General features: G+C 40.0%; 1 protein-coding gene across 3 annotated transcripts; it reads right to left on the bottom strand.

Moving 5' to 3' along the window:
• Positions 1-35,901: 35,901 nt before the first annotated feature.
• Positions 35,902-61,763, bottom strand: LOC132538611 (zinc finger protein 709-like). 3 transcript variants are annotated; one of them, XM_060191335.1, is made up of 5 exons: positions 61,620-61,757; positions 44,418-44,547; positions 39,755-39,881; positions 39,522-39,579; positions 35,902-38,091 (listed from the first exon to the last, which is right to left on the bottom strand). In XM_060191335.1, exons 2-5 carry the CDS (start codon positions 44,430-44,432, stop codon positions 37,026-37,028), a joined length of 1,266 nt encoding a protein of 421 aa, XP_060047318.1. In that variant the 5' UTR covers positions 44,433-44,547; positions 61,620-61,757; the 3' UTR covers positions 35,902-37,025. The 3 variants fall into 3 exon arrangements, with proteins under 3 accessions (XP_060047318.1, XP_060047317.1, XP_060047316.1); XM_060191334.1 differs by lacking the exon at positions 61,620-61,757 and adding an exon at positions 48,677-48,795; XM_060191333.1 differs by lacking the exon at positions 44,418-44,547 and having other exon boundaries at positions 61,620-61,763.
• Positions 61,764-72,089: the final 10,326 nt, after the last annotated feature.

Below are 72,089 nucleotides of genomic sequence, written 5' to 3'. Positions count from 1 at the left end.
AGGAGAGGCAGGCAGGTGGGGTCTGGGTGGGTGGCCTCCCTGTTGGGTCCCATCTCTAACACACAGAGACACAGAAACACAGACACACACCAGTGTAGAGACATCCTACTGGAATCCACAGGTCTTACACCACTTGGGGTCCAAGACATTTGAGGTTTCTTCTGGGGTGTGTCCTCCCCAATTACCCATCATGGAACAGGGTGACATGTCAGGGACCCCTGGGCAGAAAGGAGCAGAGGCTCAAGACCTAAGACTAGAGCCTCCAAAAGAAGTCATGCCTCCTTTGACAGCTCAGGGGTCCTGAAGGTCACTGTGGGCAGAGCTGCACCAACAGGCATGCAGGGGTCCTCAATCAAAGCTCCTAGGAGGAGAGCCCAGAAGAGAAGCCATTTCCCCTCTGTTGCTGCCCAGACTGCTGGTGATGCCAGCAGTGCCACCCACTCCACAGGGACAGGGGATACCACCCTGCCCAGTGGGGGGAGTGACTCAGACACCCTGAGCCATGCTCACTTCAAGCGGGGGACTGAGGCCCAGAGTCCTTCAGCCACTGCCTTGTCCTCCTCTGGGGCCCTTTGTGTGATGGACTCCAAAGTCCTCAGCTCTGAGACTGACCCAGCATGTACGGGACAGACCCCCACAGCCAGGAGTACTGTCCCTAGATTTGACATCTACATGGCAGAGGTCTACCCTGGCAGGCCCAGGGCCTCAGGAGGAACAGCTCCCACCACAGTGTCCAGGGCTGACCCCAGCAAAAGCAGCAGGGGTGATGGGGGTACAGTGAGCAAAGTGGGTACTATCACCATGCAGCAGGCTATGAGCCTGCATGTCTCTACCAAAGGGCAGACTGTGGCCCACGGTAACTCAGTCACTGCCATGTCCCCCTCTGGGGCCCTGGGTGGGAAGGACCACAGAGTCCGCAGGTCTGGCAGGAAAAGGAAATACACCACTGCACCATATGGAGTTACCATGTCTGGTGCTGGCAGCAAAGTCACCAGTGACTTGAATTCACCTAGAAGTAAGCTGTAGGCTCTGAGCCTCACCCATCTCAGCAATCCGGGGACTGTGGCCCAGGGTAACTCAGCCACTCTCCTGTCCCCATCTGGGGCCATGGGTGGGAAGGATGACAGAGTAAGCAGGTCTGACAGGAAAAGGAAATCCATCACTGCACCATCTGGAGTCCCCATGACTCCTGGTGCCCTGGGAGCAGGCCCTTCTAGTGCCATCCTGTCTGGAGGGGCAGCTCATTCAAGCTTTCCTGGTGCTGGCACCAGAGTCACCAGTGACTTGGGTACACTGATAAGTAAGCTGCAGGCTCTGAGCCTTACCCATCCCAGCATTCCAGGGACTGTGGCCCAAGGTCACTCTGCCACTGCCCTGTCAAACCCTGGGGTCTCTATGAGGAAGGATCTCAGAGCTTCAAGCTCTGACTGCAGACCCAGGCAGACCACCACAGCCCCAACTGGGGTCCCCGCCTTTCCTGGTGCTTCATCTACAGGTCTCCAGGGCACTGCTACAGCCTCTCAAAAAGCCACTCCCACTGTCAAGTCCAGAGCTTGGAGCCATGATGACTGTGAAATACACACCCTCATCACTGGCCTGGTGGCTCTGCACATTTAGCTTACATGTCTTTTTATTTCATTTTTTATTTTAATTTGATAGAATTAAAAGTAGAGAAGAGAGGGAGTTAGAGAAGTAGAAAGAGACACCTGCAGAACTTGTTTCACACCTTTTGAAGCTTCTCATGTGCAGGTGGGAAGCAGGAGATGGAACTCAGATCCACACACACTGTCATGAGGCAATGAGTGTGGTTAACCCGGGGACCTCTACCTTAGATGGTTTATTTTTGTTTTTTATCTTAATTTATTGTTTTAATGTAATTTTTTAGTTTTTATTTCTATAGTTTTATTTTTATTTTATTATTTTAGTTTATTAATTATTTTACTTCAGTTTACTATATTTTTACTTTATTATTTTAATTTTATTTTTATTGTATTTATTTTTATTTTATTTTGTCTATTTTTTATTATACGGACTTTTTATTTTAGTACATCAGGGTCACTGCTGGGGCTTGGTTCCTGCACAATGCTGCACATTGCTCCTGGAAGCAGTTTTTTATTTCTGCTTTCCATTTTTAATTACATGTATATAACAAAAGTACTGATATTAACGTAACGCAGGCGTGCAGGCTGTTGGCATCCTGTCCTATATCAAGCTTTTCTTTCTTTTTTTCTATAATATTTAATTTATTTATTCTCTTTTGTTGCCCTTGTGTTTTTTATTGTTGTAGTTATTGTGGTTGTTGTTATTGATGTCATTGTTGTTGGATAGGACATATAGAAATGGAGATAGGAGGGGAAGACAGAGTGGGGGAGAGAAAGACAGACACCTGCAGACCTGCTTCACCACCTGTGAAGGGATCCCCCTTCAGGTTTGGAGCCAGGGGCTTGAGCCAGGATCCTTACACAGGTCCTTGCTCTTGGCACCACAAACCCTTAACCCACTGTGCTACTGCCAGACTCCCAGTCAAGCTTTATTTCTTGCCACCAGGCTTGGTGCCTGCACAGTGACTCCACTACTCTGGTGGTCCTATTTATATATTTTTTTCTTCTGGATGGAAACTTTGATGCCAGGATGAGATAGGGAGAGAGACATCAGCAGCCTCCCCCTGGGTTGGGGACCAGGGTGCAACATCAGGTCTTGAACATAGTGAATAGTAGAGCAGGGGACGTGCAGGGCAGTGTGGCCAGAGGCTGGGATTCTGGAGGTACACAGGTGCAGGACTGATGCTAGATGTTCCCTGTGACCATGGCCAGTGTGCCCCCACCCCCCACCAGCAGGAGAGTCATCTGCAGCAGGGGACACACCAGAGGTGAAGAGACCTGGAGATGCTCAACACAGACCTGCACAGTAAGTGTCCAGGGGAGGCTCCTCTGATCCCTCTATTCTGAGTGGGAAGAGGTCCAGGTACAGTGTGAATCTCAAACCAAATAGAGGCTGCACTCAGGACAGCTCCCTGTTCCCCCTTAGAGACATATATTGTTTGTCAAATAGTCCACCATTCCATAGAGTCATTTTAACAATTACTGGTAGAGAGAACAGAGTAAGCCTGGCTTAGCAGTTTTGGGGAGTTAGCACTAATGAGCAAGTGTTAGAATCCCAGAAACACACATACACACACACACACACACACACACACACACACACACACACTGTTTTCGTGGAGACCCTGGGCGACTCCTACAGGGCACTTGGCTGGAGTTGGACAAAAAAATAAGTGCTCCCAAGTTCAATCCTTTACACCACATGTGCCAGAGGGATGGTCTGGATAGGTCTCTCTCCATCATGTTAGACAAATAATAAATCTTTGAAGATGTCTAGCAGCTATTAAAGAATGTAACTGTCATTCATGTTTTTCAAAGCTTTCTTTCCTAACATCACTAGAATCACCAACATTACTAACATCACTAACATCCTAACACACTTCTACTGCCCCCAACTAGAAGGGTTGATTCTGGCACCAAGAGTGAAATAATTCTGCGGGTTAAGTCTCCTGTGCACTGGGCCTGTGACCACACCAGCAGGCCAGGAGCTGGGGTAACGGGGTAACAGGGGCTGAAGGGCACCTTTCAGTGGGACCAGTGACCTCTGAAGGAGGGTCTCTGAGGACAGCACACAGTAGTGGGCAGGCCAGAGGAGCAGAAAGGAGCTGACACAGAGATGTGGAGAGAGAAGTGGACACCTAGCTCTGGTAGAGTGAGTTCTTCACACTGAAAAGGGACCAGTGGAGCTTCTCCCACAGAGAAAGCTGGCAGTGCAGGAAGGCCACATAGTCTGTGAGTATTCAGCCCCTGGACCCCTCTGAGTAGCTCAAGAGGTCCTGAGAAACCCACCCCCTAAAAAGCAGCTGTGAGGGAGGAGGACCAGGAGCACCTGAGGGTTGAGTGCAGTGAGGAGCCTCCAGGCCCCTTCTCTCTGCCTTCATCACCTTTGAGGAAGCCTTGAGCTACTCAGAATAAGAGCACCCAGAGGATAAGCTCTGGGCACACTGCTGAATGTGACTGTCACCCAGGGGTGAAGCCAATATGCTCACAAATTCACCCAATGGTACCTTTTTTTTGAAGGAAAGCATGGAGATTAGGAGGCCTGATCTGGTAAACATGCCCATCACCTTCCTCAATCCCAGGTGAGAAGGGGATGATGCAGTGAGACACCAGCAAGAGGGGAGAGGCCTTCCCACAGCTGCATGGTCACCGACATCCTGGTCCCCTTGAGCACGAGCAAATGTCAGCACAGGAGGAAAATGGACAATTCCAACAGGAAGGTAACTATGGAATTTCATGATCTTTCTGGTCTCTAAAGAGTTAAAGTCTACATATAAGCTTAATGCACTTGAAGTGAGCAACAACAGGGGTTCTGACTTCCACACAAGTTAAGTCCCAGTGCGAAACACGCACTGGGGCACCCTTAGTGGAAGCTCCTATAACATCCTGGACAGCCTGGGTGACTTCATAGAGAGCTTGGCCTGGGAGCATCCTGGGCAGAGACATTCCTCTGTAGAATATTCAGTTAGGGAAGCCTCTGTATTAATTTTAACATGAGAAACCCCTCTGGAATTTCACATTTATTCCCATATAGTAAATGTATGATTTTACGTCATTTCCTAGCTCTAATATCATTGTCATATGTAGGTTCCTCTACTTCTCTTACATAGGAAAGAATATGCCAAGGGCTGCCCAAGAGGTTAAGACTTGGCTGAAGTTGCAGAAAAAAGTAAATGCTCCCAAATTCAATCCCAGACATCACAGGTGCTAGAGTGATAATCTGTGTATGTCTTTTTCCTTCACATATTAGAGAAATATTTCTTTGAAGATGTATGACATTTATTAAAGAATTCAAAGCTCATTTATATTTTCTAATATTTCTTCCTAATATCACTAGTGACACACTTCTACTGTCCCAGTTAAATGTGTTGATTATGGTACAACACTGAAATAATCCTCCCTGTTGACGGGGTGAGCTTCCTGTCACCAGGAACCTGTGTCCACACAAGCAGGCCTGGGGCAAGGGTAACATGGGCTTTAGGACATGTGTTAACAGAACCAGTGAAATCTGCAGAAGAACAGCAGGCAGTGGAGCATAATCAATCAAGAGGAGCACAGACCAACTTCCCATAGAGACCTAGAGAGAGAAATGGACACCTGACTCTGATAGTGTGAACTCTTCACACTAAGGGGGGACCAGAAGAGCTTCCCACACAAAGAATTGTCACTGATTACATATTATGTTAGGGTTCAGCCTCTGCATCCCTCTGAGTAACTGAAGAGGGCCCAAACACACTGCCTTCTCCTGGAGGAGCTGTGAGGGAGGAGGGTCACCTGAGGACTGAGTGCAGTGAGGAACTTCCAGGCCTCTTCTCCCTGCCTTCATCATGTGGGAGGGAGCCTAGGGCTACACCCAATAAATCAAGTGTATATAGTAAACATAAGAAGAATATATATAGTTAAATACTATATTATAAAATAGTAACCCATCAATAAATTATTTTAAGTAAATAACTATAAGGGAATAAAAATCATGGATACTTTTTAAAATGAAACATTATAAGACCTATACTGAAAAATTATCCTTTAATCTTTTTCTCTTTGTTTTGTTTTAATATTATCATAGTCTTCAAGCTTTTCAGATTTTTGATATTTTGTGTTGTGATGTGATTTCCATAATTCTAATTTTCCATATTACATTCTACTGTAGTTTGAGCATAGCAGCCAAAAGCTCAGGGTTTTGTTTTTTTTTAATATTGATCCATTGCCAGTTTACAGGCAGAACAGTCTATTATAAGTCACTTGTAAGGCATAAATTTAGATTCACTCTATTCCTGTACTGTTGTATTACCTCATTTTACCACATTGGTAACTGTTAAAATACTACTATAGAGATGGATAATGCTACTACAGATATGTCCCAGTTACAAATAATTCTACATTCCTACACTTCTGTGAAGCAAACTAGCCAAAAATGCTACAGTACATGGGGCAGTATTTTTAGCCCATTTATGTTCTTCTGTTTCTAAAAGAGTAACAACATTCATGATAGCACTAATAAAGAACTTGTTACTCAATTTCTGTAATAGTTTATATCTGTCAGTTGCTAAAATTATTGTCACTCAGATAATTTGTCTAAACATCATAAAATTTTGTTGTAAACTGTATACTCTATGGAATTTTAAAAACATGTACTATAATTAGAGATCAGATAAAATATGGGGTATGGAATACACTTTAAAGAAATTCAGGTTAATGCTACTTAATGCCATAATATTAAATAGAATTAGAATGGGGACTTTAAAAAACATTTTGCATAGTGCAGACCTACAAAGGAACCCCTAAAATCATTTACTATGGATTTCAAACAGAATGAAACACCTTTCTAGTCTGTACTTGCTATCAATTTCCAGTCAGATCTAATTAAAAAATCTGATCCTGATCATTTACAACTTAAATGAGGCAGATAAGAAGTTATGCCCTTTACTGATTCTGCTTTTTTAAGAGTGGATTATTTAAACACATTCCTGTCTGTCTCCCCCCCTTCCTTCCTTCCTCCCTGCCTCTCTCTCCCTCTTTTCCTCCCTTTATGGCTGCTACCCCACTCCCTTCTTACAGAGTAGTTGGCTTTTAAAGTGATGACAATAGATGAATAATTAGCTATTACTAATTGGAGCACAGTTCTATGACTTTGCAGAGTTTGCACATATGATTTTCCATAATGACTAAAATGCATGCATGCGCACTACTTTGCCAGAAGTACTAGTACAAACCTTCACTTTTATGATAGTTTAGGAAGTGACCAAGTAGGATGCATAGCTGATTTGCAAACATGATTTTTTGGGTTCAATCCCTATCCATGTACCAGAGTAATGCCTAATACTCATTTCTTTAAGTTAAGCTAAAAACAAATGAACAAACAAACAAACAAAAAAACCTAACCAACAGATAAACAAAAAAACCTCAGTGGGACTCCTATGTGTGATTAAAAAATGCAAATTGCAAATTTATGAAGCTGGCCCTGAATATAAAGGGCCAGCCTTAATAAAAATGCTAATCTCAGATCAGCAATATACCTCATCTGGACAGTTCACTTGGTTTGCCATATATGCATGCCAGGTTCAAGCCCGGCACCCCTACATGGCAGATGCTTTGGTGCTGTGGTCTCACCACCTGAAAAATTCAGCCTGGAGCTGTGAAACCCCAGTGTGATTTCAGTTCAAATAGAGTTAGCTCCCAAACAAAAGCACCCAGAATAGATCTGATTATGTTGTTTTAGAAGCATTGTTCTAGAAGTAGCCCAAGGATCCATTCCATCTATCTCCCAAATCTTTCTGAGAAAAAAATGTCAACACAGATTAATTTAAGATCAGACTATTGAGCTACACACACAGGGCTTTGGGCTGAAGCTTACTATTTGAAGAACAAATTGCTATTATTTCTTACATCCTCTTATGGACTCTGGATTCTCTTTCATGGCATGATCTCTTTGGTTTCTTTCTCTGAATTCTTGTCACTCTGAAATTGACACCCTGAAATTGAAATCTATTATTTCTTTTGGATACACTGTCTTTTAGAGACTTACATGCTTCAAGATGTCACTAAAACTACCTGTGGTTTTGGAGACAATCTCATTCTCAGGTTAAGTATAACTAGACTGGGCTTTGGAGTAAAGGAGCTACATAGTTTACAACTGGGTCATAACTGTTCACAAGATCAGGCTTATAAGAGGAAATTAAGGGGAGCTGGGCGGTAAGACAGCAGGTTAAGCACACGTGGAGCAAAGTGCAAGGAATAGCTTAAGGAACCCGGTTTGAATCCCCGTCTCCACCTTACACAGGTGACGAAGCAGGTCTGCAGGTGTCTATCTTTCTCTCCCCCTCTGTCTTCCCCACCTCTCTCCATTTCTCTCTGTTCTATCCAATAACAATGACATCAATAACAACAACAAAAAGGGCAAAAAGGAAAATAAATATAAAAACTTTTTAAAGGGAAATTAAGACGTATACTAATATATAGCATTTGTCTGATCTTATTTGTATTAATGAGAGGTACCAACAAAATTGCTGTCTATCTACCTACTTATCAATTATCTATCATGATAATGAAATTCATCTTAAGGAATTGATTCATTTTACTGGATGCCTTGGTGAGACCAAAATCAGATGGTGTATGAAAATAAGCTCAAGATTCAGATATTTATGTAATAATACAAATATAGTCTGCTGACAGATTTTTTTTTTATTGCTCAGGAGAGGTATGTCTTTGTTATATTAAGGCCATCATCTGATTGCATGAGGACTGCCAACATAATGAAAAGTAGTCTGTTTCACTGGAGTTCAATGATTCAAATACTAATCTCATCCAAAAAACATTTTAGAAATCTGGAAGAATAATGTTTGACCAAACATATACCCACAAGGTCCAGACAATCTGGCATAATAAAATTAACAATCACAACATCTCTACATGCTTTCCAAAGATATAGACTCTGGGGGAAAAAAATTGAAGTTCTTCCTGGCTATGCCAGTTATACACAAATCATTCCTTAGACTAAAGAATTCTTCTGTTTCTCGCCATACAACTTCTTCAAAAGTATGACTTTTTCCTGCACCAGGAGTAGCTCTATCCTTGTTTCTTTTAGTTATGGTTTTTGCAAGCCTCGTACAGGTTAATATTCCCATCACATTTATTTATTTTCCTTGTTCCCAAAACAGTATCAGTGAAATGATTTTTGCCCTCTATCTAGATGTGCTATGAAACCACTTCTCAGTATTTAACATCCAAGACTAGTTGTACACTTAAATGATCAGGTTAGAGATCCAAGAAATTGTGCCGTGGGCCCAAAGGCCTTGACCTAACAAGATACAATTATTCCAGCATCAGTTCTTTGAGTGAAAGTGCTTCTGTGTGACAATATATATATATATATATATATATATATATATATATATATATATATATATATATATATATGTTTTGTTTTGTTTTTTAATTTAGTTTTCTGTTTTGCCTAGCCTCTTCAACAGAGGCAGATTTTCTTGTATAACAGAAGTGATGGTAACCTCAGGCATAAGTCTTATTGCCTTTTCTTCATTGAGTTTGATATGAATTTTTGTAACCTTATAGAAACCATTTCTGAATGCTGTTGTCTTTCATGGAAATGGAATCCCAGTAGAGATCCTACTTTTCTCCATGGCTGTCCGAATACTCATCACTTGCCTCACAAATTTAGGAAAAGTGACTGTCCTTTTTATCTTTAAAAATTCCTTCTATATTTCCCTACTAACCTATGAAATAATACATCTATTAAGAATGAAGGCACAATTTTGTTCGTTTACAAAATAATCTTATTTTTAGGCACTTGTTTCTGCACAGTATAACTTCCTTCCCCCCCCTTTCTTATTCTCCTAAGATTTATATCTAATTCTGATTGTGTTCCCTAAGCCCTCTGTGAAAACAGGAAGGCAATGAACTCATTTGATTTTTGCTTTAGCAATACCTGTCTTTTTCAGTCAGTAAATTGCTCTGAAAACTCTACTCTCTCTGCCACTGACCTTTTGTTCCTCCCATGCTTGAAAAATGTCTTAATGTTTGTCTTAACATCTTCTGCAATCTTCTTTTCATTTTTTCCATATTTCCTTTTCTTATTGTATTTTTCTTTTACATTTCAAGCTTCAAATTCACTTATATATTCATGGATTTTGTGTGAACTTTCCCCCGATACTCTTTTTGCATTTGGGGCTGGTTGTGTGAGAACTGCCTCAATATCTTCACATTCAAACACAGTGCAATAAGTGTAAAATGTTTAATTAATTTTAGCTCTTCTTTGTTTATATCTCAACTCCCAATGGGAAGTAGTAAAAAGTATATTCACTTAGTCATTAAAACAAATTATCCTTAATACCTACTGTGCTTTAATGCTTACAATTTATCATAATTAAATTCAACTAAGAAAAAATACATGCCTATCAACATTATGTTTGTCCAGCCCTCCCTTTCCTCCTCTCCATCCAACTCTTCCTTTTCCTTTCAGTATAATTTTTTTTTTAAACTGGGTGAATGTATATTCATATATATATTGGAAAATCTATTTGAAATATTTTTTTCTGCAGTAAGACAGGGCAAAATTCTATGTGGGATTTTTACTTCTTTTTCATATATACTGTTGTCAAAAATGATAAATGGCATAGTTTCACAGAACAACTGTGTATTTTTCAATGTTTTCTGCTTATGCAATGGATTTTTTTTTCCAATGAGAAAAACTATAAAGTAACCATCAATGGGACCCTGCCTGGGCAAACCTTTACAGTGCAAGAGAGCTGTCACATTGATACAGGGTCTTGGAAGTTCGGCTTCTCTGCTGTTGTGTGGCCATGTGCAGCAATTCCACTACCTTAAGGTACATGAACTCAGAAATTTACAGTACTTTAAAAAGGTTAAATTGTATTAAGATTTCTAGAAAACATATAACAAGTGGTCTAACTTTTGTTTGGGTTTAAAGCCAAATGTATGGATCATGCTGAGACTTGGAAAAAGAAAAAAAACAAAGACATTGCCATTTACTGAGTGCTTAGCAATTCTGAATAGTTTTAAGTAATTTAGGCGGATCAAGTGGTGTAATTGTGAAAGACAAAAAGTGTGGGGCAAGGCTAGATAGCATAATGGTTATGCAAAGAGACTGTCATGCCTGAGGCTTCAAATGCCCCACACCACTATATGCTAGAGCTGAGCTGTGCCATGGTTAAATAAATAAATTAAATGTGTGTTTTTAAAAAAATGTAAGGGAGGTAATATTGGTTCCATTTTATAGAAAAAGGAAAATCAGATAAAGAGTTACCACAACTAATTCAAATTCTTAAAGTGAAAAAATAGCAGTGATAAGTTTGAACTCAGACTGTCATACTCTGTAGTTCAATCTTTCACCTCACACACCCCAGCAAGATGCCCCTGCCTGTCCATCCATCTATCTATCTATCTATCATCTATATATCTGATTTATCATCTATCCAAGCTGAATTGTCATCTATTTGGAGTCCATCTTCAACATCATCATCTGTAAGTTGCTGTTCCCTATCTACAAATAAACAGAAACAGCTAGCATAATCTCAAAACTAGTGGGTATACCAATTCATGCTAACATGTATCTAAGCTATGCTGTAGCTTCCCCTTCACTTGCAAAGTAAATAATTAAATTGTTAAAAGTAGATGAATATTAGATTCCTTGTTCTTGAACTTTTTATTATCTCCTTTTTTAATATTAGACAATTTCTATGCATTTGTCTTCAACATCAATAAATCTATCTTCCATGAACTTTTATCTGTTCCTAGGCTTATCCACTTCATATTCCATTTCATATCATGTAGTCTTAAATTTCAAAATTTCTACCTTTTTCCTTTTTTTGTGACAATTTTTATTCCTCTTTGTATTGTAAGATGTTTATATATTACAGAATTAAGATTGAATTTTATTTGCAGTCACTAAATAGATATAAAATAATTATTATCTGCTGAGTACAATGCTAGAGGTGTCTCAATTGTTTTTTTATTTCTTTTGATAGAATGCTCTTAACAAAATTCTGTTTATTTTTTATTGCATGTTTTGTGTGATGAGTACTTCTTTTTCCTTTTTTTTTTTTCTTTAAAAAGCCTTAACATTGATCTGTAAGTATCACAATGCAAAACCTGAGTGGCACATAGGCCACAGTAGTGCACTATCCCGGTGAGCTACTTTGCCAACCCAATTCATATTTCTTTTATTCTGGAGTCTATATGAGGGATTTTGGTCTTGACATTTGCACTATCAATTTCAACATATAATTTTTAAAAATTAAATTCAGAATCTTGGACATTTTCTCCTCAGTCTCCTTATTTAAACTCTTCTCCTTGATAAAAAGTATGTGACCTAGGGCTGCCAATGACAGCCACAAGATACCTTAGGGATAATTAGATGAAGTCCAATTTTATAGCAGGTATTTACATCCATAATTATCTAAGTGAAAGACCCAACAAATCACATTTAGTGGCATTTAAAGTACAAATAATGACTTGTTCCCACTGATAGCACTACTTGAGAGGATGGGCCAAGATAGAGGAACACTGTCTTACAACACTGTTCTAAGGTACCCCACTGTTAATGAACACTACCAGTATTACAGCTGATTAAAAAGTGGCTCACAGTTACTACTCTTTTCTGTAATCAACCTGCCCAGTTGTACCTGTAAGTCTAAACTCACAAGGCAAATAGCCCTTGTCAGCCTGGCTCTAGATTGTTTTATTTATGCTTATTTATTTGTTTATTTATGGACTTCAGGGCTATTGTTGGGGCTCAGTGTCTGCACTACCAATCCACTGCTCCTGGATACTATTCTTTCCCTTGTTGTTTATCATCATTGTAATTGTTATTATTATTGTTGTTGTTATTGATGTCATTCTTAGATAGAACAGTGAGAAATCAAGAGATCAGGGGCAGACAGAGAGGGGTAAGAAAGATATACACCTGCAGACCTGCTTCACCGCATGTCAAGGACCACCCTGCAGGTTTGGACCCTGGGACTAGAACCAGAAACCTTATGCTGGTCCTTGCACATTGCACCAAGTGCTCTTAACCTGCTGCACTACCATTTAACACACTGCATTACAGCCCACCCCCCCCCAACTTGCCTTTTTTTTTAAACTTGAGAATATCACATTTAATACAAATCACAGTAGAATTGAAAATGGCTCTAGTGGGTAGGCCTCATTCAGTTTAGGTAAAAGGAGTAGGGTTTCCTAGTCCTCTCCCTGAAGCTAAGTATTCATCTGTGAAATGCAGGCTCTGAAATACAGAGGTATATTCTGAAAGACGAAAGAACTAAACTCCCAGCTGAGGTCAGAATAAAAAATTGCTGTGCTCAGGCACGAGCTACAAGGTCACTCCAACGTAAGGAAGTCTGGGATACTGTAGGCTTCAGGAAATCAGGTACCATCCCCTGGTCAAGTTTGCCCATAGCAACTAACACATAGGTCCTTGATTAGTATGTGGTGAATGAAAGTGAATGCTCAGGATTATTTCCTAATAATTGGGTTCAAGAAACTATCAGGGAAAACAAAACCAACAGCAACAACAAAACAACTTTAATGCTAGAATTTCCCATTAGAAAGTCTTAAAACTTAGAAGACAGATGTGGGAAGGTAGTCCAAAAAGTAGACGCAGGCTGGGGGGCAGTGGGCATGGGGCCCCCTTCTGGACGGCACTCAAAAGGAACCAGCTCCAAGCCAGGATCTAGTGTTGTGAGTCCATCCGGATCCTTGAGCATGCACAGGCCCATGAGGGTGCTGAATGTTATTTACATATAGCTGTATGTGACACCAACAGTTGCATCTCTTCTCCCTGGTCTAAACTTATAGATGATTTAACATTTCAAAGAACAAGTCATTATTAGAGATGTATTAACAATTTGAGCCCATTGTTAAAATTCAATCTGATTACCAACTTGAAGTCTTAAGTGCTTAGATTGAAGGCATATATACTCATATGGTCTATACATCAAAACTTGGAGAAATTCAACCCATTTTTACCCTCTTATATTAATTTAGTAGTGATTTGTGAGACTATGAATTATTAGGAATGTTTATTAACAGTATTCCCACCACCAAATGTCTGTGTCCCTCCCTCCTGCCCCCCACAGTGAAGCTGAACATCTCCCCTCACCCTCCCCCCAGATATAATTATTTTGGCGCCATACTTAGAACAGAAGTGTTACAGAGAAATTGTCAACAGCCATTATTTCATCTATTTTGTTCTCAACCCATCTTCTATTAAGAAACGGTGTTTAGACTAATACTTTCTTGACTACTAGTCAATAATTTGGCACAATTAAATAAGAAAACATCTTTACTGGGGGTTTCACAATATTTTTGCTTCTATTAATTCTCACACAAATCCAGATTTTGCATTAATAGAAATAATATCTGAATGTTCCACTACAAATATAAGTGCACATAGTGCAAAGCATAAAGATCCATTTAAGAATCCCAGTTAGAGCCTCCATCTCCCCACCTGCTAGGAGTAAGGATCGACCTGTCAATGCCCATGTTCAGAGGGGAAGCAAATACAGAAGCCAGACCGACCTTCCACCTTCTGTACCCTACAATGACCCTGGATACATTCTCCCAGAGGGATAAAGAACTGGAGAGCCAACACACTGGCCAACATGATACCAATTTTCCCAATATTGTTTGCTGCTTGTGAAGCAGCAGTAAGGCTATCACTGCTAGTTAGTTTTAAATACATATGTATTGGCTATGATCAATCTAAATTGATTCAAATACTAAACATTATTATTCCTACAGCTATACTAATTGTAATTAGACTAGAATGATTATCTGACACATTTCTGTGAATTAATATTACATCATATGGCCTATTAATTCACACATTAAGTTTGAGATATTTAAACCAAGCAGACTTTATAAGCTTAAACCTGTCAACTTTCTACTATGATAGACTTCTGCAACTAACAGTGACAGTCAACATCACTGGGCCAAGGACCTTTAATTAAAGTTTATATGCTAATTATAGAGTTCTATACTAATTATATTATAGCTGTTCCTAGTTATAACCACTGAACTTGTCTTATTTCATATACTACTGGAAGCTTCCCTAACTTGCTACAATTATCATCACCCAGTGAGGGTACCACACAGTGCACTTAAATGCAGGACTCTATTTCCTGCTTTATGCTTTGCCTGGATTTTGCCTCTCTTTGTTTCTCTCGTCTATATGCAAGGGACATTTGGTTCCTAAACTTTATTCTCCTTCGACCCCAAACACAAACATTATCATGCCAGTGTATGGCAGCAATCTTATGATCAGGGAGTTAAGGTATAATACAAATCATAACTTTAACTGACTTTTAACAGAATTATTGTGTTGCCCACTTAGCATCTGTCCCAAAGAGGGATAACTATAACTAGCTTTATGTGTCTTCATCAGATGGATTTAAAATCCTAAACTGCTTTCTCCTATGTAAGGTACGTGACCCTAGTAGTATTCCTTGTATTAACCCAGAGCCTCTGAGACATATAGGAGCCACCACCCTAATTGACCTGTCAATGCCCATGTTCAGCGGGGAAGCAATTACAGAAGCCAGACCTTCCACATTCTGCATCCCACATGACCTTGGGTCCATACACCCAGAGGGTTAAAGAACAGGAAAGCTATCAGGGGATGGGATGGGATATGGGTTTCTGGTGGTAGGAATTTTGTGGAGTTGTACCCCTCTTATCCTATGGTTTTGTTAATGTATCCTTTTTAAAATAAATAAATAAATGAAAGAACCCCCCATGGTCTAACTTCTGTATTATCTTCATTGGCAAATACAAACCACGGGTAAATTCACAGCTGTCCTAGAATTCCACTGCAGGCTTAAAAACTACATTCCCATTCATGTAAATAGGAGCACTACTGACAGATTTAGCGAATCCAGACCTTCCACCAACCATCCATCTTGCAGGTGAGTCAGTCCTGATAGTAACAGCATTCTCTGGATCCAGTCTCACTATTTTTCTCACAGGAGTAAATACAGTACTCACAGCAATCTCCTCGCTCTATATGCTCATTACTATACAGCGGGGTCAATCACCACGGCACATTAGTAACACATGTTCCTTCACATGAGGAAATGCACTTAAACACTTCATATTGCCCCTCTTCTTTTTTTAATATTTAGTTAGTTAGTTAGTTTTAGACAAGACAGAAATGGAGAGAGGTGGGGTAGTAAGAGAGGGGTAGAGGAAGATAGACACCTGCAGACCTGCTTCACCACTTGTAAAGCAACTCCTCTGCAGGTAGGGAGCCTGGGCTGGAACCGGGATCCTAATGCCTGCCTTTGTGCTTTGTGCCGTATGTGCTTAACCTGCTGCACTATGGCCCAACCCCCTATTGTCCCTATTCTAACAGTTACTCACACCTAAAAGTATTCTAGGATCTCCATTCTAATAACAGACATCAATAAACATTAGATTGTGAACCTAACATTAGAAGCTTATAGGTTCTCACATTGACAACATGAATTCCCCAATAAAGAATTTTTTTTTAATAAATGAAGGAAATTAAAAAAAAGAATGAAAGAGCAAGATTATATGAAGAAGAGAGTAATTTAGAGTTCATGAGCTATCTTTGAGATTCTGGGCTCTACCAGATTTGTAAAAAAAAAAAAAAGCAAGGCAAAATTTAAGGCAAGAGGCAAGAGTGACTTCTATGAAATGTAAGAGATGTTCAAGCAAATTATATTTCACTGAAGAGAATCATTGGAACCTCTGATATCAGCAACCTGTTAGTCAAAAGCACAGAGAGAAACTGCTTACCTCTTACAAACTCCTGAGATATCAGCTGGGACAGACTCCCTGCCAATGCCAATATTCAGCGTGGAAGCAATTACAGAAGCCAGACCTTCCATCTTCTGAATCCCACATGACCCTGGGTCATACTCCCAGAGCCATAAAGAATAACAAAGCTATCAGGGGAGGGGATAGGATACAGAGTTCTAGTGGTGGGAACTGTGTGGAGTTGTAACCCTACTATCCTATGGTTTTGTTAATATCTCCTTTTTAAATAAATAAATGAATTAATTAAAAAAAATTCATATGTCTCCCAGTTCTGTAACCTTTGGAACTTTGCTTATATTTCTGTACCTCTCTTACCCTATGGTTTTGTTAATGTTTAGATTTTATAATTAAAAATTTTTTTAAAAAGTGTACAGGTTCTTATTCACAGTGTGGACAGCTGCTCCTTCCTGCTGCCACCCCAGCTCACCTGCCCTGTTCCCCACGCTCCCCTGGGAGATCCCGAGCTTTCACTCTGCCCACACCTGTCCCGTGGCTCACCTGCCTCCCTTTCCCGCTCTCGCCCTTCAATGTCCTCCAGATCCCCTGCCCCATGTGCCCACCTCCACTTACTGGACCCAAGGACTCTTGTCTGCACTGCCCTCCCCTACTCCCCCACTCCCCCCTCCCCTGGCCCTGCCGAGCTGCCCAGATCCTGCTGCTCACCTGCTAAGGTGTCCCCACAGACCACATGCTGAGCTTCAGGCCAGGCAAGAAGCTGAAGCCCTGGCCACTCCTGGAAATGCTGGACACCCTCCATGCACAGCACGCACACTGGAGGCTGTGGAGAAGCCGCCTCTGGCTCCCATCTCAGGAGGGAGGATGGACACATCCATGCTTTCGATGTCTCTGTGGATAGCCATCTTCTCTGGGCCCAGGGCCATCAGAAAGTGTCTTCTCAGCAGCCCTTGAGGTAGCAGCCAATCAGGAGGGTGCAGGCAGTTCAGGAGAGAGCCAATCAGATTCCTTTCAGCTAGCCCAGCACATCCAGCCAGTCAGTGCAGAGGAGGAACGAGACCCCACCGCCAGCATGCCTGTGGCAGTATGGAAGTGAAACCGGAAGTGACCTTGGCACCTGGCAGGGTAAGGGTTCTGCACCCCAGCCCTGACGCAAGGCGAGCTGATCAGCCAGGGCACCACCCGGTATGTCTGTCCTGCGGGCAGCTTCCTGCGTTGCTGGAGCTGAGCTGCCACAGGTCACCACTGACTGTCCGAGCTGGACCCCGGCACAGGGGCCATGGGGACTGTCTTGGGGCACTCCCATCTCTAGAAGCTGGGGAGCCCTGGCCTACTCGCCACTTCATTATTTTTATTATTACATATTTCACTGAGTATCAACACTTCCACTCCCATGGATGTGACATGTAGTTGTCAATTTTTTTTTGTTTTTTTTTGGACTGTGATTTAGATGTGGGACTCCAGGGGCCGACATCCCAGGTTTCTTTCTTTCTCTCTTTCATTTTCATTTTTATTTATAAAAAGGAAACTGACGAAAAACATAGGATAAGAGGAGTACAACTCCACACAATTCCCACCACCAGAACCCCCTATCCCATCCCCTCCCCTGATAACTTTCCTATTCTTTATCCCACAGGGAGTATGGACCCAGGGTCATTGTAGGATGCAGAAGGTGGAAGGTCTGACTTATGTAATTGCTTCCCTCTGAACATGGACATTAACAGGTGGATCCATACTCCCAGCCTTCCTCTCTCTTTCCCTAGTGGGGCAGGGCTGTGGGGAGGCAAAGCTCCAGGACATATTGGTGGGGTTGTCTCTCCAGGGAAGTTAGCTTGGAATCAAAGTAGCACCTGCAACATGGTGCCTGAAAAAGCATTAGGATGTAAAGCAGAATAAATTTTTGAATAATCATGAACCTATAGGCAAGAATATAGCAGATGGGGAGTTGGTGGTAGCACAGTGGATTAAGCAAACTAGGAGCAAAGCTCAAGGACCAGCCTAAGGATGCTGCTTAGAGCCCCTGGGTCCCCACCTGAGGGGGGGTCGCTTCACAGGTTGTAAAGCAGGTCTGTAGGTGTCTTTCTCTCCCCCTGTCTTACCCCCCTTCATTTCTCAATGACAACATAAATAACAACAATAATAATAACTACAACAACAATAAGACAACAAGGGCAACAAAAGGGAAAATAAATTTTAAAAAAAGAATATAGCAGATGAAACTTGGTATCTCCATTTTGGAAAAAGCTAGTGGGTCTATTTTAAGTATATTCCAAGGAGCCCATAACTTTGACTAGGCCTGGCAGCTAACATGTAGATGGACCAAAGTAATTTTCTGGAGAGATGGTGTCAGAGTTGGAAAAAAGACTGGAAAGCCTGATCAGGCAAGAGAGTAGCTCCCAAATATGGGAAAGTATATAAATATTGTTATAATTGTAACCTCATCAATTTGATCTGGGGCCCATATTTGTCACAGGAGCCTTTATAACCTCTGTATCCCTGTAGTTCTGAGCTCACATTCTGTGGTCACGGCTCGGAACATTCTAGGCTGCATTAATTTCAAGGCCCATCCTTCTCCTGTGATAGAGAATGTATAAGAAATATTTTTGACTATAATTGAGGTCCTTTTTTGTCTCTCTCAAATCAAATTCAGTCTCTTTCTCCTCATTAACCTGAATGTAGGCACTAATCATATCCATGCATTTTTAGTAGTATAATCACAGCTCATCATTGAACATATAAACAGTAGATACTTAGTTTACTGCTGCTCTTGTCTTTGTCGTGTTCCCTCCTCTTTATTCCCTCTCTTTTAGACTGCAAAACTTTAGTCTTTTGTATGACTTTATAGATATTTACAATAGTATTCATCTCCTTATATATTTATACATCTTTTTGTTCCAAATGCTATTCTCTAAGAGTATAAAATTTGCTAGACTCAAAATTTTAACTGTAGGAGATGACCACTTAAATTAAATTAAATTCATTAATTCTTCTTGTTTTATGTGCCTCAGTATATAAATATACAACAGTAACATTCTTTCTTCCAGGGGCTAGGTAGTGGTGGCACACTGGTTGAACACACAGATTATAGTCACTATTCAAGGAAACAGAAAAACTTACAAAGTATTGGAACATTTTCCCATATTCATGGGTTTTTAGAATAAAACCATCAAAATGAATATTCTACCCAGAGCCACATACAAATTTAATGTAATCCCCACTAATGTCCCAGCAGTCTTTTTTTTTTTTTTTTTTTCCTCCTCCAGGGTTATTGCTGGGCTCGGTGCCTGCACCATGAATCCACCGCTCCTGGAGGCCATTTTTTTTCCCCTTTTGTTGCCCTTGTTGTAGCTTCGTTGTGGCTATTATTATTGCCCTTGTTGACGCAATTCGTTGTTGGATAGGACAGAGAGAAATGGAGAGAGGAGGGGAAGACAGAGAAGGGGAGAGAAAGATAGACACCTGCAGACCTGCTTCACCGCCTGTGAAGCCCCCTGCAGGTGGGGAGCCGGGGGCTTGAACCGGGATCCTTACGCCGGTCCCTGTGCTTTGCGCCACATGCGCTTAACCCACTGCGCCACCGCCCGACCCCCGTCCCAGCAGTCTTTTAAGAGAATAGAATCAAAGCTACAAATAGTTATATGGAATCAGAAAATACTTAGAATTGCAAAAAAAAGAAAGAAAGAAAAAAAGTCCTAAGATTATATATGAGGAAGTTGTGATCAAAACTGCTTTATACTGGAACAAAAGTAAATACTCTGAAAACTAGAATACAATTAAAATCATAGAAAAAAATTCCTATACCTAGGAGAGTATTGGATAAAGAGTTCTGGTGGTAGGAATTATGTGGAATTGTACCTCTCTTATCATAAGGTCTTGTCAATATATCCACTTTTTAATTTTTTAAAAAGTTCCTATACCTATGATCAAATAATTTTTATCTCTTTATTGTGGGGAATTAATGCACTATAGTTGATAGAAAATACAATAGTTTGTACAAAACTAAATTCTAAGTCAATAAAGGATATGTTGTTAGGCAAGAAACTTATCAAATACTTTGATGGATATGTTGGAAGAACTCTAGCCCTCTAACTTTCCAATTGCAAGGAAGACAAAAACAAAAATAAACCAATGGGTTTACATTAAATGAAAAAACTTCTTCAAGGAGGTTCCCGGAAGATGGTGGACTGAGAAGCTGCTAGTGGCTTGAGCTCTGATCACATCTTCTGCAAACGGTAGGATTTTCTGCCTTTAGTAGGCCAGTCAATAAGGGGTCCTAGCGGTAACACCAAGAAGGTGACTATAACTTAATTTGGGTTAAGAATTAGAGTAGGGAACAAAGGGGAAAAAAATTTTTTTTCTTCCTTTCAATTTTCAAGCATACCTCCTTCCCGTACCCCCCCCATAATGAGTCCTTGGGGACCAGCTCCTAAAAGGATCCCCTGCTAGGAGCTCCATTTCTTTACCAAATTCCTGTCCCACCAGGGAGTATCATTAATTCTAAGTTTATACCCTTCTGAAACCTCTGCCCTTTTTTCTTTCTAAGTAGCCAACCCCCTCCCGACTTCACCACGCATAGCTAATTAAGTAATTAAAAATAAATACATTAAAAAAACCTTTCCTTTCACTACCCTTTTATGACTGTTCTTTTTCTTATCTTTTTCTTTTTTCTCTCTCTCTTTTTTTTTCTTTTTCTCATTCTTGTCATCCCTTCTTCCTTAATCCTACAGCTTCCAAAGTCACAGCCCCCAGCCCCCACACCAACAAACAGTGTGCTTTTTTGAATTCACTGATACACATTTGGGAATTTGCTTTCACTGCTCTTTAATTACAGCTCTTTTTATTATTATTTTTATTTTTTTAATATTTATTTTATTTATTTATTCCCTTTTGTTGCCCTTGTTGTTTTTCTTATCTTTTACCTTTTCTCTCTCTTGTCTCTCTCTCTCTCTCTTTTTTTTTTAAATCTTGTCATACACTTCTTCCTTCTTCTTTGCCTTTCTGAATTTGTGAATTATTTTGGGGAAGAAATCTGACTCAGAGTGGACTCTATGTGTGTATCTCTGCTCTAGTTCCCTTTCCCCTCTTGTTACCCCTAGAATACACAGTGGATAGTAGATTTGCATAACTTTGTATTCTTGCTATCCTTTCTTTTCTCTTTCTTCACTGGGATTTGGTTACTATTTTTTTCACGGACTGGAGAAAGTGTTTGGCTAATTGGTAATGATTAAACTACTTCAATACTTGCTTCAGGTGCTACTATAATTCCTGAGGTTGGTGAGTGCAATTGTCATAAAGGTATTTAGTACAGTGTTACTTGTACTCAAGACACAACAACTGAGGAACAACAGAGCACACACAAAAAAAACCACATAAATCATAAAAATGGGTAGATCAAAAACAAATAAAACTGCTACTCCAATGAATGAAGACAAGAGCCCAGAAGAAACTACAAATCAGCCAGAAGTAACCATAGATAAGAAAAGTATGCAAACAATAATAAACTTATTAATCACAGAAATGAAAACAACATTGGAGGAAAGGAATGGCAGTATTAGGGAAACAACAGTTGAGACCCCCAAGGAAAATACTGATTATCTTGAGTCAATTACAGAACTGAAAGCTGAAATAGCTTTAATGAAGAAAGAAGCTAAGGGAAGGGAAAGCAGACTAACAGAAGCAGAAAACAGAATTAGTCAGACAGAGGATGAGCTAGAGAAAATGAAGAAAGAGGTGAAAGAGCTTAAAAAGAGATTGATAGACATTGAAAACAACAACAGAGACATATGGGATGATCTCAAAAGAAGTAATATTCATATAATTGGCCTGCCAGAGGAAGAAAGAGAGGAAGGGGAAGCAAACATTCTAGAGGAAATAATAGAAGAAAACTTCCCAGACCTGAATAACAGAAAGGACATCAAGATTCAAGAGGCCCAGAGAGTACCAAACAGAATCAACCCAGACCTGAAGACACCAAGACACATCATAGTCGCAATGAGAAGAAGTAAGGATAAAGAAAGGATCCTAAATGCTGCAAGAGAGAAACAAAAAGTCACATACAAGGAAAAACCCATAAGATTATCTGCAGACTTCTCCACTCAAACTCTAAAAGCCAGAAGGGAATGGCAAGATATCTATCGAGCCCTGAATGAAAAAGGGTTTCAACCAAGGAGAATATATCCCAGTAGACTGTCATTCAAACTAGATGGAGGGATCAAAACCTTCTTAGATAAACAACAGTTAAAGGAGGCAACCATCACCAAGCCGGCCCTGAAAGAGGTTCTAAAAGACCTCTTATAGGGAGTTGGGCTGTAGTGCAGCAGGCTAAGCGCAGGTGGTGCAAAGCACAAGGACCGGCATAATGATCCCGGTTCGAACCCTGACTCCCCACCTGCAGGGGAGTCACTTCACAGGCGGTGAAGCAGGTCTGCAGGTATCTTTCTCTCCTCCTCTCTGTCTTCCCCTCCCTCTCTCCATTTCTCTCTGTCCTATCCAACAACAACAACAACAATAATAATAACTACAACAATAAAATAAGGGCAACAAAAGGGAATAAATAAATAAAATAAATATTTAAAAAAGATTAAAAAAAGACCTCTTATAAACAAGAACATCACTATAATACTGGCAATATATCAGAGCAAACAAAATTTTTTTTTGAACAATGGCACTACAATACATTAAATTCATAATATCAATAAACATCAATGGCTTAAACTCACCCATCAAAAGGCACAGGGTGGGGGGATGGATCAGAAACCATAACCCAACCATATGCTGCTTGCAAGAATCCCATCTGTCACAACAAGATAAACACAGACTTAAAGTGAAAGGATGGAAAACTATCATACAGGCTAACGGACCACAAAAAAGGGCAGGAACAGCCATTCTCATCTCAGACATGATAGTTTTTAAATTAAATAAAGTAATAAAAGATAGGCAAGGACATTACAAAATGATTAGAGGATCAATCAGCCAAGAAGACTTAACAATTATTAACATCTATGCACTCAATGAGGGACCATCTAAATACATCAAGCACCTACTGAAAGAATTTCAAAAATACATCAATAGTAATACATAGTAATAGTAATCAATAGTAATAGTGGGAGACTTCAATACCCCACTCTCACACTTAGACAGATCAACAAAGCAGAGAACCAATAAAGATACAAGAGAATTGAATGAAGAGATTGACAGACTAGACCTCTTGGACAATTTCAGACTCCTCCACCCCAAAAAACTGGAATACACCTTCTTTTCAAATCCACATAACATATACTCAAGGATAGACCACATGTTAAGCCACAAAGACAGCATCAATAAATTCAAGAGCATTGAAATCATCCCAAGTATCTTCTCAGACCACAGTGGAGTAAAACTAACATTTAACAACAAACAGACAATTATTAAAAGTCACAAAATTTGGAAACTAAACAACATACTCCTTAAGAACCACTGGGTCAGAGACTCACTCAAGCAGGAAATTCAAATGTTCCTGGGAACAAATGAAAATGAAGACACAACCTCTCAAAATATTTGGGACACAGCTAAAGCAGTACTGAGAGGGAAACTTATAGCCATACAATCACATGTTAAACACCAAGAAGAAGCTCAAATGAACGACCTTACTGCACACCTCAAGGACTTAGAGGAAGAGGAACAAAGGAACCCTAAAGCAACCAGAAGGACAGAAATCACTAAAGTTAGAGCAGAAATAAACAACATCAAAAATAAAAGAACCATACAAAAGATCAATGAAGCCAAATGTTGGTTCTTTGAAAGATTAAATAATATTGACAAACCCCTAGCCAGACTCACCAAACAAAAAAGAGAGAAGACTCAAATTAATAGAATTGTAAACGATGCAGGAGATATCACAACTGACACCACAGAAATCCAGAGAATCCTGCGAAACTTCTATAAAGAACTATACGCCACCAAGCTAGAGAATCTGGAAGAAATGGAACAATTCCTAGAAGCATATGCCCTTCCAAAACTGAACCAAGAAGAACTACAAAATCTAAATGCACCAATCACAGACAAAGAAATTGAAACTGTTATTAAGAATCTCCCCAACAACAAAAGTCCTAGACCAGATGGCTTCACAAACGAATTCTACAAAACTTTCAGGAAACAGTTAATACCCATACTTCTTAAGCTATTCCATAAGATTGAAGAAACAGGAATACTCCCTTCCACCTTCTATGAAGCCAACATCACCCTGATACCAAAAGCTGATAGGGACAGAACAAAAAAGGAAAACTACAGACCAATATCTCTGATGAACATAGATGCCAAAATATTAAACAAGATCTTGGCCAACCGGATACAACAACATATCAAAAAGATTGTTCATCATGACCAAGTGGGATTCATCCCAGGAATGCAAGGCTGGTTCAACATCCGCAAGTCAATCAATGTCATTCACCACAACAATAAAAGCAAAGCCAAAAACCACATGATTATCTCAATAGATGCAGAGAAAGCCTTTGACAAGATCCAACACCCATTCATGCTCAAAACTACAAAAAATGGGAATAGATGGGAAATTCCTCAAGATAGTGGAGTCTATATATAGCAAACCTACATCCATCATCATACTCAATGGACAGAAGCTGAAAGCATTCCCCCTCAGATCGGGGACTAGACAGGGCTGTCCACTGTCACCGTTACTCTTCAACATAGTATTCAACATAGCAATCAGGCAAGAGAAAGAAATCAAAGGAATACAGATTGGAAGGGAAGAAGTCAAGCTCTCACTATCTGCAGATGATATGATAGTATACATAGAAAGACCTAAAGAATCCAGCAGAAAACTACTGGAAATTATTAGGCAATATAGCAAGGTATCAGGGTACAAAATCAATGTACAAAAATCAGTGGCATTTCTTTATGCAAACACTAAATCTGAAGAAGAAGACATCCAGAAATCACTCCCATCTACTGTTTCAGCAAAATCAATCAAATACCTAGGAATAAAGTTGACCAAAGAAGTGAAAGACTTGTATACTGAAAACTATGAGTCGCTACTCAAGGAAATAGAAACTGATACCAAGAAATGGAAAGATATCCCATGGATTGGAAGAATAAATATCATCAAAATGAATATTCTCCCCAGAGCCAAAGTCTTTTTAGTCCTGCCTTGTTGCAATCCTAGGTGGTCCCCTTTGATACTCCTAGTTGAGCACAGGAGAAGAGGGAAACACAGCTACTGCTGCTTCATAGCCCCACCTCCAGAAGTTCAAGCAGTGGCTTCTTAGTTCAGGCACTGAGCCCCCAGTGATAAATCTTGAGTCAAAAATAAATAAATAAATAAACCTTTGATTGTCTTAAACCCATGCCAAGCTTTGCCCCAAAATTCCTCTCCTACTGCCATGTATTAAATTTTATTTATGTTATTTTTAAATTATAACAACCACTATTGGGATTCCTGTGGTTTTTAGAACCTATATAGGATATTAATTTAAATATAATCTTCTTTATTTATTTAAGAAAGGAGACATTAAGGTAACCATAGGATAGGAGGGGTACAACTCCACACAATTCCCGCCACCTGGTCTCCATATCCCCTCCCCTGATAGCTTTCCCATTCTCTCCCTCTGGGAGTATGGACCCAGGATTGTTGTGGGTTGCAGAGTGTGGAAGGTCTGGCTTCTGTAATTGCTTCCCCACTGAACATGGACATTGACTGGTCGATCCATACTCCCAGTCTGCCTCTCTCTTTCTCTTTCTAGGGTGGGGCACTGGGGAAGCGCAGCTCCAGGACACATTGGTGGGGTCATCAGTACATGGAAATCTGGTCGGCATCACTATTGGGATTCCTGTGGTTTTCAGAACCTATATAGGATATTAATTTAATTATAATCTTAAAACCATGTTCACCAAGAACTGAGCATAGCTATTTTTTTATATTTTATTTATTTATTTTCTCTTTTGTTGTCCTTGTTGTTTTTCATTGTTGTAGTTATTATTGTTATTGATGTTGTTAGATAGGACAGAGAGAAATGGAGAGGAGAGGAAGACAGAGAGGGGCAGAGAAAGATAGACATCTGCAGACCTGCTTCACCGCTTGTGAAGCAACTCCCCTGCAGGTGGGGAGCTGGGGGCTCGAACCGGGATCCTTATGCCGACCTTGTGCTTTGCGCCACCTGCGCTTAACCCGCCGAGCTACAGCCCGACTCCCTGAGCATAGGTATTAAGAGGTGTGTGTGTGTGTGTGTGTGTGTGTGTGTGTGTGTGTGTGTGTGTAAAGACTGCCATGTATGCACTCAACTGGGTATGCCAACTCCAGGTCCACTTGAACATTATTTATAAGGTGTGGGGGCAGGTGAGGGCACACATGTGCTGCATTGGAGTACTTGATGACAGTATGGGCAGGTGTGGAGGACTGACCCTGTTTACAACACACATGGGGTGTAGAGTCAGTTGAGCATGTAAGGGGGTTATCTGTTTAATGTGGTAAACTACTGGACAGGTGATAGAGCAGACATTGGTGCAGATGGCCCATGATGAGCAGGTGAAGAGAATGAGTGTGATGACAGGGCATGTGAGGATGGGGAAACTCCTGGAGCTGGGAGGATTTGGGGAGAGCATCTGCAACCAGGCAACCAGCATGCCAGGTGGGAAGGGGTCAGGTAGAGAAGTTTGTGTAGCTACCTATTTTGTTACCCTCTTCAGATACTGGATTAGCTTGTTCAGCTATTTGTGCTGTTAGTTCAGCTATTTCAGCTTTCAGCTAATTACCTTGAGATAATAACTATTTTCTTTTAGAGTTTCATGTGTTGTTTCCTCATTTCTGATGCTAAAGGTTTCCTCAATTTTGTGACTAATGCCTCAATTACTGTTGTTTGTTGTCTCAGTCTTATGTGCTTCTACCTTTTGGGGGCTTTTATGTGAGCTTTTATCGTTCATTTCTCCAGTATTTCTTCTGGGTTAATCATTGTATTTGGTGTGTTAATGGCTGTTAAACCTTCTTATGTTACTTATCTTCGTGTAGGCTATGGGAGCCTGTGGGCTTTTTAACTACAGGGAGATGCTTAACCACTCACTCATATCCAAGAGATAAAACAGGGTGGGGGATAGATAGCGCATTGGTTTTGCAAAGAGACTCCCACATCCCGAGGATCCAATGTCCTGGGCCCAATCCTGGTTCCAACCCTCACTACAGCAGAGCCAAGCATCACTCCATGGCCCTATTTTTTGAGGGAATTATTCACCCTGTTTCCTAATTTAACACATGAATGACATGAAAAGGATACTACACTATAATCACACCTCTAGTCCACCAGGAGTGAAGATTTTCTCCTGAGTCACCCAGGCAGCTCTCAGCCACCCCCACCCATGTCTATAGAACTTCTCTGCTGCTGTTCCAGCCCCTGAGGGGGCAACAGCAGTGGATATCCACAATTCTCAGTTCTCAGTTGATCCTCTTTTCTATGCTTAGTTTATAGCAGGGAATGTGAGGAAATAATTTGAAAGAAATATCATCAGGAAATGGGAAATAGCAAATGAGACTCTGAAAGAAAACACTATCTTGAGGTAATTAGAGAGTTGAAAGATGAAATAGCTGAGCTAAGAGAACAACTAGCCAAATAAGCTAATACAGTTTTGCAACAGGGTAAGAAAATAGCTATGCTACAGAAAACAGAAAGGGAAGATAGAATAGAATAAGTTTTATAGACAATTAGTAGGCCCATTTTAGTTATATTCCAATGGGCCCATTACTATACTAGTTATTTTTTTCTTTTTTTTCCCCGAGCCTGACATCTGATATGTAGATGCATCCAAGTTATTGTCTGGGGAGATGATGTCATGGCTGGAAAAAAGGACCACAAAACTGGATCAGTGGCAAGTAGCTCCCAAATATGGGAAAGTTGTATAAATATTGTTGACTGTAAACCCCATGGATTTGATCTGATCTGGGACCCATATTCAGCTTTGGAGCCTATGTGACATCTCCATCCCTCTAGATCTGAGCTTACATTCTGTGGTCATGAGTTGAAATGTACCAAGCTGCCCCAATTTTAGAACCAATCTTCCTCAGGTGGAACAGATTATGTTGTCCAGCCAGCCTTCAGAGTATGGAACATTCTCTGCAATTGTTGATCCATATTGAGACCCCCAGATCTTCATCTGCAATATTTTAGCCTTTAGGTTCATGATTAGTCAACAATTTGTTTGGCTTTATATGTTAACTCTTTTTCAGCCACCAGGTTCTAGATGCTACCATGATGTCAACCAGACATCCCTGGGCAGACAACCCCACCAATGTGTCCCGGAGCCCCACTTCACCAGAGCCCTGCCTCACTAGGGAAGAGACAGCCTGAGACTATGGGTCAACCTGTCAATGCCCATGTTCAGTGGGGAAGCAATTACAGAAGCCAGACTTTCCACCTTCTGGACCCCATAATGTCCCTTGGTCCACAGAGTGTTTAAAAATATGAAAGCTATCAGAAGGGATGGGATACAGAGTTCTGATGATGGGAATTGTGTGGAGTTGTACCATTTTATCCTATGGTTTTTGTCAGTGTTTCATTTTTATAACTAAATTTTTTAAAATGCAAAAAAAAAGTGAGGCAGAAAACAGAGTTAGCAATATTGAGGATTAATTAGATAAAAAATAAGAAAGAAGAGATCTCAAAAGAGATTAAGAGATACTGGGAAAAAAACAGAGACATTTGGGATGACTTTAAAAGAAGAAATATATGCATTATTGGCTTACCATAGGAAGAAAGAGAGGGAGGGGAAGAAAGCATTCTACAGGACATAATAGGTGAGAACTTCTCTAGTCAAGATAACATGAAAGACACAGAGGTTCAAGATGCCCAGAGAGTCCCAAACAGAATTATCCCAGACTTAAAGAAACCAAGACACATTGTATTTAGAATGGAAAGGAATAAGGAAGTTATATAAATAAATAAAGTATCTTGAATGCTGCTAGAGATCAATAAATAGGAAATGCTATATATGTGACCTTGGGAGAACTAGTGGCTTGCAATGGAGGAAATGGGGACACAAATCTTGTGATTTTGTAAATCCATAATAAAATACTAAAAAAAGAAATAGTGAATATGGGATGATCTCACTCATGGAATTTGAAATCTAAGATGAGAAGAAAAAACTCAAAGCAAAACTTGAACTGGAGTGGGTGTATTGCACTAAAGTAAAGGACTCTGGTGTGGGGGAGAGTGTTCAGGTCCTGCAACAAGATAGCAGAGGACTGCCTAGTGGGGGTTAGAGTGTGATGTGAAAAACCAAGAAATGTCACACATAGATCAACAGTATTTTACTGTCAACTGTAAACCATTAATCCCACCAATAAAGAAATTTTTTTCCATGTTGGCTTAAACTGAATAAGGGGTTCTGGCAGTTTGGCTATGCATTCTCATGTGGTGGCTGGACACTTTGACTTGCTCTGCCCTGATCCTAATCCTGCATCTGAGTTTGTGATTCTTCTAAGAACTACTGTGAAACTCAGTATAAAAGCTCATGTTAAAGCAGTTACTTAAGGGGCCTGGTGATGACACATCTAGTTGAGTGCACATTACAATGTACAAGGACAGGATTTGAACCCCTGGTCACCACCTGCAGGGGGAGAGCTTTATAAGTGGTGAAGCCGTATATAGGTGTCTCTCTATCTCTATTGCTCTTGATAGCAAGCTGTCTCTATCCAATAAATAGATTTACTTTTTTTAAAAGCAGTGACTTAACCACAACCCAAATGGCAATAATGAATTCATCTTTTTGTCTTTCTGCTACTATTTATTTAGCCTTGGGAATAAAGTCCAGACTAAATATTTCTATAAATTATACATAAATAAAATTTAAAAATTCAACTCATAGCTATGACCTTGGGAGAACTCATGGAGTTTCAAATCAAGGAAATGGGGACAAAAATATTGTAATTTTGTAAATCAATACTAAATAACTAATAAAAAAAGAAATTGTGGGCCTAGGACTCCATATTTGAGACAAGGTCTCTAGAGATAAATGTCACACTGAGTGTGGAAACACCTGTGAGGGCAGTAGCAGGTGGAGCAGGATGAGGGGAGGACATTCTCTGACAGTTCCAGGAGGCCTGGAATGTGATGTTATTAGGGCTTCTCTTTCAACTGTCATTCTGAGCTGGACCTGGTAAGGGGTGAGACGTGGTACCTGGTCAGAGGATCCTGTTTCAAAATGGGGAACCTGTGTTGCTGTAGAGGTATGTTCAAGAAATTTTCTTAGTGTTCTTCCTACTAAGTGCCAGTTAGCTTTTCCTGAAGGCTTTCCAGACATTGTTCCTCAGCTGAGCACACAATTGTACACACGTGTATTATTTCCCAATATTTTGGCTCCATGTCTCAAGCTCATTTCCTTAATTTCCTCAGGTTTCTCCACTTGGGAAAATTTACCACAGGCTGCTCCACACAGCCTAGCCTGTCATGTCACATTATGACTGTTCACTAGGTAAAAGTGTGGCAACATCTATGTTCCTGCGTTTGTAGGCTGACCAATGCTCTCTTCAGTTATTAATGTCACAAACTGAGACTGAAGCAGGCATGGTTGAGGGGAGGAGGGAGGCCTTCCACAGAGGGGATTCCTAACACTGATGTCAACAGGCTCTTTTTATAAACGTTCTACTCAGTTGTGTGTTATGTTGACTATATTTGGGGTCATGTTACTGATAGTAGTATGGCAGTTTCCCAAAAAATATCACAATGAGTTTCTGAGTGTCAGATGACCCTACAGTTGGAGTCAGTTTGTAATAAAATGTGATACCCAAGGTCAATTGTTCTAAACTATAGCATAGATTTCAGTAGTTGTTTGTAGAAATAAATTTCATGGTGCTATTGGCTGGCTTTTCCACAATATGCTTATCAGCCCTTTCTCTCCTCTTCACATCCTTTCTTCCAGCCAAGTGAAGGAGTGTTTGAATGCTGCTTTGTTCAGATCAGGGAAAGTTCACTAAGACAGTCAATACCACTGGGTCATACAGATGACCATAAATCTCCTTATGAGGTGTATTTCATTAAGTCATAAGACAAGAATTATTATTAAAGTGTATTTAAAATAGGTCAAGTTGATGATTTCTACATTTAGTATTTGGGGACATAATTCAGTTTATAATATTAGTTTGTTTTTATAAATTTGGCACCCACTGATTTTAAATTATTGCTGAGCACTTTTTAAATTTTTGATACTGTATAAATGTCATTCAGTAGTATTTATCTCATTTAGTCTACTATGTATCTATAGATTATACCTTTGAATATGTGACTGAGGCCTTACTATTGCAACTGTGAGCTTTACACTTTGTTCTTTATTGTCTCTCCATTATTCATTCTCTATAAGAAAGATATTAGATTGAATGTGACATTTATCAGAGGTGAAGGTCAATAATTTTAATACTATTGAGTCAAAGATGAATAAGTTATGAGTGTAACCAGTTTCTTACTTAAAATGTAGGAGTGTCTCAAGGGATACTAAATGAGACTTTAAAGGACTGAAGAGAGTATAAAAGACCAGATGCAAAATGCATTTGATACTTATTTGTACAGAGATTGTAACATTCCCAATTTGAATAATTTTATTTGGAGAATGATGTAAATTATTAGTTTGTTCATATATATATGCAAAAGTGTATTTCCAAAATTAGAACAGTTTAAAATACTTGAATAAGTGGGTCCTAAGAGGTGGCCCCTGCACCTGATAGTTTAGTTCTACCAGCTCCCTGACAGCTTTTCTGTATCCAGCCAGGTGTATCCAGGGTCTGGGAGGTGGCACAATGGATAAAGCACTGAACTCTCAAGGATGAGGTGCCAAGTTCAACCCCCGGCAGCACATGTATCACTGTGATGTCTGGTTCTTTCTCTCCTATCATTCTCATTAATATATAAAAAAAAAGAAAAAAAAGTATTTTCTTGTAGTTCGTGTGTGAGGGTGTCTGTTAAGATGCTGATTCCCTTTGCTCTGTATAAGCTTTTCAGTTAGATATACTCATGTTACTTAATTTTTATTATTGTTCTTGCAATTAAATGTGAATTGGTGAGTATGTTCCAAAAACTCATATGGAGAAATGTTTCATGTTTTTCTCTAAATATCTGATGGTCTGTTAAGTCTCTCATTCATTTCTAGTTAGTTTTTTGAAACTTTATTTAAATGGATAAAGAAAATATCTGAGGAAAATAGTAAAAGAAGAGAGGTGTTTGCATCGCTGCTTTCCTTCTTGTGACTTGAGAATTAAAATTGAACAGAAATGTACTTTTACACAAGACATATAATTCATGAATATAAATGTTCACATATTATAGTACCTATTATTCTACTGATTTACCTTCAGTGGTTTTCTTTTTTAATTTTTATTTATAAAATGGAAATATTGACAACACCATAGGATAAGAGGGGTATAATTTCACATAATTCCCACCCCCAGAACTCTGTATCCAATCCCCTTCCTTGATAGCTTTCCTATCTTTATCCCTTTGGGAGTATGGACCCAGGATCATTTTGGGTGCAGAAGGTGGGAGGTCTGATTTACCTTCAATGGTTTTCTGTCATGTACAGGTTCTTTAATAGTAAAGTATTTCCACAAAAATCTACACAGATACAGCCTTCTTTGTTATTTATTAACTTTACTTTTATTTGATAGAGACAGCCAGAAATGGAGAGGAAGAGGGACGTAGAGAGGGAGAAAGACAGAGGGACACCGACAGCCCTACTTTACCACTCATGAAACTTTCCCATAGCAGGTGAGGATCAGGGGCTTGAACCTGGATCTTTGCACACTGTAACATATGTACTCAACCATATGCATGACCACCCAGCCCCAGGGTCTCCTTTTTTTCTTTCTTTCTTTTTAATTTTTTATTTAAAAAAATGAAACATTTACAAAACCATAGGATAAGAGGGCTATAACTTTGCACAGTTCCCACCACCAGACCTCCGTATACCAACCCCTTCCCTGATAGCTTTCCTACTATTTAACTTTTTGGGAATATGGACCCAGGATCATTGTGGGATGCAGAAGGTTGAAGGTCTGGCTTCTATAATTGCTTCCCCACTGAACATGGGTGAAATATATGCTCTATAGACTGTCGTATGCGGAATTTAGCAACAATAGACAAAGCAGGAGATTCCTGTTGTCTAGGGGTTTAAGAAGACAATAGATAGTTATTGCAATAATCACATTGTTTGGCAATTGGGTTAACTTTGAAGAATTCCCTTCGTTAGGATTTGCTGTATCATACACACCCTCAACATATTTCATGTCCTTTGACATTGTTTGCATATAACTGTGCCACCAGTTGCTTTTGTTCTCCCTGGACTAAGCTTTGAAGAGAGTCAACATATCAAAGACTCAGCCTATGCATGAAAAAGACTCAGTCTGTGTTTTAAGAAGTTTGAGATATTCAATCAATTTTTCCCCTCATATTAATTAGTGATTTATATGACTGAAAATTGATAGGAGTGTAAATAAACACGATTCCCACCACCAAAATACTGTGTCCCATCTCCTCACCCCTGACCCATGAAGCTGAACATTCACCCTCACCATCCACCCAGGGTTTTTTCTTTGGTGCCCTACTCCAAATTCAGCCAACTCCTGCTTTAAATTTCCCTTTCTGTTCTTATTTCTCAACTTTTGTTGAGTGGGATCATCCCATATTCATCTTTATCTTTGTGACTTAGCTCACTTAACATAATTTATTTTAGCTCCATCCACGATGGGTCAGAGAAGGTAGGTTCATTGTTCTTAACAGTTGCATAGTATTCCATTGTGTATATATACCACAGCTTTCTCAGCTAATCATTTGTTGTTGGGCACCTGGGTGCTTCCAGGTTTTAGCTATTATGAATTGTGCTGCTATGAACATAGGTGTGCACTTATCTTTTTGGTTGGGTGTTAGGGAGTCCTTGGGGCATATCCCCAGGAAAGGAATTACTGGGTCACATTGGAGGTCCATATCTAGCCTTTTGAGAGTTCTCCAGACTGCTCTCCACAGAGGCTGGACCTATTATATTCCCACCACCAGTGCAGAAGGGTTCCTCTGTCCCCATAGCCTCTCCAGTGTTTGTTGCTGCTGTCCTTTTTGATGTATGCTATTGTTAAAGGAGTGAGGTGGTATCTCAATGTTGTCTTAATTTGTATTTCTTTGACAATTAGCGACCTGGAGCAGTTTTTCATGTTTGTTAGCATTCTGGATCTCCTCTGAGGTGAATGTTTTGTTCATATCCGCTGTCCATTTTTGGATAGGGTCATTTGCTTTTTTGGTACTAAGTTTGCTGAGCTCTTTGTATATTTTGGTGATTAGTTTCTTGCCTGATGTATGGCATGTGAAGATCTTCTCCCATTCTGTGAGGGGTCTCTTTGTTTGTGTGATAGTTTCATTGGCTGTGCAGAAGCTTTTCAATTTGATGTAGTCCCATTGGTTTGTTTCTGCTTTAGTCTTCCTTGAATTTGGGTTTGTTTCATCAAAGATGTCCTTGAGATTTAGGTGGGAAATTGCTCCACCAATGTTTTCCTCTAAGTATTTGATAGTTTCTGGTCTGACATCTAGGACCCTGATCCATTTGGAGTTGATTTTTTGTTTCTGGTGAGATAAGGTGGTTAAATTTTATTCTTCTGCATGTTTTAACCCAGTTTTCCCAGCACCATTTATTGAAGAGAGCCTCCTTCCATTTAATAATTTGGGTCTCCTTACCAAATATTAGATATCCATAGGTGTGGGGTTTTAGTTCTGGGCTTTCAATTCTTGTTCCAGTGGTCTTTGTGCCTATTTTTGTTCTAGTATCAGGCTGTTTTGATGATGATGGCCTTATAAAATAGTTTGAGATCTGGGAGTGTGATGCCTCCATTTCTGTTTCTTTTCCTCAAGATGGTTTTGGCAATTCTAAGTGTTTTCTAGTTTCAGATAAAAAATTGTAGTTTTTATTCTATTCTCTTAAAGAATCTTGATGGGCCTTTGATGGGTATCACATTGAATTTGTATATGGTTCTGGGGATAATATTCATTGTGATGATATTTATTCTTCCAATCCATGAGCATGGGATTTCTTTCCATTTCTTAGTATCAGTTTCTATTTCCTTGAATAGTGACTCATAGTTTCAGTATACAATCTTTCCCTTCTTTGGTCAGCTTTACTCCTAGGTATTTTATTGTTTTTGCTGCAACAGTGAATGGGAGTGATTTCTGGATTTCTTCTTCTTCAGTTTTAGTGTTTGCATAGAGAAATGCCACTGATTTTTGTACATTGATTTTGTAGCCTGACACCTTGCTATATTGCCTAATAACTTCCAGTAGTTTTCTGCTGGATTCTTTAGGTTTTCCTATGTATACTATCATATCATCTGCAAATAGTGAGAGCTTGACTTCTTCCCTTCCAATCTGTATTCCTTTGATTTCTTTCTCTTTCCCAGGCAGGGGTGAAGCTCTGATTGGTCAGATATTTTGTTACTCAATTAGAGCTCCTTCCACTTAGAAAAAGAGAGAAGGAAATCAAATAGGAAAATAATTGGAATGACACCCGTTTGGCCAGGAATCTTGCTCAACAAAAAAGTTCAGCAGGGAGTCTGCTAGTAGCAGCTCTCCAGCCCCTGGGGTCTGGTTTTGGGGTGGGGGGAGGGGTGCGCTTCAGGAAAAATCATAAGATTTCCTTTCTTTTTCCTGTTTTCTAACCTAAGAGTGAGGTATACTCACCTCCTTGGTGTCACACTTAGGATCCCCTTTTCCCAGTCCTGCTGACTGTGTAATATCCTACCTATCCAGCCACTGTTGTCAGAGCTCATGCTAGCAGCTGCCTCCAAGTTGTCATCTTGGCTCTACCTCCCAAGGTCTTGTTTCTAATGCTAGTGCATTTATATGTGTGAAAAATGTCACTCTATTTAAATATTTAATCATTTTCATATTAATAGACTTTCAGTACCAAGTGGGCATTTCTATGTATTAGAATTGAAGATGAAGATAGTCAAGGAGGTGGTGCAGTAATACAGTTTTAGACTCTCAAGCAGGAGGTCCCAAGTTCAATCCCCAACAGCACAGACATGTACCAGAGGGAATTCTGATTCTCTCTGTATCTCTCCCTATCACTGTACATGAATAAATACTTATTTAGAAAGATTTAAAAAATCCATGCTCCCAGAGGGATAGAGAATGGGAAAGCTATCAGAGGAGGGGGTGGGATATGGAGATTGGGTGGTGGGAATTGTGTGGAGTTGTACCCCTCCTACCCTATGGATTTGTTAATTTATCCTTTCTTAAATAAAAAATAATTTAAAAAAATATTAAAGATGAAGAATTGAAATACTTACATTCCTTACAAGCATATAGGTATGGGTTCACTAGTTTAAGAAAATATCATCTCTATTTTTAAAATTTTACTTGTTTTCTCTGCACTGTGAGCACTTTCATATGACTGAAGAGTACCAAACTTACTGTTTAACACTGTGCCTATTTTCATATGCTCTATTAGTAATGGAATAACTAAAAGGTTTTCTTTATTGTCTATATTACTAGGGTTTTTCTCCTTTGTGCATTACTTCTTGTGATTAAAAGTGACTGAATTGACTGAATGTTCCACTGCACCATCTATATCCATAGGCTTTCTCTCCACTGTGAGTTATTTTAGTACCTGATGAGTAGAGGAATCACTAAAGGCTTTACTACATTGTTTCCATTCCTAGAACTTCTCTCCACTATGAGTTCTTTCATGTCTCTGAAGAGCACTGGAACAACTGAATGTTTTACTACATTGTTTACATACATAGGGTTTTTCTACACTATGAATTCTTTCATGTCTCCGAAGATGACTGGATTGACTGAATGTTTTCCTACATTGTTTACATCCATAGGGCTTCTCTCCACTGTGTGTACTTTCATGTGTCCGAAGATGACTGGAACAACTGAATGCTTTCCTACATTGTTTACATTCATAGGGCTTCTCTCCTCTGTGCATTCTTTCATGTGTCCGAAGAGAACTGGAACAACTGAATGTTTTCCTACATTGTTCACATTCATAGGGTTTCTCTCCACTATGCGTTCTTTCATGTATCCGAAGATGACTGGATCGACTGAATGTTTTCCTACATTGTTTACATTCATAGGGTTTCTCTCCACTATGCGTTCTTTCATGTATCCGAAGATGACTGGAACAACTGAATGTTTTCCTACATTGTTCACATTCATAGGGTTTCTCTCCACTATGCGTTCTTTCATGTATCCGAAGATGACTGGATCGACTGAATGTTTTCCTACACTGTTTACATTCATAGGGTTTCTCTCCACTATGTGTTCTTTCATGTATCCGAAGATGACTGGAACAAATGAATGTTTTCCTACATTGTTCACATTCATACGGTTTCTCTCCACTATGCGTTCTTTCATGTGTCTGAAGATGATTGGAACAACTGAATGTTTTCCTACACTGTTTACATTCATAGGGTTTCTCTCCACTGTGAGTTCTTTCATGTCTTTGAAGAGCACTGGTTTGACAGAATGTTTTACTACACTGTTTACATTCATAGGGTTTCTCTCCACTGTGAATTCTTTCATGTGTCTGAAGAGCACTGGATTCATGGAATGTTTTGCTACATTGTTTACATTCATAGTGTTTCTTCCCAATGAGAGTTCTTTTGTGTTTTTTATGTTGACTGGAATAAGTGAATACTTTGTTGTATACTTCAGATTCTTGAGGCTTCCCACCATTTTGACTTTGTTCTTTGGCCTCAGAGATTTTCACTCTATTACTGGAAGACAGTGAGAATTTATTTAATGATATTCTAATGAAAAAAATACTTTATTAAGAAAATGCAGGTCATTATTATACATAAACATCCAATATTCATAGACATTATCAGTACATTTGACTAAAAATGTTTATACTGACAATAATAATTAAAATTACATACTCTTATAGTTTAAAAGAAAAAAAGCTGCTTAATACTAAATAGTATAATACATAAGTGAGTTAAACCACAACCAATAATATACTTACAGCAATACTGTATTTATTAAATGAAGTACTTCTTGTCAATGGTAAGTTTTATCTTTATGTTGAAATTTTTAAAAATATTTATTCCCTTTTGTTGCCCTTATTTTTTTTTATTGTTGTAGTTATGGCTGTTGTTATTGATGTCATTGTTGTTGGATAGGACAGAAATAGAGAGAGGAGGGAAAGACAGTGAATGATACCTGCAGACATGCTTCACCGCTTGTGAAGCGACTCTCCACAGAGATTGCAAGTGGGATCTTTATGCCCGTTCTTGCACTTTGCGCCACGTGAGCTTAACCCGCTGCCTACCGCCTGACTCAGTGTTAAAATTTTTTGTAGAAATCACTAATTTTTCTATTAAAACTCTCTCTAAACATTATAAAAACATAGATATTCATACAAGGGAGATATGCTTAATGTTTCCAAGTGTCCTACTTTGTAAACACTGAGTTTCTTTGCTTTATTTATTTTTTGTTTGTTTTTTACGGTTATTTATTTTCCTTTTTGTTGACCTTAGTGTTTTTATTATTGTTGTAGTTATTGTTGTTGTTATTGATGTCATCATTGTTTGATAGGACAAAGAGAAATGGAGAGAGGAGGGAAAGATAGAGGGTGAGAGAAAGATAGCTGCAGACCTGCTTCACCACCTGTGAAGTGACTCCCCTGCAGGTGGGGAGCTGGGGGCTCAAACCAGGCAGGCCTTGCACTTTGTGCCACGTGAGATTAACCTGCTGTGCTACCACCTAACTCCCTTCTGCCCTAGTTCTAAAAGTTTCCATTTCTTTCTTATCTGTGAGATTTTTTTTTCATGAAGTGGAAAGAAATGATAATCCAGAACACCATTTTCTTACATGTGCTGCCAGTGATTTAAATGAGAACCTCAGGCATATACATCACATCTATCATTATTTGAGTCACTTGCAAACTATTCCATAAGCTATTCTTGGTATCATTTTTATGAAATAGTTTAAGAATTATCTATTTATATGTCATCATAAATTCTCTTTAAAAAGATTGTATTATTGCAGGAGCCAAGCAATAGATGAAATACTAGAAAGCACACACTTGGGAGGAACCCATAAGTGTCTGTTCATTTAGGGAAATCATGAAGGTAACAAATCACAGAGAAGTTCACAGTAGCTTTCTGGGTAGGACAGTATATTTTATTATGAATGAGATTCACACCTTTTACTTGCTTGGTGGTTATACTGCTCTTTGTTGGAATAGTCCTCTTGTAACTTTCCTAAAAATACAAAAAGTATTATAAAGGATACAGATATATTGAATTTTTGATCCCTCATGAGTCACAATCACAATCATGCCCCTTTCACTTAACATAATCTCTGCATACATTGGTGAACAATGGTGGAAAAAGTATGTCTTTTCATTGATAAATGAATTAATATTATAATAATTACCTATCAACATAAAGTTTCTGAAGTTTTCCCACATCACATTTCTGTAGAGTTTCTTCTCTGAAGAATTTAATAGTGCCCACTCTTCTTGAGTGAATATCACTGTTACATCTTCATAGGTCACCGAGCACTAAAACATACAGTGTATTTATTTATATGAGAAAACACTTCATACTGATAGCAGATTAGACATCCATGATCTACTTTATGAAGTCAGTGATTGTCTCATCACCAAACATATCAAATATCCCACTCTCATGGTCTAGAATGTGATATACTAATTGGTGCAGTGAGTACAGCTTTGTGCTGTCATCAGGTCCTGAGCCCAATCCCTGGAATCTCATATGACAGTGATGTTACTATGAAGTGCACTTGGAAACGTGGAGAAACAGGTCCAAGCATAACTGAGTCAGGTTTAGGAGAGCATTCAGTGAACAACTTGATTTCTTTACTTTTTTATGTTTTCATCATTGAGGCTGTAGAGCTCCATGTTATAATTTTAGGAAGAAAAAGAGAAAGAAGAAAAGACACCCCAGCACTGAAGCCCCAGTGTGCTTGAGGCCTGGCTTAACTGAGGACCATGCACACGCCAAAGAAGCAAGTAATTTGAGTGAGCTACATTTCTGACTCAAATTATATGGACCATAGTATTTTAATATTATATTAATACAATGTTTAATAAAAGAGGTATCATGGGGAGACAGAACACTACTAAGCTCTGGTTTATATTATTTCTGCAGACTAGATTTAGGGCTGTAGCACCTCATGCATTAAAGTCTTCTGAGCAATAATTATGTTGTCTTCCCAAATTTTTCTTCTTCAATGCAGTCATTTACATCCTACATGGATGAGAGTGAGGAATGAGTAAAACTTGCAAAAGCATAATGACACGAGAGTGCTGAAAAACCATATTTTTCTTTCCAAATAGAGGGAAAGAGCGGTAGGGAGAAATATGGAGACTAAGCAAATAGGACAGGTATTATAGTATCACTCAACCACATGTGAAATTATTTGCCTATGCATGGCACAAGCATATGGTGGTTGGGAAACTTTATTCATGTCTTCATTCTTTGTAAAATATGTTCTGTGAGGAGTTGGGCAGTAGCGTAGTGGGTTAAGGGCAGGTGGCGCAAAGTGCAACGGCAAGCGTAAGGATCCCAGTTCGAGCCCCTGGCTCCCCACCTGCATGGGAGTCACTTCACGGGTGGTGAAGCAGGTCTTCAGGTGTCTATCTTTCTCTCCCCCTCTCTGTCTTCCCCTCCTCTCTCCATTTCTCTCTGTCCTATCAAACAATGATGATAATAATAACTACAATAAAACAAGGCAACAAAAGGGAATAAATAAATAAAATAAATATTTAAAAAAATATATGTCCTGTGGATTAAGCTACCTCCTAATCCTCTTATATCTAGGAGTAGTAGGACTACCAAGTTTTTCAAATGAGTAAATCTGAAACTACTCAATTTGTAGATTACTGGATTTGAGTGCCTGAGATTTTTTTTCTATGCCGAACATGTACCAAAATGGGGTTATGGGTTCTATCTCAATCTTTCTTTCTCTCACCCTACGTCCGTGCCCTGTGAAATTGTTATTCATATGTAGTAAATAAAATTAATCTTTATTAATTAATTAATTAATCTTGATGAAATGAGAATGACTGGGGACAGTGAGCACAAACATCAGACTTTCAGCCGTAAAGCCCCAAAGAGCTATAAGTTAAATACCAATCATCCCCTAATTCTAGAACTGAGGGGAGTTGTGGTCTCACTTTCTTTCATAAAGTAAATAAACCTTTAATTAAAAGCAAAAAAGAGACCAGATAGTAGTGCACCTGGATAAAGGGAACACATTATAGTGCATAAGTTCCAGGTATAAGCCCCTGGTCCGCACTTGCAGGAGGGAAGCTTCACAAGTGGAGAAACAGGACTGCTGGTGTCTCTCTCGCTATCTTCCCTTCCCTCTCAATTTCTGGCTGTCTCTATACAATAAATGAATAAATATAATTTTTTTAAAAGGGAAAACTTTTAAAAATGACTTAAATTGGAGGTCACTTTGTGGCTTAAAAAATGGAAGACACCCAAGTTCATCAGGGAAGCAATTACAGAAGCCACTTACCACCTTCTGCAGCCCATAATGATCCTGGGTCCTTCCTCCCAGAAGGATAAGACACAGGGAAGCTATCAAGGGAGGGGATTGTATACAGAGTTGTGGGAGTGAGAATTGTGTGGAAATGTACCCCTCTTATCCTATAGTCTTGTCAATACTTCCATTTTATAAATAACAATTAAAACAAAAAACTAAAGTAAACAAAACAAAAAATAGAAGACATATGACTGACACTACAGGACAACTTCCAAGTAAGTGCACATACTTAATGTCTAGAATTGGATCCAAAAATAACAGTATCTATTTGTGAGAGAGAAAAAAAACATACTTGCTCCTTAAAGTTAAATAAATAAAATTAGATAAAAGGAGAGCACCATTAATCAGGGATTCCTTGGATTTCCCCATAGATATGATGGCCCAAGACCTCTAATACCTCCACCATTACTGGTCACTACTATCAGGTTTGGGAACTACTCTCTGCCTTAGTCCGGTTTTCTAGTTCTGTTCTCAACTCTGATGTCACCTTCACAAACAATATTTTTTGGTCCATCGCCATGTTACATCAAGTTCAAGCAAAACTCACTCAAATCATGGTCCCCTAGAAACATACCTAAAGAAGACTACATAGCTTCATTATACTTTAAAATTCCTATTATAATCTGCTCTAATCTTACTTTCTGGTTCCTGTTTACTAAACATTTTGTTCTGCTTTATGTCTTACTGCCTTTCACTCACCAGGTTGCAGATGCTATGATTCCATCTTTAATACTCTGGATAGATGACTTCATCAGTGTGCCCTATAACTACAATTCTCCTGAGTCCTACCTTTGTAGGGAAAGATACAAACAGGTTAGGGGTATAGATCAAAATTGCCAATGTCCATGTCCAGCAGAGAAGCAACTGCAAAAATCAGAACTCCCACCTTCTGCATCACATAAACAGTTTTTGTCCACACTCCCAGAGGGGGGGAAATGTTAGGGAAATATGACTAGATGGCTCTGGAACCCAATTCTATTTGGACAATGAGAGAAAAGAGGAAAAAAAGAATAACACTCAGAAGTAGTTATTGATATAGGTGATACTTAGAAAGGAAGAGAAGGGCCATAGTAAAAGTTATGTATTTGTGGAAATAACATTCAACCCATATTTTCTAGAATCACTGAAGTCACAAATGGAGGAAATGGGGACATAAAACTCTGGTGGTGAGAACACTGTGGAATTTTATGCCCTGGGTACTCTATAATTTTAATATCAGTATGAAATGACTAATAAAAATAAAATAAATTAATTAAAAGGAGAGGACCAAAGAGAGATTTCACCAGTTTGAGAGTATGCCTTGGCTTGGATAAGACCCAAGTTCCAGACCTGGAAGCATATGGCACCATAGCAAGTGGGGAGCACAAGAGCTGTGGTACCTCTGAATAAACAAGTAGCCCAGGAAAGGTGATATTACATTTGTGCAAGGTAGTACCTTGGGAAAAGAAAAATGTTTATAAAAGAAATGAAGGAATGGGATAGAACAAGTCTCCCTAACATGTTTTGCATATCACAATTTTTCAAACACATGAATAATGGCACCACACTGCATTAATTTCTTGGGTCAGGGTAGTGAATTATGTGAACCATCTGATATAGCAGAACAGACACCTTTCTCAATAGAAATATTGGAATAATGGCCTTAATTCAAGCTGTGAAAAGAAAGCATTTTCCTTTGTTGTATGCCCCAATTAGATGAGAATTTCCCCCCTACCACCAGGGCTATTGCTGCCAATATTGGTGCCAGCACTATAGTTCTGTGGCTCTTGGCAAAGATTTTCTTTTTTTTGTCCTGTTTGTCTATTTGTAATTGAATAGGACTGAGATAAATTGACAGGGAATGGGGCAGACAGAGAGGGAGAAAGAAAGACAGACTCCTGAAGACCTACCTGGCTGCTTGTAAAGCACCCCTACCCCCATCCAGGTGGAGAGCAGAACTTGAAACTGGGTTCTTTCCCATGGTAACTTATATGCCTAACAGGGGTTACCCATCAAGCTAAGAATTTTCATACCTTATAGAGTGCTTGGTCAGAAAGGAATTAAAGGCTTCAGGTATAAGAAGGTATGTTCTGATGAACTTATATTTCTCTTAGTGGAATAATTTTATTATTTCCTACACAGAATGAGAGGAAGAAAAGGGAAAGAAACCACAGTACCACTAATGAAGTTTCCCTCTTCACGTCTTTGTGTGGTGTGAGTGATTTAAACTTGATATCTGGGTATGAAACTCAAAAAAAATCTTTAAAAGGATTTTCATGGTGGCAGACACAGTAGAAAATATACATATGGAGGAACAATACTGTGGTGTTTCTTCACTTTACCTCCCTCCTCTCTTTTTGTCATATCTACCTAATATCTGTATTTATATATCATGGCAGCAAAAACTGGTGACAAAATAAGTGTTTAAGAGAAGTATTCAGGCAAATCAGAAGCAGCAAAATGAACATAACATAAAATGCATGTATAAATTAAAATACAACTTACTCAAGAGGAAAAAGAATCAGATATGGCATATGTCATTTACCTGAGAAACTATCATTTCTCCCACTTTCCCTCAATTTCCTTTCAGGCCAGAAAATTAAAAGAAGCAGTATCTTCAGACTGTGATTTAAATCCACAAGCCACGCCTCTTGGCTTGACAGCAAGCACTACACCTACAGGGAATGTAAAAGTGGGAATTGGTAAACAAAGTCAGGATACGTAGGGATTACTTGAAAACAGTTTTTATATATGGCACACCAGTCCCAGAATTAGTCAATACAAATAGCTCCTGGCCCCTGATGTGGTGTAAGATTTCCCTTTTGGGAGTTGGGCAGTAGTGCAGTGGGTTAAGTGGACATGGTGTGAAGCGCAAGGACCATAAATATTCCAGTTCGAGCCCCTGGCTCCCCACCTGCATGGGAGTCACTTCACGGGTGGTGAAGCAGGTCTGCAGGTGTCTATCTTTCCCCCCTCTGTCTTATCCTCCCCACTCCATTTCTCTCTGTCCTATCTAACAATGACGACATCAGTAACAACAACAATAACTACAACTACAATAAAAAACAACAAGGGCAACAAAAGGGAATATAAGTAAATATTTTTTAAAAAAGGATTTCCCTTTTATACATAAAGAAAAGTTGAGCAAAAATGTTTCACAGTGATGCATACAAGGACTAAGAGATGGGCAGAGGTCACAAGGCTGTCATGGCTTTTTAAATGCATATAGAGCAAAGTGCAAGAACTGGCTTTAGAATCCCAGTTCAAGCCCCAGCTTCCCACCTGTAGGGAACTTCACAAGCACTGAAGCAGATTTACAGATGTCTATCTTTTTCTCCCCCTTTGTATCGTCCCCTCTTCTCTCAACTTCTCTTTGTGTCGTCCAACAACAGCAACAACAATAACAACAATCACAGCAAGAAGGGTAACAAAATGGAAGAAATGGCCTCCAGGAGAAGTGGGTTTGTAGTGCTGGCATCAAGCCCCAGTGATAAATAAATAAAGCAAACAAACAAAAAAACAATGTGTTGTCCTTAATTGATTTGACATTAGATGTAAAGGTTTAGTCTCATCACTTGATGTTTCAATGATGTATTCTGATTGAGTTGTGATACTGGGCTTCGATTGTTTAAGCAAGTTAAAATTATAAAACTTAAGACATCATAATCATTTTATTCAGCCAGTGCCTTAGATATTGATTTGAATTTGGATGTGTTCTTACTAATTAGGATGTATACAGCATATGAATAAAAATATATTGTCAGTTATAGCAACTGGGCTGTCATATGTAAACAAGCTCCCAACTTGGTTCTAATAATAACTAACTATTGTCATTTATAAAGAACCTATACTCCTCTAAAAGTTCCTGCTTCTGATCTTGGTATAACTGAGACTTTACTTGTACTTCCTGTTAGTCACAACTGAGTGACTTCTCTCTATGCTGCCATACAAAGCACACAGCTACTTCTCAAGTCTCCTGAGAAGTCAAATCAATCTCCTACTCTTCATCTGGAGAAATCTTTTTTTATATATATTTATTTATTTTCCCTTTTGTTGCCCTTGTTGTTTTTATTGTTGTTGCAGTTATTGTTCTTGTTATTGATGTCATCGTTGTTAGGACAGAGAAATGGAGACAGGAAGGAAAAACTGAGAGGGGGAAGAGAAATGCAGATATCTGCAGATCTGCTTCACTGCCTGTGAAGTGACCCCCTTGCAGGTGGGGAGCTGGGTGCTCGAACCTGGATCCATAAGCTGCTTCTTGTGCTTTATGCCAAGTGCACTTAACTCCTGGCTCCAGTCTGACTTCCTGGTGAGATCTTTCTTAACAAAGGGATCCTTTCCGAATACTATTTCTTTTTTTCCCTTTATTGGGAGATTAATGTTTTACAGTTGCCAGTAAATATAATAGTTTGTACATGCATAACATTTCTGTTTTCCACATAATAATACAACCCAGTCCAAATCTGATATTATATATATATATATATATATATATATATATATATATATATCCCCTTTCTTCTATAATTATGGGCAATCTATGCTCAAAAAAAATGCTTAGAATACTCTAGGCAGTGGGGCAGTAGCACAGTGGGTTAAGCACACATGGCACAAAGCGCTATAACCTGTGTAAGTATCCCAGTTTGAGCCCCCGGCTCCCTACCTGCAGAGGAGTCGCTTCACAGGTGGTGAAGCAGGTCTGCAGGTTTCTCTCTCTCTCCCCTTCTCTGTCTTCCCCTCCTCTCTCTATTTCTCTCTGTCCTATCCAACAACTACATTAACAACAATAATAACTACAACAGTAAAAAAAAGGGCAACAAAAGGGAATAAATAAATATTTTTAAAAAATACTCTAACTAGACTCAGACCTGAAAGGATAATGATGACACTTTAGATTCTTTTCATTTTTTATATTTATTTATTCCCTTTTGGTTGCCCTTGTTTTATTGTTGTAGTTATTATTGTCGTTACTGATGTCATTGTTGGATAGTCCAGAGAGAAATGGAGAGAGGAGGGAGAGATACAGAGGGGGTAAGAAAAGTAGACACCTGCAGACCTGCTTCACAGCTTGTAAAGGGACTCCCCTGAAGGTGGGGAGCAGGAGGCTTGAACTGGGATCCTTATGATGGTCCTTTTGTTTTGCTCCACCTGTGCTTAACCCTGACTCCCGACACTAGATTTTTTAAATTAAATATTTATTTATTCCCTTTTGTTGCCTTGTTGTTATTATTGTTGTTGTTACTGATGTTGTTTTTGTTGGATAGGACAGAGAGAAATGGAGAGAGGAGGGAAGAGGGGGAGAGAAGGTAGACACCTACAGACATTCTTCCCAGCTTGTGAAGCAACTCCCCTGCAGGCGGGGAGCTGGGGGCTCAAACGGGGATCCTTACCCCAGTCCTTCTGCTTTGTGCCACCTGTGCTTAACCCTAACTCCTGACACTAAAGTTTCTTGACCTAAGTGTTTCTTAATCCCAGATACCTTCTGTTCTACCCCTACTTTTTCTCATCCTGCTCTCTAGTGATTTAAGTAGCCATATACTAAGTAGTAAATAGAGTCTACCAGTTCAATTTTAATCTCTAGCAAGACCTTAACATGGTCACCACCTGGCAGCTTCCAGTATATACCTTGACAATTGGCTGAAATGTAAGCCAAGTAAAAGATAATCTCTAAGATATCCCTACTGCAACTAGAAAACAAGCTAATACTAAAAACCTTGAAGTTAACTGAGGCCCTTCGGAAAACTTAGATGTACTTCTTTTCTTATTTTATTTATTTATTATTAGATAGAGACAAGTGCCCCTGGAATGTGAATGTTCCACAAAGCAGGAGGTGTTCCCTACCTGTGCTGTTCTTACTTGGTGATTTTTGTTTTAATAATCAAAATTTTGGTGATTTATGTATTAGTGACCAAAGCCTTGGTGATTTTTGTATTAATAATCAAAGCCTTGGTGATTTTAGCTCTTAATGCTAAATTAAGAGCTAAAATTAATTAGCTTGGTGATTTTTAATTCTTAATTTAATTTTTTCTTTTAATTTTTAATTCTTAATTTTTTCTTTTAATTTTTAATTCTTAATTTAATTTTTTCTTTTTAATTTAATTCTTAATTTAATTTTTAATTCTTAATTAGCTTGGTGATTTTTAGCTCTTAATGAGCTAAGCTTTATAAGACTATAAAAATAAAGTTCTGCTTAAGTATGACAGAGATGTCTGCTTGAGCTTGATTCAGCATCAACTCACTCATCTCTTATTCTTCCTCATTCTAAGCTGAAGCCTCTCTTCTTTCAGGTTACACTAATAACCTGCTGGGGCTGGCCCCTGGCACAGGTTGGGGATTCAGCATGGATGTTCAGCACCCTGCAGCCTCCAGCTATGTCCAGTGGAACACTGATTGCTTTGCTCTCATTGAGCCCACTGAGATTGACAGTAAATGTAGAATAAGAAAGCTGTTCCTGTGGTCCGGGAGGTGGCACTGTGACCAAGTAACTAAACTCTCAAGCATGAGGTCTTGAGTTCAGTCCCTGGCAGCACATGTACCAGAGTGATGTCTGGCTCTTTCTCTTTTCCTATCATTCTCATTAATAAAATAAATAAAATCTTAAAAAAAAAAAAAAAGAAAGCTGTTCCTATTTCTCCTTTTTGGTGATTATTTTTAAACTCCCTTGGTCAGTTGCCCCTCACTACACCCTCGCCTTAGTGGTCTTTATGTTGTCACTCCTTTTTGTTCTGGGCTTAGTCATGAAGTGTTTTTTAGAATATCCTGCCTCCCAAAATAAGTTGAAAACTTTCATGAACTCATACTCACTCGTCCATGCAGTGTGGAGAGCTGTGACAATGAGGGTTCCTGTGCCACCACTTGCTTACACTTGTGGTCAGATTCGAATGCGATCCTGTAAAATGTCACCAGGACCCTGGGTCCATGCTCCCAGAGGGATAGAGAATGGGAAAGCTATCAGGGGAGGGGGTGGGATATGGAGATTGGGTGGTGGGAACTGTGTGGAGTTGTACCCCTTCTACCCTATGGTTTTGTTAATTTATCCTTTCTTAAATAAAAAATAAATAAAAAATAAAATAAAATACATAAATAAAAAATGTCACCTGTAAAAGTCAGGTATGTTTAATAATGATTAAATTTTTTTTTTTTTTTTTACCAGAGCACTGCGCAGCTCTAGTTTATGGTGGTGTGGTGGATTGAACCTGGGACTTGAGAGCCTCAGGCATGAAAGTCTCTTTGCATAACCATTATGCTATACCCCCACCCATGATTAAAATTTTAATTAACTGAAGGTAATCATGAATTGATACTTTAGCTTCAAAAAGAGATAACCAGGATCCAGTGATTAAAACCATAAAAGTGGCCTGAGGACGGGATCTCTGTACAGGGTGCCTCTCTTGCTTTGTGCATGACCCTGGGTCGGCCTCACTGTCTCTCTATCTGAATGAAAATATAACCATAGAGTGATAAAACCAAAGATGGAAAGGCCCTGGATTCTCAATAAATTAATTTAAATGAATCATAAAGATGCCTAAGAAGTTTTCTCCATTATTTTATATTGTACAAAGTGGAAGCAATAGTTCTTGGGCTCTTATTTATATAAGGAGTTGGCACTTTTCTTCTCATTAAATGAAGGCACAGGGGCCAGTTGGTGGTGCACCAGGTTAAGTGCTCACATTACAGAGCACAAGGTCCCAGGACAAGCCCCTGGGACAAGTTACTCACCTGCAGGGGGAAAGCTTCATGAGCGGTGAAGCAGAGCTGCAGGTGCCTTTATGTCTCTCTGTACCTCTCTATCTCCACCTCCTCTCTCAATTTCTTTCTGTCTCTATCCAATAATAAACAAACAAAATATTAAAAAACAAATAAATGAAGGCACAAGGAAATCCATTTGAGCACTGATATTTTTCCCTTTATGATTTTTTTATTGTGCTCGCTTTGGCAGCACATATACTAAAATTGGAACGATCTTATTATTAGCTGGGTGGAGACCCAGAGAAATCTAGAGGGATAGGTGACACAGAGAGGGAGAGAGACCTGTAGCACTGCATCCCTACTCATGAAGCTACCCCTGAAACTGGGAACAAGGGCTGAACTCCGTCTCTTACACATGGTAACCTGTGAGTTCAACTGGCTGTGCCACTGCCTGGACCCTCAAAACAGGAATTAAACATATCTTTCTTTTTGTTATAGTTTAAAATATTTGCCTGAATTGAATGACTTAGTCATAGTCTCTGACGCTATGCCTTCCATTTTGCAGGCACTGCAGTCATTGCCATTATGCTCTGACCTTTCTCTTTGCCATTGAGGACATGAACACCCCTCTGTTGCCAAATTTAAAATGGTGTCAGTATCTCAAATTCCTTTTACAGACATCATAATTCCTTAAAGAACATCTTACCTTGGTTTACAGGGTGGAATCAGCCTTTCCCTAATGATTGAAGAAAACATGCTGATGCCTGACCCCCTACTCCACAGGAAGAATTTATCTTGCTCAAACAGACTGAAGATGCTGAGAATAAGCAGACCCCTCACCCACACAGAAAGGTTTAGTCCTGCCTGCACCAGACACATCCAGCCAGAAATGGATCATAAATCCTATGAAACATGCCATGTTCCTTCCCATGCCAGAAATAATAACAGGACTGACTCTATATAAGGACCAATACCCTGCCTCACTTTGGACATCTTAGCTCTCCCCATGCCCGGCTGGGCTCTCTTGATACCCATCTGTGCTTCTCACCTCCCCCCTTGGTTACTATGGTAAACTTACATTTGTCTACACTCCTGATTCTACTTGCTTCAATTTCAGCATCTTTTTTTGTTTTTGTTTTTTCCCCCCAGAATACTGCTCAGCTCTGGCTTATGGTGGTACATGGGACTGAACCTGTGACTTTGGACCCTTAGGCATGAGAGTCTGTTTGCATAATAATTATGCTATCTAACCACACCCCTCAGTATCTTGTAATTCTAACATTTTGGTGCAAAAACCTGAAAGGGGCTACAAATCTAGCCTCTCTCTTAGGATATTTACTGTCCCAATATTCTGCTAGAAACAGAAAAAATATATATCTGCTATCATTATTTCAATATTTAGACTAATTTTTTTTTTAACATATTGGGCAATGGAACTGTGCAAAAGCCCACAGGATGTGTGTGGAGGGGGGTTGAATATTCTCCAATGAATTTCCTGGTCTTTCTGATCAAATAGATTCAATGAATCTGGAGGGAGTATCTCCTGAAATACTGTCAAAAGACCCTGCCAGCTATTCTATTTTTAATTACTCTTTTTTTCTTATTTTTTAAATTAATTTTTCACTTTTATTGCCCTTGCTGTTTTTTCATTATTGTTTTAGTGATTATTGTTGTTATTGATGTCGTCATTGTTGGACAGGACAGAGAAATGGAGAGAGGAGGGGTAGACTGAGAGGAGGGAAGACAGACGGCTGCAGACATGCTTCACTACCTGTGAAACGACTCCCCTGCAGCTGAGGAGCTGGAGGCTCTAACCAGGATCCTTAGGCCAGTCCTTGTGCTTCACGCCATGTGCGCATAACCCATTGTGCTACCACCCAACCCCCTAATTAATTTTTTAGTTGTATGTATTAATATTATAGCAGGGAGAAAGCAGAAAACCTCACAGATCTTGCATGGACAGTACCAGGACTCAAATTTGGTACTTCAATTTGGTCAGTGGTGAATCTTCAATTGAGATATCTGTTTTATGATTGGAGAAAGATGATTAAGTGACTAGAGGAATAAGGAATAAAGGAGTCTGGTATACATTTTGATTGGTCAATCCAGTTCTTAATCAGGAGAGATACACCTCTCTGCTGATTCTAATGTCCTTTCCTGAAAGTTGGTGGCTATGTCCATGGCTGAAAATTCTCACTCCAAAGAGAAGTAACCATCATAGGATATAAACTTACTAGTGTAAGTTTAGTTGTCAATAAGTGGCCTATATTGGGATTCAATCATCCAGTTCTCTAGCTGTGGTTCTGGACAATAATGAATATTCCCACCATTACTCGAGATATCTTTACACTTAATCATTGCTCATATACCCTCTCTGACAGTGAGTATAAATGAGCCTTTTGAGTGTTTTACTGGGACATAAAACTTTGTCTCAACATCTTCTTGCAGTTAACACAATTTAAGCAAATCACAGTGGGGAAGCAATTACAGAAGCCAGACCTTCAACCTTCTGCATCCCACAGTGACCTTGGGTCCATACTCCCAGAGGGTTAAAGAATAAGAAAGCTATGAGGGGAGAGGATGGGATACAGCATTCTGGTGGTGGGAATTGTGTGGAGTGTACCCCTCTTATCCTATGGTTTAGTCACTGTTTCTTTTTATAAGTAAAAAATTAAAAAATATAAAATCAATAATGTGTCTGGTGGTGGCAAACCACATTGAGTGCACACATTTCCTTGTGCAATGATTTGTGTTCAAGTCCCTCATCCCCACCTGTAAGGGTAAAGCCACACATGCAATGAAGAAACACCACAGGTGTCTCTTTTGTCTCCTATCTCTCCATAAATTTTTCTATAAATTTCTATCTGTCCTATCAAATAAAATTACATATTATATGTAAACATTTGTATATATATTCAGTTATTTTACCTAGCACAGTTCAGATGTGGCTTATTGTGGTAAGGAGAATTGAACCTGAACCTTTGGAGCCTCAGGCATGAGAGTCACTTTGCATAACTATTATGCTATCATCTACCCCCGCCCTTTAAATAAATGCTCATTTAAAAGAGAAAAGAAAATCAAAGGCTTTGAGATATGTATAGATACATATTTTTAAAAATCATGCTACTATAAGATGATTAGATATTAAAATAGTCTTTTAGAAATTCAGAGGAGAGAAGGTTTCATTGTTTATGATAATGTCAGTTATGCTGTGATAATAAAAAGTATACAATACAGGTGGTGGCACACCTGGTTGAGTGCACATGTTACAGTGTGCAAGGACCCAGGTTCGAGTCCCCAGGCCCCACCTGCAGGGGAAAAGCTTCACGGGTGGTGAAGCAGGGCTGCAGGTGTTTCTGTCTCTCTCCCTATCACCCCCTTCCCTCTCAATTTCTGGCTGTGTCTGTCTAGTAAATAAAGATTAAACAAAATTTATAAATACATATATTTATAAGTACATATATTTGTATAGTGATATATATAGATATAGATATAACTAGTGAACTAGAAAAGACATAAAGGATGTACCACTGAAAAATGGAGAAGGGAAAAATATAGAGATAGATATTTACAGAACCAGTCCATATCAGTGACCTTAGGAGAACTACTGCAGTTTCCAGTGGAGAGGATGGGACATAGAATTCTTCCTGGCAGTGGGAACTATATGGAAATATAACCCTATTGTCATATAACCTTAAAAAGAAATATTAAATCACTAATAATAACCAAAAAATTTTAAATAAGTCATTGAAAACACACTGTATAAAAGAAGAATACAACACCTACTAAGAATATAATAGAGGGGAGTCGGGCACAGCACAGCGGGTTAATTGCATGTGGCACAAAGTTCAAGGATCAGCATAAGGATCCTGGTGCAAGCCTTCAGCTCCCCACCTGCAGAGGCCTCGATTCATAAGCAGTGAAGCAGGTGTGCAAGTGCCTATCTTTCTCTCCTCTTTCTCTCCCCCTCTCTCCAATTTGGTAGGACTTAGAAAGAGAAGGCAAGACCATAGGGAAAGAATGGGCAAATATATTTAAATGTAATATAATTATAGAAATAATAGTCACCCCACATCTGTGAACTTGAGAGAACTACTGCAGTTTCCAATGAAGGGGAGGGGGACACAGAACTCTGCTTGTGGGAATGGTGCGAAATTACACACCTATTACCTTATAATTTTGTAAATCAATATCAAATCACTAATAAAAAGCCTTGGAATTATGAGAAATAAAATAAGTTAAATGAAGAAAGACATATATTTTCACTTACAGTGATCTTGTCTTGCTTCACACAAAATCAGGATTCATTACTATATGGCTTTTTGAAAGAAGTATGATGAGATGGAAGCAAAAAATTCACATCTAGCACAAAGAAAATAATGGTATTATAACGCACTCGTATTCCCAAAGACTCTGAGAAAAGTATGAATTCAATGTGTCACATCACCTAGATGTCTATTATTTTTCTGTGTTTTATGAAGATAGCCAGCAACCAATTAAGATAAACATAAATACTTACACAATTATATTATTTTTATATTTATTTTATTCCCTTTTGTTGCAATTGTTTTATTGTTGTAGTTATTATTGTTGTTGTTATTGATGTCAATGTTGTTGGATAGGACAGAGCGAAATGGAGAGGGGAGGCAAAGACAGAGAAGGGGAGAAAAAGACACCTGCAGACCTGCTTGACAGCTTGTGAAGCAACTTCCCTGCAGGTGGGGAGCCCGGGAATAGAACCAGAATCCTTACTCTCATCCTTGTGCTTTGTGCCAGGTGTGCTTAACCTGCTGTGCTAAAGCCTGACTCCCTCTAAATAAACTTGTATGCTCACAGCAATCATTCTAACTTTTCAACAGCAATTCTTTAAATTCTAATTCTTGAATACTTTCTCATGTGTAGAATTTACGCTCATATTCTTGCCCCCTCTCCTCACACACAGAATATAATCAAAATGTGTCCAAGTATAATGAAACTCAGAACATTCATACTGCTTTTTAGGTCACATATAGATCATGTGACTATGTAAAGATCAGTTTTTATCACTCTTTGCATAGCTACTATGGACAACTTCCTGATCCATGGAGAGATCTGATTATTACATGGTAGTCACTGAATCTGGGTAGAAATCTTTAAGTCAGCAGACAAAAGGTGAGCAATTCCACTCAAAGATGGAGGAGCTGATGCTGGTGACAGATTTCTGTGTTGTGGTCCAGTAGGTGGTGCAGTGGATAAGGCATTGGACTCTCAAGCATGAGGTCCTGGGTTCAACCCCGGCAGCACATGGACCAAACTGATGTCTGGTTCTTTCCCTCTCTTCCTACCTTTCTCATGAATAAAGAAATAAAATCTTTAAATTTTTTTTCTGTACATTTTTGGCAATAGTTGTATCTAATTTTGAAAAAATATATATAATCTGATAAAAATAACCATTGTATTTATAATCAGAACTAAACAGAATGAATCATTTTAGGAAAACACAGATTACATCTGGATTGCGATACTAATGGGATGTCTGTGGTGACTAATATCATATCAGCTAAAGGAAGTTTTGTGGGTGTCTTTCAGTGACATAACAATTATAGATACAAATATAGTGTGATATATGTAAACACTAGTCTATTTAAACAGTTCTAATTACTACATATTCTGTTTTACAGACTGTATGCAACCCTAATAGAAATAATCTATGAAGTGAAAAAAAGCATCTTTCTACCTTGTGAGAAAATTTAATCAATGATCAGATAAGAGGTAGAGGCTACATTTTAATCCAAGTCATGTGACCTATAGCTTTCTTGAAATGACTCATGGGTCTACATACAAGTACTACATGGAACTGTGCTCAAGCACGGTTTACAAGAGAGAAGAATGAGATGTAGGGGAAAGCTATCAGGGCTGGTAATGTGATAATTGACATTGAGGGAAGGAGTGATAGAAAGGGAAAGAGACAAATAGATACTTGCAGACTTGCTTCACTGTTCATGAAGTGGGGGCTTGAACCCAGAATCTTGCACTTGGGGATATCTGTGCTTAACTGAGAGTGTCCCTGCCCAGCCCCTTCTACAGACATTGTTATGAAACTATGAGTATCTTATTCCCATCATCTGCCTTTTTTGATGCATATATCAATTCTTTTTAAATGGACAGATGAGTGCATAAACATTATTACATCAAATTAATGTTGATATCTTTTTTTTGTTCCATTTTCCTTCTATTTACTTATTTATGTATTTTCCCTTTTGTTGCCCTTGTTTTTATTGTTGTTGCTGATGTTGTTGTTAGATAGGACAGAGAGAAATGGAGAGAGAAGGCGAAGACAGAGAGGGGGAGAGAAACACCTGCAGACTTGATTCACGCCTATAAAGTGACTCCCCTGCAGGTGGGGAGCTGGGGGCTTGAACCAGGATCCTTACTCTGGTCCTCGTGCTTTGCGCCATGTGCACTTAACCCACTGCACTACCGCCTGACTCCCCATTTTCCTTCTATTTTTAAATTTTGCAAAGAACATTGCTTTATATAGTGTCTGTATGTAGACCCATGTGTCATTTCAGGTGAGCTGAAAAGTTCAAATGACCTGTATTAAGATGAAATCTCTACATTTTTCTTGAAGTCTGTTTAAATTTTCTCATTCAAGTGAAAGAATTATATATAGCACTTTATATTTTACTTATATTAGTATGTTGCATTACCTTATGGAAGAATTTTGGTGGTGGTAGATAGCACAATGGTTGTACAAAGAGACTCTCATGCCTGAAGCTCCAAACTCCCAGGCTCAATCCTCCACACCAACATAAGCCAGAGCTAAAGAGTGCTACACAATAATAAATTATTGTGTAGTAACAAGAACTGCCTAAGACTTATGTTAAACTGGGGAGATAACATAGTAGTCATATAAAAACACACTCCTGCCTGAGTTATAAAAGTCCCAAGTTTCAGTCCCTAGAACTACCAAAAGCTGCAGTTCAGCAGTGCTCTACTAACAATGATCAAGTAAATAGAATCGTGTTGCCATCTATCAGTTTACATTTCTCTCTATATGTGCCATAAATTTGTCCAAAATATTCAAAAATAATTCTTTTGTACATTTACTCTGTTATTCCAATAACAAAGGTATACCCCTGACCCATACACCAGTACCTACTTAGAAATGTACACTTGGGACTTCTGAGAGGTGTGGCCTTGAAGTAACAGACACATAGACTGTCCCCCAAAACAACAGAGATTGACAGCTATTTAACTAAACAAACTTCATCCAACACAGCTGATGTATCCACAGAAACACTGTAGCCTTAGACACCGAGTTGGAAATACTACTATGATTCCATTCTGACCTCCCCGTGCAGACGACTTCACCAACATGACCCAGAACCTCACCTCTCCAGAGTCCTACCCTGCTAACAAAAGATAGAAATAGACTGGAGGTATGGATAGACCTGCTGATGTCCATGTCCAGTAGAGAAGCAATTACAGAAACCAAGGATCCTTCCTCTTGCACCCCTGAAAAGAACTTTGGTTCATACTCCCAGAGCAAGAAAAAGATTGGGAGATAACCAGAGGGTTCTAGACCCTCTGAACAAGAAATGTTTGTCACCAGGAATTTCTGTTTTCTGTGCTATCACTGAAAGAGAAGCAGATCTGGAAAGCACCAGAGAAAGTCAGGCACTGTTTTACTAATCTGAGAGAGAGGAAAAGAAACAAAAAAAAAAAGAAAGGAAGAAAAAAGGGACAGTATTCATAAGTAGTGATAGGTGTATACACAGTGACATCTAAAAGAAGTGAAGGCAGGACCATCGAAAAAAATGGACATACGTGGTCAAGAGGTGGCACAGTGAATAAAGCATCAGACTTTCAAGCATGAGGTCCTGAGTTCAATCCCTGGCAGCACATGTACCAAGATGATGCCTGGTTCTTTTTCTCTCCTTCTATGTTTCTCATTAATAAACAAATAACATCTTTAAAAAATGGACATACATACATACACACACACACACACACACACTCACACACAAAATCAACCCTAATCTGTGACACAGTAGAACTATTGTAGTTTCCTTTGTAGAGGACAGGACCACAGATGAGTAGGGGGAACAATGTGGAATCATGCCACTATTACCTTAAAAAGTCAGGAGTCAGGCTGTAGCTCAATGGATTAAGCGCATGTGGCACAAAGCACAAGGACCAGCACAAGGATCCTGGTTCGAGCCCCCAGCTCCCCACCTGCAGAGGAGTTACTTCACAGGCAGTGAAGCAGGTCTGCAGGTGTCTATCTTTCTCTCCCCCTATGTCTTCCCCTCCTCTCTCCATTTCTCTCTATCCTATCCAACAACAGCAATGGCAACTATAACAGCAACAACAACAGCAACAAAAATGGGAAAAATGGCCTCCAGGAGCAGTGGATTGGTAGTGCAGGCATCTAGCCCCAGCGGTAACTCTGGTGGCAAAAAAAAAAAAAAAAATTTAAGTCACTAACAAAAATTAAAAAAAACAAACTATGGGAATGAGAATTCTCTCTGAAATCCTGAATTAATATCTGTACATGATAAAAGCAATAGCTATTATTATTTGTTTATAAATTTAATTTTATTTACACAGCCTGTATTCTCCGAAGCCCACAGAACCAACTCCAGGATGAGGATTCTGCTTCCCTAGGAGGGCACAGACCCTGTTTGATGGGCAGCTCTGTCTTTTCCTCACTAACTCCCTGTGCCATGGATTGGCCTGCAGAAGGCAGGGTTTGAGGCAGGGCCTCATGTGTGTCCCTGCCCTCACCCTTCTGGAATAGCCACTTGTGACTCTGCACTGCCAGCTCCCCAGCTTTTCATTTTGTTGTACTTCTACAGAAATTTCCCTCCAGAATACCATACTCTGAGAACTTTCTGTAACATCTCTCTGCTCTGTCACACCAACCAGATCCTTTAAGGGAATGTCACTAATTCCTGCCACCTGATTCCAGGGCTCACAGCCTCTGCTAGAACTCCCTTTCCATGTGCTCTGGATACACCAGGGACCTGTGCACCTACCCTTTACAGCTCTTCCTTCAACCTCCACAGAGAGGAAGTGTGAGGAGCATGGAAGTAGGGAGAATAATATGAGAAGAGACTGGGGATCCCCTGGCCCCCCTCTCTTTGGGTCTGTGGAGAGTCACCCCAAACTTACCTCTGCCTTTTCTGCTATAACTGCATGTTGCTCTGGGTCTGGAACTCCTGGGCCTCCCGATTCTCCTCAAGCAGATGCCCGAGAAGGACATCAGTGGTAGCAGTCCCTTATATCCATCCCACCCTCTCCCCTTCACTGCATGTTCTGGCACAACCACTGCTTCCTAACTAAGGAGGGACAGTGCCTCTGTGACAGTCCTGCAGACCATGAACCCAAACTGTGAGCTCAGAACATGACCCATGTCCTCAGCTTTGACTGCACCAGCTTCTCTACTCACAGATGGGGAGAGAACACTGACTCTCATGGGTGTGACCTTAGAATAGTCTCAGGAAGAGTGAGAGTACCTGGACCAGCCAAGAAAGATTGCATGCACAAATGATGTTACAGAACTATGGGACATGCTCTTCTTCAGTGTGGAGGCTTCATAAGGAATCGTGCTCTATTTTTTTACCAGCTTTATAGAGACATTGGGAGAGTTTTGCAAACATTCAAGCATATTCCAAAGTAAAGGTAGCTCTAGAGGAATATGTATGCACTTATTCCCTAGCTTTAAGAATTGTCAACTCATAGCTAACCGTAAATGTTTTTTACTCTAGCTCCCCAATAGGATGGATTTCTTTATTTGGTTAGTTATTTTTAGAAATAAAGAATTTGGGGGGGCTGAGCAGGTGGCACACCCAGTTAAGGCCACATGTTGCCATATGAAAGGACTCAAGTTTAAGTGCCAAGTGCCCACCTGCGGGAAGAAAGTTTATGAGTGATGAATGGTGCTGCTACAGTCTCTTTCTCCTGTCTCCCTCCCCTCTCAGTTTCTCTCTGTGTTATGAAAAAAAAAAAACATTTTTAAGATCTCTATGGGGGTATCCCCCAAACAAAAATAGTCACTTCAAAATACAGATGTGCTGGAGACAAAATAAATAAATAAATATACCATGTTCCAGTAGGTGGCACAGTGGCTAAAGCATTGGATTTTCAACCACAGTTTCTGAATTCAGTCCCTATAGAGATAAAGAAGGTCAGACTGACCTTCACTGAGTAAGCAGTAGGTAAGTAGAGCAGAAGGCCAGAAAAGTCAAGTGCTTTATATGGAGACTAGAATGCATCTAATTATCTATAGTAGCCAAGATGAACTGCCCCATTTTTATTTTGAATTTCTCTCTTCCTTGTTGAGACCAAGTTGAGACCCCCCCCTTCACTTGCAGGGGATTCGCTTCACAGGTTGCAGGTGTCTTTCTCTCCCCTACCCTTCCACTCTCCATTTCTATCTGTCTTATCCAACAAGATCAATTACATCAGCAATAATAACTACAACAACAATAAAACAAGGACAACAAAAAGGAAATAAATATTTCTAAAAATCTTTAAAAAAAATAATAATCCTGTTGTTACATCATGAGGCCCATGACTTAGTACCCTAACAACATCCTTGTCAGTGCTGCAGATAATCACCTGCTTCATTCCTACAGGCACTGTGCTGGGAATCTCAGCCAGTGATAAAAATAAGCAGACCCCAAAAGATTTCTTGACACTTTGACACTTTCCCATTAATGATACAAAGTCCTCCAACTTCAAATGCATAAACAATCTACAGAACCTTTAATTCCACATATGTACAAGGAGAAATAGGGGGAAAAATTAGTGTACATTTTAAAAATATATTTTTAAATAGTATTTTCCCTTTTGTTGCCCTTTTGTTGTTGTTATTGTTACTGATGTTTTCATTGTTAGATAGGGCAGAGAGCAATGGAGAGAGGAGGGGAAGTCAGAGAGGGGTGATAAATATAGACACCTACAGACTTGCTTCACCACCTGTGAAGCGACTCCCCTGCAGGTGGGGAGATGGAGGCCCAAACTGGGATCCTTATGCTGCTGTGCTTTGCACCATGTGCACTTAACCAGCTCTGCTACCACCCGACACCCCATAGTGCACTTTTATAATCTTAAATAATTGGAAACTTTCCCTCTATTACTGAAAAATATCTATGTCCATTATTTGTTGTACAATAGCACATTTTAGAACTGAACTAACTAGAATTGAACACACCAGTGTTCAGGTCACACTGGAGAACACTGCATTAAAATCTGATCACAGGGGGCTGGGTGGTGCTGCACCTGGTGAGAGCACATATTACAGTGTGCAAGATCCTGGGTTCAAGGAGCTAGTCTCCACCTGCAGGGGAAAGCTTCGCAAGTGGTGAAGCAGTACTGCAGGATCTTTCTGACTCACTCCCTCTCTAATCCCCACTTCCCTCTCAATTTCTGGCTTTCTCTAACAAAGAAGAAGAAGAAGAAGGAGAAGGAGAAGGAGAAGGAGAAGGAGAAGGAGAAGGAGAAGGAGAAGGAGAAGGAGAAGGAGAAGGAGGAGAAGAAGAACAGTGGCGATCCACCTCCTTTTCCAAAAAGCACACTGTGTTTAACTCCCCCACAGAGAATCAGGACAGCCCAAGAGGAATCCAGTCCTGGTGTCAGGTGAAGATGGTGGATTGACAAGGCAGAGGCCCAGACACAGGGCTGCTTCCAGGAATATTGTTTTCTCTCTTTTTTAAATAAATATTTATTTATTTTCCTTTTTGTTGCAATTGTTTTTAATTGTTGTTGTAGTTATTATTACTGTTATTGATGTCGTCATTGTTAGATAGGCCGAAGAGAAATGGAGAAATTAGAGGAAGACAGAGAGGGCGAGATAAAAATAGACACCAGCAGATCTACTTTGCTTCACCGCCTGGGAAGTGACTCCCCTGCAGGTGGGGAGCCTGGAGCTCAAACCCGGAGCCTTCTGCTGGTCTTTGTGGTTCCTGCCACGTGTGCTTAACCCGCAGCTACTGCCCAACTCTGATCCCGGACTATTCTAGCAAGTCTCAAGCAAACCCTCCCAATCTCAGCCTCAATGAGCCACACTCACAATATCCCGTCCAGTCTGAACTTGCTCAAGTCTCCTCTCCAATGTCCAAGTCGGCAGATGATGAGAACAGCACTGAGAGAAAAGTAGAGAAAAGCAGCATCCCAGAAACACAGGATCCATTGCTAGTGTCTCTTACTTCCGGGAGTGTCTGCTTTCATTTTGGAGCACCGCCCACCAGCAGCCCACATTGGTCCATGTCCACTGTCTCAGAGTTTAATTGGATGAAGCCCTTGCCACACACAACTACTCTTCTGATTGGATAATGTTCAGACCCAATGGAAACCAGAGATTTCTAAGTGTCAGGAATGCTGTCCTATCAACTTCTATAGAGGCTGTGTCTGGAGAACCATTAAAGCCAGAAATGGCTGGCAAAGCTTTCTCTGGAGTACTCTAGACGTTTCAGCTGTTAAAAACCTGCAATTCCATCAGCTTCCTCACCCAGTTAGCTTACTTCTGCTTGTTCTGTCCCATGCTGGTTAGTTGTAGGAGCCACAGCTCTGTGACCCCACACCCTGGGATCTTGGTGCTGCTGCTGTGCCCAGTGTGCAAACTGCACCCTGTAGCCTGCTCACAGCCTGGCTCCTGGAGTGCAGTGGGCTCCTTTGACCAGGAGGCTGCCTGCTGGTCCTGAGCCCTTCTTCTCTGCTCTGCTCTGCTCTGCTCTGCTCTGCTCTGCTCTGCTCTGCTCAAGACAGAGAAAGGGGGGCCAGTTGGTGGTGCACCTGGTTGAACACACATGTTACAGTGCACAAGGACCCAGGTTCAAACCCCTGGTCCCCACCTGTAGGGAGAAAGCTGTGTGAGTGTTGAAGCAAGGCTGCAGGTGTCTCTCTGTCTCTCTATCCACTGCTACTCTAAATTGGTGGCTGTGTCTATCCAATAAATAAATATAATAAATTTAAGAAAAAAGACAGAGACACTCTTGGTCTTCCAAGCTTCATAGTCCCTTTGAAGGAAGGACAGGGCCCTCAGGTGATGTGCTTCAGCCCTAGTCTTGAGGGGCTCATGTCTGCATTTTATGACCTTTTGAGGTTGGGTAGAGAGGGAGTGCTGGTGCTTCAGGCCCCTGCCTAGCTCCCTTCCCCTGGCTTCCTCTAAGGGTGCAGAGGGAGGGGTGCTGTTTTCCTTAAGCTGCCCACAAATGCACACATCTGTCAGGAAAAGGTAGCTGACATTAATGAGGCTCTTGGAGAAAATCCAGGACTCATCAATAAATCTTGTGATACAAATGGGGGGCTGATCAAGATGACAGTGAGTAATCCTTCAGAACTAGATGATTCAATGAGTAAGAAAGCATATGAAAAATAAATAAAACAATGGGGGTAAATAGCATAATGGTTATACAAAGAGTCTCTCATGACTTGGGCTTCAAAGATCAATCCCCAGCATCACCTTGAACCAGGGCTGAGTACTGCTTTGGTAAAATAATAATAATAATAATAATAATAATAATAATGCATTGAAATAATTAATAGTAGTGTTAATACATAAATTCTATCAAGGAGTAAGAATGGAATTTCTAAATTACTATTAAACAACTTAATCTAGCACCATTGCTTTAAATTAGACATGGATAGAAGAATTTAGGTGGCAACTTCTAGCAATAGCAATGGAATTACTTACAACAATACTACTGGGTGAGACTACCCCTTAATGTACTAACTATTGCATGTCAGCATGATGTTTTTATAACACCCTATTATTTCTAGGCCACTCTTCATTTCTAATATCTAATTGTGTGAGAATGTCTAGCTTAAAATTATGGAAGTGAAAGATAACATTAATATCTTAAGTCATATATAATGTAATCAGCTTACATCCATCCATCCCTGGTCACAGTACTTAGTGATAGATCTTTGGAAACAACTGTGGAGAAGAGGTATTTGCATAGTGCCAGACCAACAATACTGTCTTAATTTTTGCAATATATGGTGTTTGATGATACTCTTTTTATATATTGAAGCAATAGTCTTGCTGGAAAACAAGGCCAGTTTAATAGTAAAACATTTAAAGAATGACTCTTTCTATATAGCAAAAAGTTGTTTTCTCCGGGCTATGTTGTTTTCGCCGGGCTAGCTTCACAGGCGGGTAACAGAGGACCAGGGACTCATGGTTGAGCTGCAGGCAGTATCTCTTTATTCATGCAGGACGCAGCACAATCTAAGATGAGCTAAGTTAAACTCAAAGTACAGTACCGTAAAACTCACAATGCTGTCTTTATATATACTTGCCAAGTAAGGTGGAAACAGGATGGGACATAGAGAGGGTGGAGAGAAAAGTGACTGGTGAAAATCAGAGTGTGACAAAGAGGGGACAGATTAGGTGAGAATCCTATCACTGAACCACAAATGCCCTGGAGGGAGGGTGGAACTTGTTAACAGTGGTTATGTAAATAGAATGAAGTGGTTATGTAAATAGAATAGTGTTAAGCAGGGGGGATTTAAACCAAATGAAACAGAAGGGGTCTCATGCATACCAACACTCTTTTTATATATTGAAGCAATAGTCTTGCTGGAAAACAAGGCCAGTTTAATAGTAAAACATTTAAAGAATGACTCTTTCTAGATAGCAGATAGCAAGTAATTCTTCAGAACTAGATAATCTAGTAAGCGAGGAAGCATTTGGAGGAGTTGCTTCAAAGAGGCAGGAATGTGGCTGAAAGCAGCCCTGAGACCAAGGACTCTAGCTGAGTCCTCCACATCCTGAAATGAGTCCCTGCCTTAGGCTGTAGGAAAGAGTCTCCAGAACTATATTGTCCCCATGTGGATAGACTGAACACCAGATTCTGCCCTCAGCCTCCAGCATTGGTGCCCCTGGAGTTGAGAGTCCTGTTCTATCCTTGAGTGAGTGGAGTTGAGTCCTGTTCTATTCTTGAGTGAGGGTGCTGGTCTGGAGTCAGTGCTTTGTCCTGGGTGTGGAACCAGTGTGGAACCAGGAAAGACTAAAGACCTCAAGCAGGCTGGGAATTTAGCACTGGTGTTCAGTAGCCTGCAGCTTCCAGCTCTGTCCAGTTGAGCACTGATTATTTTGCCTTTATGAGGCCCATCGTTTCAGTAAATGTAGAATAGGGGTGGGATATGCAGTGGTGCACCCAGTTGAGCACACACATTACCATGCACAAGAACCTGGGTTCAAGCCCCACTCCCTACCTGCAGGGGGAACTTTATGGGTGGTAGGATTTATGGTATGGAAGTAGGATTGCAGATGTGTATCTTTCTCTCCCCTTCTCTATCTTTCCCTTCCCTCTCAATTTGTCTTGGTCTTTTTTTTTTTTTTTTTACCAGAGCACTGATCAGTTCTGGTTTATGGTGGTGCAGGGGATTGATCCTGACACTTTGAAGCGTCAGGCTTGACAGTCTGTTTGCATAACCATTATGCTATCTATCCCTGCCCTGTCTTTGTTTTATGAAATAAAATATATTTAAAAAAGAAAAAATGGCACTAGCTTATGGTGGTGTATGGTATTGCCTGGGGCCTTGGACCCTGAGGCCTGAAAGTCTTTTTTCAATAACCATTATCATAGCATCTTTCCTTTTAATGTATTATTTATTGATTGGAAACACAGGGAAACTCAGATGGAAAGAGAGAGGAAGGGAAAGAGAGAGACCTTTGTATATCTGAGTTGTAGGTATTCCCTTTAACATTCTTGAAGTACCAAGTTTGATCCTTGGGACTGCCTATGTCATAGTTGAACAGCATTCTGTTCACTCCCTCCCATAAAATTAATAAATATTTAAAAAGAAACTTAACAGTTGAAGAGTCTTTTGGCAATTCTTGAGGAGCCTCTCATTCAGATTCATCAGTTGTCTCTGATCAGAATGAAAACAAAACTCTTTGAGGAATATTCAGTTTTCTACACCTGATCTTAGCAAAAAGGCCCAGAATCAGTAAAGATTCAGTTTCTTTCTCTAGATGTAAATTTCTCTTACCTGTGTGATTTTTAATATTTATTTATTTATTCCCTTTTGTCGCTCTTGTTTTATTGTTGTAGCTATTGATGTCATTGTTGTTGGATAGGACAGAGCGAAATGAAGCAAAGAGGGGAAGACAGAAAGGGGGAGAGAAGGATATACACCTGCAGACCTGCTTCACAGCCTGTGAAGCGACTCCCCTGCAGGTGGGGAGCCAGGGGCTCTAACAGGGATCCTTAGGCTGGTCCTTGCACTTTGCGCCATTTGTGCTTAACCTAATGCACTAACCACCTGACTCCCACCTGTGGGATTTTGTAGTTTCATAAGTGGTCCAATATCAGCTAAACATTTTGAAATAACTACTTAAATAATGGCATCATATTTTATGTTAATGGTTGTTTCAGTTAAAACAGTCTGAATCACACACACACACACACACACACACACACACACAGCTTATCATTTTGACCCAAAGTAAGAGTTTCTCTAAAGGATTATGGTATCTTTTAAAGAAATTATGGATATTGAAAGCCAGTGACACATTTGGGATCAAATGGGTGTTCATGTTGATCCCTACAATGGCAAAGAGAAAGGTCAGAGCATAATGTTCATTGTTGCTGTGTCCCCTAAATGGAGGGCACAACATCAGAGAGTGTGATCAAGTCACTCAGTTCAGGGACATCTTTTAACCTATTCCAAGTAATAAGATATGCTTGATTCTGTTTGAGGTCCAGACATCATCACACTTACTTGAGGCTAGCTGAGCAATGCCCTGTGGTAAAACTGTAGTTCCCCATGGTCTGGGAGGTGGCTCAGTGATAAAACTTTGGACTCTCAAGCATGAGGTCCCGAGTTCAATCCCTGGAAGCATATGTGCCAGAGTGATGTCTGGTTCTTTCTCTTTCTCCTATCTTTCTCATAAATAAAATATTTAAAAAAATATTTAAAATCCTATAGTTCCCTGCTACAGGGGAAGCTCCAGTAATGATGAAGCAGTACCACAGCTCTCCCTCTCTCACTCTCTCCCTGTCTCCCTAGCTATCCCTCCCTGTCATACTTCTTGTGGGGAGGATTCTTCTCGGGCACAGACTCCTGGCATGCCCACCCTGTTGCGCACCAGAGAATATGTTCCAAGGCAGCAGGAGTGAGGTGACTGTGGGGATAATTGTGAAAGAATGGTAAGAGCATAGGAGAACTCCCATCATAAAGATGGAGGTCTGAAGAGATACCCTAAATGTCACTCTCTCCCTTTCAGGGGTAGAGCATGGTGGAAAAAGCTTTCCTGACTCAATTTCCCCTTGTCAGTTTCCCAAGCATCACACCCCCTAACACTTAACTACACCCCCTAACACTACACCCCCTAACACTTAACTAATTTCCTTGTTATAAATCAAATGGTTTGTCTGCTTAAAGTTCACTATAGTCCACCTGCTGTGATCACACATACTCCATATATCACTATTCTGCCTTGACCAAAAGGCTCTTCCTTCCTATTTCCTTAAACCCCTCCTCCACTATGATCTAACTCCTCTATCTTATCTCTCTTCCTTCAAGGCTCCTCTCTGTCTGTTTCTCCCTTGCTGGGATAATTAACATGTCCTTCTAAACACCTTCATCTAATTGACTCTCTTATCCAATTGCCACTAATCATTCCAGAACTATCCCCTACCATTGTCAATTCTACTCATTCCTTGGGACCTTCACCATGGAGGTTCTGACCTTCAAAAGCCCACCCTTCTCGCCACATGTGAAACATGTCCTTTTTTTCCCTTCTGCTATTTAAACCCTGCCTTCTGTACAATAAACAGATCATTTGTAACTAAATTGTCTCCTGGTCTTTTCCTGTTATTAGCAGAGTTAGCGCGAGAGGCCAGTATGGCTTATCTCTGCTGCCAGGCCACCCACGCAAGTACAAGCAGTCTACTTTGTCTTTCTCAGTGTTCATAGCTAGAGACACAACAAGAGATCACTAGGGGAATGTCTGATGGACAAATCCATTTTTGATCATAGAGGCAAGGCTTTTAAGGGGTTACAGAAGGAAGTAGCTTCTTTATACCATATATAGTTAAAGCAGAAAAGGGGCAGAGAGAGGTAAGGGGTTGGGAAAACTATCAAGTGAGTGATCTACGGAATGAGGAAGCTAAGCTTTGATGTGCATGGGTGTAGGGGTCCTTCTATGTCAAGAGGATGAGGTTTGGTTATAGTCTTATTCAGAAGGGTAAGGAAAAAGAAGTGATGAAAGGGGTCTCTGATAGCATCTGTGTAAGCAGGAGAGACATTTTGGGAATGAGGAAGTAGGGTTGTCAATGGCTAGCAGACAGAGAGGTGTCCTGAGGGTGGAGAAAAGGTGAGTCAGTTATGATAACTTCTGGTAGCTTTTGAATAAGCAGATCATTTGGTTTAAAGACAAAAAGTAAGCTATTGTATTGGGAATGCATAGTCACTGTGAGGCAGAGAGTCTGACAGGTGAAGCAGAACCTGAAGGCTGTTCTCTCTGGTAGAGAGAGGCTGACAGGAAGACCGTGTTCCTCAGGCACCCATCTTTCAAAGGGAGGTTTCACCCAGCTCAACCATATCCTCACAGTTTTCCTACATCTCCCCCCTTTTTATTATTTAATGGCTATATTTAAATGGATCAATGTCTGCAAAAGATTCTATCTCTGTCAGAGGAATAGCAGTGTAGGGGTGGACAGAAACCTTTGAACAATGAATCATTTAGACGTCTCTTAAGAAACTGGATAAGGCAAGGGGCAATGATCAGGTGGGTTGTATTAGCCAAAAAGGGCACTAAGAAGGGGCAGGAGCCTGAGTTCTCTAACTTGGAACTGTCAAAGGGTGACAGGTGAAGTAGAGGCAGGAGTGGGGAGAGGAGACAGCAGGATAAGGTGTACAGAGACAGTGAGGGGGGAAAGAGGCAGCAGTGGGGGTTTCCATGGCCTCTGTCAATCAGGTTTTTCAGGTCCTCCCAGGTCGTGTGATGAGTCTTAGGGGGCAGCATCCTGTGGTGAATCTTGTGCTTTTTGTTCTTCTTCAGGGAGAGTTGTGCCATCTTGTGGGCAATGCCAGACATGGTGGGCCAGGTACCAGACAGGTTTTGGAGAATCCTGTGGAAAGACATATGCAAAACACCTTCCCATGGTTAACAAGGGATCAGGCGCTTTCCAAATACTGTTGAGGAGTTATTTCCATTTGCCCTTGATATCTGGGAGGGTGGGTGGCATTTGCCAGTGGAGGATAATTGGTAACTGACTGGAATTTTTGTAAATATTAAAGAAGTTTAATGTAGTTAATACTTTTGCCAACAGAATATTGGGGGGATATAGTCCCCCATTTTTTTTTATTTAATTGGTCTCTGAGTGTTTGGTGGGCCTTCTCAACAATGTCTTGTCTTTGAAAGTAATGGGGGTTGACTTTGGTATGGGTGATGTTCCAAAAGGAACAAAGGTCTTTAAATTGTTGGCTGAAAAAAGCAGGCCTATTGTCAAGATTTAATTTGAAGGGGAATACCCATGACAGCAAAGCAGGAAAGCTTATGGCTTATAAGATTTTTTGAACTTTCTCCAGTTTGATCCATGGCCCACATGAATTTAGAGAAGGTATAAACTGAGACAAAAATTTATTTTTGTTTACCAAAGATGGGTAAGTGGGTGATATCAATTTGCCAAAGAAAACATTGGCTTTTAAGCCACAAGGTTTAACCCCAAGATTCTGAATAGCAAGTGTCTTGATTAGACTAGCACAGGAGGAACAAGTTTTGACAATGTGCTTAAGGAATGGGTCTTTGGTGTGAGGCATATGTAAAACAATGAGAGGCATTTGGGGGGTAGTTTGAAAATTTTTACTTTTGTAAATTTTGAAAATATTTAGCTATGAGTTGACAATTATTAAAGCGAGGTAATAAGTGCACACACACTCACTGTAGAACTATCTTTACTTAAAATTAAATTAAAACATCCTTTAATTTTTGATAAACTTTCCAAATCTCTGTATAAAGCTGGTAAAAAAACATAGAATTGTTCCCTATGAAGCCTATTGTGTAAGTCCAAAGAAACAAAACTCTGCTCATTCTGTTGCACAAAGATATCAGAAATATTAAAATGCCATTCACATGAATTTTCTATTTTTTAATAAATCATCTTTATCTATTGGATAGAGACAGCCAGAAATCAAGAGGGTGGGAGAGATATAGAAGGATTAAGAGACATCTGCACAATTTATTTACTTTTTTGCCCTTGTTTTATTATATTTATTATTGTTGTTGCTATTGATGTCACTGTTTTGGATAGGACAGAAAGAAATGGAGAGAGGAGGGGAAGACAGGGGGAGAGAAAGATAGAAACCTGACAACCTGCTTCACCGCTTGTGAAGCAACTCCCCTGAAGGTGGGAATCCCAGAGCTTGAAACAGGATCTTTATGCTGGTCCTTGTGCTTTATGCCAAGTGGGCTTAACCCACTGTGCTACCACCCTACTTCTGAACATTTTGTTTTTAAAGTACTGTTTCCTATACCTAGCAAGCCCTGAGTCCTGCATATTTTACACCTTGTACATACATATGTCAAGGGTACAGTGAATATTGTATGTTGTGAGTTTTCAAGGTAGAGTGCCTCCTATTGTGGGGAGCCCAGGCAGGTTGTAGAGCAGGGGCAGACCCAAGGCTACTTGCTACCCTGCTGTGACCGTGCCCCATGCCTTATACCTGCAGGGGTGGTCTTCATGGAATCCCCACCCAGGATACCCCAAGACACAAACAACCACAACCTAAATGATTTAAGAGGGCTGATTCCTGACCTGGTGAGTGGCAGCTTCTGGAAACAGGAGCAGAAGGAGGACAGGTGTTGGGGGACCTCCTTTGGCCCCACCCTAACCCCACTGCCTTTGTCTCTGAAGTAAATAGTCACAATGTGTCTCAGAAGCTGCTGAGGCATTATGACCTCATCCTTGGAATGTTGGGCATCGTTTCCATGGGAACTGGAAGACCCTAAGCAGCCCTGGGGATCTATTCTAAGGTAAGTGTGAGAAATGTGAGACAGGAAGCCCAGGAGCTGGAGTGGTAATGAGAGGTGAGGTCAGAAGGCATCCTCCATTGCTGATACTATAGTCTACTTACATAATCATTGTTTTTCCTGAGACCCGCCCTGCCTGCAGAGTATTAATTAAGTCCACCGGTTAAAACCTTCGCAACAGTTGCTATGGAAGCTTTCTACCTTTCTGCTTTTTCATTTTCTCCACCCTATTTCCTAGCCATTTCCTTTTCTGACTTCTCATTTCTGGTTCAAAATATATAAATGCATTGTCTCTTATCAATAAAGAGACATTGTGTTCCCACTCTGCTATGAGTTCCTAGTCTCTTTCCTGTGTTGCTGAGTAAGCAGCATCCCAGGTTGGCTTTGGTCGAGTTCTCCCCAACCCAGAGAGCACGTGCCCAGGAAGAAACACCCTCATGCTAGCCCAGCAGACTGACCTTGGGGTCCACTTTGGCTACCCCAGTGTATGTGAGGACTGGGTGCTGTGCCTATCTCATAGGAAGAAGAGGACTGGGACCTGGTGAGTGTGTTGGCAGACCCTGAGCTTCCACCCTCCACCGGTTTATCTTTCTGTCTCCTTCCACAGCAGACTCTCCTTCTCACTTCAATGCCTCACCAGTCTGTTCTGGGCTGGTACACCTCCCCACACCTGGGAGGCCCAGGTGGGTGCCTTCCCCATGGGGCCCAGCCCACCAATAGGAGACAGCTGAAATCCATCCCCCCACCGGGGACCCAGTACCATCAAACTCCTGGGACCCAGCCCCAACAATAGGAGATTCATGGGGCCCAAACCTCCATCTAGAGCCCTAACCCTGTCAAGCTCTGGAGACCTTAACCTCTCATTAGATATGTAGATTCGAGGTCTTCAATCATGTGACATCTGGGACCCCAGCCCCCATGATTTGAAAAGACAAAGTATCTCCCAAACTGGAGACCTTTGGAGGACACATGGCCCCATCCTGCCACCTGATCACCTGAGTTTGAATCTTCACAAAATCAGGATGAGAAGGTAAAAGACCTCACTTACCCTCCTCATTCCCTCCACATAGTCCTCTGAGTCTGACACATTTTTTTAATATCTGATGTTTCGTTGCACTAGACCAAATTCATCTCAAAATGTATAGTTTTAGTAGTATCAGAAGAGAGGATGTGAAGGGCCAAGATAGAATGTATTTTTGTGTGAAGATCTCAGGGTAGATGTGAGATAATATTTAGCATCTTAGAAACATACCATCTGTCTTAGAACCAGAATGAGCTTTAACTGCCATGTATATAAAAAGAGAATCAGCAGAGAAGAATTAATGGTAGAATGGACAGGATTATGTTAAATAAAAATGTGTATGTGTATTGACACAAAGTGCAAGGACCAGCCTAAGGTACCCGGTTCGAGCCCCTGGCTCCCCACTTGGAGGGGAGTCCCATCACAGGAGGTGAAGCAGGTCTGCAGGTATCTATCTTTTTCTCCCCCCTCTGTCTTCCCTTCCTCTCTCCATTTCTCTCTGTCCTATCCAACAACAATGACATCCATAACAA

The sequence above is a fragment of the Erinaceus europaeus genome, chromosome 5, assembly GCF_950295315.1.
Source record: "Erinaceus europaeus chromosome 5, mEriEur2.1, whole genome shotgun sequence".
Lineage (NCBI taxonomy): Eukaryota > Metazoa > Chordata > Mammalia > Eulipotyphla > Erinaceidae > Erinaceus > Erinaceus europaeus.
The sequence above is the reverse complement of the archived record's forward strand: the minus strand, read 5'-3'. Positions and strand labels throughout refer to the sequence as shown.

Excerpts from the sequence above, each read along its gene's own strand:
- LOC132538611 (XM_060191333.1), bottom strand. The coding sequence starts at position 61,739 with ATGGATCCTGTGTTTCTGGGATGCTGCTTTTCTCTACTTTTCTCTCAG. Across the intron at positions 39,882-61,619 it reads TTCAGACTGGACGGGATATT|TGCTCGGTGACCTATGAAGA; the intron begins GTGAGTGTGGCT and ends TGTATGTTTTAG. Across the intron at positions 39,580-39,754 it reads CAGAAACTTTATGTTGATAG|GAAAGTTACAAGAGGACTAT; the intron begins GTAATTATTATA and ends TTGTATTTTTAG.